This window comes from Diospyros lotus, chromosome 3 (genome assembly GCF_014633365.1).
Source record: "Diospyros lotus cultivar Yz01 chromosome 3, ASM1463336v1, whole genome shotgun sequence".
Classification (NCBI taxonomy): Eukaryota; Viridiplantae; Streptophyta; class Magnoliopsida; order Ericales; family Ebenaceae; genus Diospyros; species Diospyros lotus.
In genome coordinates this window covers 19,465,067-19,526,014 of record NC_068340.1, presented here as the reverse complement: position 1 = coordinate 19,526,014, position 60,948 = coordinate 19,465,067, and the positions used below count along the sequence as shown (strand labels likewise).

General features: G+C 35.4%; 1 long non-coding RNA gene across 1 annotated transcript; it reads left to right on the top strand.

Moving 5' to 3' along the window:
* Positions 1 to 10,294: 10,294 nt before the first annotated feature.
* LOC127797744 (uncharacterized) lies at positions 10,295 to 21,926 on the top strand. Its single transcript, XR_008022274.1, has 3 exons — positions 10,295 to 10,391; positions 10,689 to 10,805; positions 20,815 to 21,926. It is a non-coding gene; the product is annotated as an uncharacterized LOC127797744 (long non-coding RNA).
* The last annotated feature ends 39,022 nt before the right edge of the window (positions 21,927 to 60,948 follow it).

Below are 60,948 nucleotides of genomic sequence, written 5' to 3'. Positions count from 1 at the left end.
GCGAGGGTGAGGGAAGTAAAAGAGGGTGAGCGATGGCGAGAGAGGCAACGACTCAGCGGCGAGAGCGAGGGATAGAGACACGGCGAGGTACGAGCGAGAGAGGGTTAGGGTTTGCGCGTAGGGGTGATTTTGGAAGAGAAAGAGGTGAGGGGAAGATTTGGGTTGGGGCAGGGGGAATTTTGGGGGTGTTATATAAATCATATCCCCGACGGTTTCAAAATCGCTGGGGATGGGTCAACATAACCGGTGATTTTTTAAAACCGCCAGATATGTATATGCCATAGTCAACGGTTTTGAAAATCGCCTGGGATTGTGTTAAATCACCGGCGATTTACAAAATCGCCAGGGATTATGGTGTTTTCCCGACGGTTGTTTAAACTGCCAGGAAAATTTCGCCAGCAATACCAAACAACCGCCAGGAAAATTTCGCCAGTAATACCCATTTTTCTTGTAGTGTACCCTACCACAACCCGATTGGAAGGCCATGTTACAAGGGGAGGTTCAACATGATTCTTATTATTCTACGCTTTCTAAATCTTCTCCAAAGTCTTATCTTTTAAGGGATGGGTGTTGTTTAATATGGGAAGAATCTTTTTGAGTGCTAATTCTACCCTAATTCCTTTATTGTTAGTTGAATCCCTCACCAACTAGGGGACACTTTGGATACGAAAGGACTCCCAGCCACTTAACACATGATTTTTCTTGGCCGGGCATGCACACTGTTGTCAAAGCTTATATCAAGGAGTACGACTCCTACCAACACTATAAGTATGACAATACCAAACCATCAAGACGACTTCAACTGCTTTCGATTCTAGACCACATTTGGAGCGACATATCCATGGACTTTGTGGAGGGGTTGCCACCTTCCCATGACTACAATACTATTTTGGTGGTTGTTGATCGACTATCTAAGTATGCATATTTTTGTTGGGTTTGAAATACTATGGCACGCACCCAAGAGGGGGGTGAATTGGGTAAATAAAACTCGATGATAGAATTTGAAATCTTTTTGTTCCAAATGAGGTTTTAGTGATTTAAAACATAAATCATATAAAATAACAAATGCAAAGTTTAAAGAATATATAAAACAAGAAAGATAAAAGGCACAAAGGATTTATAGTGGTTCGGCTTAAACCAAGCCTAATCCACTACCTTAGCTCCCATTAAGGATTTTAAACCAATTCACTAAAACCTCATACTTAATCCAAGTAAACCATTTTGTAATACCCCAAGAGCTCAGAGAAGGGTAATATATATCGAGGATAAGTAAGGAATGAAACAACACTAGCTGGATACCTTTTGGGTTGAATATAAGAAAATAACTCCCAAGTTAAGCGTGCTTGAGTTGGGGAAGCTTAAGGATGGGTTACCCTTGGGAAGTTCGTGTAGACCCATCAAGGTAAGTTGTTCTGGTCTTTCTTATTACTCAATGCAAGATGTTACAGGTGGTATCAGAGCTAACCCGGGCCGTGTACTAGCCAAAGGCTAGGGGTACTAGACCGAGGACACTGGATTAGGGAGAGTTAAGACCAGTTGTAAGGTCGCATGACGAGGACGTTATGTGCTCAAGGGGGGGGGGGAGAATATAATACCCTAAGAGTCTAGAGAAGGGTAGTATATATCGAGAATAAGTAAGGAAGGAAATAACACCAGCCAGATACCTTTTGGGCTGAATGTAGGCAAAAAACTCCGGGATTAAGTGTGCTTGAGTTAGGAAAGGTTAAGGATGGGTGACCCTGGGAATTTCGCGTAAACCCATCAGGGTAAGTTGTTCCAGTCTTTCCTATCACTCGATACAGGATGTTACACCTCTAGTCCAAGACTAGAAAATTACAAACCTCTTATTTATACACAAGTAGGCCTTTTAGCTTACAAGCTAGGAAATACAAGGAGTAATACAGAAAATAGATTCTAAGAGATGAAACTCTAAGATTACAAGATCTCTCAAAAATCGCAAGGCTTGTAAAATAAATGATACAAAATGAATGTAAAGCCTTTGAGAGAAAAATGAATAAAACAATGAAACTCTTGAAGAATAAACACTTGTATGCTTGTAATGAACTCTCTTGCATCCCTTGAGTCATCCATTTATCTTCTATTTATAATGCATCTCGAGCCCATTCAAAAATATAGTTGTTTGAGAAGATAAACTAACCATTGGAAGCTGTTAGAGACAAACAATCGACATAAGAAAATGGTTAGTCACAAATTCAAGCCAATTACAAGACTTAGTCGATAGAATAAATGAGTTAGTCGATAGAATCACAATACAATATAAGACTTAGTCGACAAATTGAAGCCTTTTGTCGACAGAATGAATACATTGATTCTGTTAGTAGACAGAGCCTAAGGCTTAGTCAACATAATGAAGGCATTTAGTCGACAGATCATTGCCACTTAGTTGACTGATGCTACAAATTAGCCTTTAACTTCATTTTTCAATATTTTGAGATTTAATTGAAATTTAATAATTTATTTTTCCAATCTCCTAAATCATAAATAATACATATATATTGGAAAATACTTAGACCAAACATCTTTAAAACTTGAGAACCAATATGAAAAACTTTGGGGAAATAATATGAGTTCATTCAATTTGGTGCATCAAGATAATAATCATTAATAATTTCATCATCAAAACTATATCAAAGGTAAAACATCAATTTTGTCCCACTCAAATAACCCTGCACTACCTATACAATTGCCAAAGCATTTGTGGATCATGTGGTTCTACTTCATGGGATGGAGACTTCAATTGTGAGTGATTGACATTGTGTCTTTCTCAATTTTTTTTGGAAGGCACTCTTTAGTTGCACGACACATCCCTTAAGATGAGCTCCAGTTACCACCCCTAGACTAATGGTCAAACAGAGGTCGTGAACTGGACTCTTGAATAATACCTCTGGTGTTTCACCTTTGATTAGCCAAAGAAGTGGGTTGATTAACCAACCTTGCTCACTTATATTCTGGGTACCACAAAGGTCCACACTATTGATGGGTAATTGATGGATCGCATGGTGATTTTGAAAGAATTGCGTGGCAACTTGGTGGTGGCGCAAAACCAAATGAAATCTAAGGATGATAAAAAATGGCGGCAGGTCACATACAATGTTGGCGAATATGTTCTACTATGCCTGTTGCCCTATAAACAACACTCTGTAGTTAACCACAACTCTCATAAACTTTCCCCACGTTATTTCGGTCCTTTTTGCATTTTACAGCAAGTTGGTCCGATTGCGTATCAATTGGAACTTCCATCAAGTGACCATATTCATTATGTTTTTCACGTTAGTCTCTTAAAGAAATACATTGGTACGCCTCCTCTAGCCACATCGCCATTTCCTACTTCCACTGACGTGGATAATTCCTTGCCCCAACCTGAGTTTGTCTTGGCAACTCGCATCATCGCCAAGGAGAAGTATTGGCCACGAACTGAGATCCTAGTGAAGTGGGTGGGCTCACCAGCAGAGAATGCCACCTGGGGAGAATAAATGGCTATTTGCACAGGCCTACCCTAACTTTTCCCTTGAGGATAAGGGAACTCTGAGGGGGGAAGAAGTGATGTCGATGCTTTTCATGGGATGCATGGAGCCTTTGGACTAGGTAAAGATGATTACTCAAGGCCATACCTTTATTATTATTGCTGGTTATTATTTCTGCATTATTTCATGTTGTCATCGTTGGCTATTTCTCTTAGTGGGCCACGAAGTCCATATTCTAGGCAGTTGTTTAATTCCGTAAAGATCTGAAAGTGGTTATGTATTTAGCTCCAGGCATTTGTACAAAATTATTATGATGAATGAAAGCAATATTCCTCACCTCTTCCACTCTTCTTCCTCGTTTCCCCCTCTCTCCTCCCTTAATTGCCCTACCTATTATCAAGCTGGTATTAGTTTGTAGTAATCTTTAGGTTGAGTCTCAAACTATAGTTTCTTCTTTTCAGATACTTATGGATGGAATTCAGCACGTGAAAACTGTTGCAAATTTTATAACTGTGAAAGGATGGTTGGTTGATATCTCTTTAAATCAGCTTAAGGAAGTGGAAATGTGAGATGTGTGGGGTATAAGGGCTGAATTGGAGTTCATTAAACTTTTTTTAGGTAAATCGCCTGCCCTAGAGAAGATAGTTATTGGGACAAATGGCTTGTTCGATCACGAAGCTTTGAAGTTATTGCACGAGGTGATGAGATTTAGACCCTTATCACCTCTGGCAGAAGTCTATTATTCAAATCCAAATGATGATCTAGACGAGAACTATTATGATCTAGATGAAGATCCAGATGAGATTTAGCATATGGATTTTGTTCGCTTTGAGCATCAACAATTGTTTCTGTGAGCTGAGAAGATGATCTTTGTTTTGTTGTGTTGTGTTGCCAGTTCAAAGTCCAACAAAAGTTGCCAATCTCATCTCTCCTTTGTAAAATTTGCAGCTTGGGAATTTGGCCAAGTTATGAAATTTTGTACATATTCTTGGTATCAGACTTTTGTTTTGTTTTGTTTTGTTTTGTTTTATTACTAGTGTATACCCATGCCTAAAGGCACGGTGTAAATAATATTAAGATTAAAATACAATAATGTTCACTAATATTATAAAAAAAATCATAAACACTGAACAAAAAATAAAAATTAAAGTTATTATATACTCATTAATGTTTTATAATAATAAAAAAAAAAATCACTAAATCTATATAATAAAGCACATCAATAAGTGCTCTATAATATGAATAAATTAAATTAAAAATTAAATATCAAACAATACATACTAGCCCCGCCGGGACCCTTGGAGCCCCCGACTGTCCTTAGTCGGGGGCCTGCGGGTAATCTCGGACCGCCATTGCCCTCTGCTAGCCCTCGCAATGCGTCACCCCCATCCGTCGTCTTCCCTCCCGCCCTCCCTCATCGCCGTCTCACCTGCCGGCCCCCTACCAGTTTTCGACCCTCCTTTCCACCCCTCAAGCTGTTGCACCCGCTGATGGCATGGATGGGTGGGTCTGTGAGAGAAAAAAAGAAAGAGAGAGGCAATGAGTAAGGGAAATCATTTCATCATTTTTAAATATTTTTAAATAATCAAACAATGAATATAAACATGCATTAAGCTGAAAATCATTTCATCATTTTTAATGTCATGACTTTAGTGAAATAAAAAGAGGTCAAAATGTGGATACTCTATCAAAAAATTTGACAGGGTATCATTTGAAAATATGATGCAACAAATATATCAACATGTCTATAATTATTTATATATTTCATAATCATAATCAAATCATGTCATATGCACACTCAAATCCAATTATATACTAATTACCACAATACCATTCTTCCTACACAAACAACTATATCAATACTTGTAAAAGTGACAGACAAAATAAACTCATAAAATTTTTCAACCACAGACTACTTTAATCACAAAACAAAATGACATAAACTACTTGTAAATTAATCGCTATCTCAATGAATGAACAAAAACCAAGTAAGAGGTATTGAATTACATTTTGGATCACTAAAAAATTTGTTTAATTCAAAAACCATGTAATGAGAGAGTATTCTTTGAAAATGTAAATTGAAATTAATGTAAGAAATTTTCAATTTTTCGACAGAATATCCTTTAACATGCATACTAGTTAGTGCTACTGACATCAAATTATAACTATATAAGTAAAATAAATATTATACTGTCATACACCAAAATAGTGGGTTAAAACTTTACACACCTATATATATACACACAAACACACTTATATATATATATATATACACACACAAACACACATGGTTGCGGCCATGGCAGCCGCCACCGGCTGCCATTGCCTCGACCATCAATGGGGGGAATCCCGGTTCGTGGTCGAGAACTCTTTGATTTTTATATTATTTAAATTAAAAAAATATTATAATAAAATAAAAAAATAATAGATGTGTTTTTTTTTTTTTTGGATAATGCTCCATCACAGGCGCCCTTACCACACTAGCCCCATAACAAAGTATAGGAGTAAATCAGGAACCTGGTGGCCTTAGGTTTCGATCCCGGGTGTCATCCGCAAACGTGATGCACGGGGCACAAGGGGGGAGTCTCCAGGACCACCAGGTTATGCCCTGGGGGCATAGGTGTGTTTGTATGTATATATACTTGTGTTTCTGTCCATAATCAAAACCCGTTATAATCATAAATATTCTGAAGTTCACCATTTATCACTTGGAAAGTCCAAATATAAATTTATGCAAAAGGAAAATATTTAACAGATAACAAAGCCATTTTATAAGTAATAATAAATAATTATATCCCTTAAAAAGGTGCCCAAAAGAAAAAAGATTAATTCTCTTGCCATATTATACACAAATGTTAAAATGCCAAGTCTTCAATTTTTTTTCTTTTAGTTAAGAATTCTAGATATTGAAAAAAAAAATTGAATGAAAAAAATAGTCCCTTTTTTATTTAACAAAGTTATTTTTTTTTTCAGAATCATACAACAAATATATTACATTTGAATGGTATAATTTTTTTTTATAATAAAATGTTAAATACATTATTTTGAGTGTGTGAGTTTAACAAATCATCCTCACTTTCTTTTTGAATAGCTTCAAATAAATACTTTCAATGTATTTAAACTTTCACTTTCTTTTTAAATAGCCCCGCAACAAATTAGTTACCAAAAAATAGCTAAAAAAAAAACATAATAACAATTATACATGTATACAATTATGTCAAAACCCTATATGAACACATGTATATAACAATTGCATATGCAAGTAATAAATACACAAACACACGTATATATATAAACACACATGGCAGTCGCCGCCGTCGCCCACCATGGCTGCGGCCATCAATGGGGGAACCCCATTTCGAAGTCGAAAAACTTTGAGTTCCCGATCGTGAGTGGTCGGGAATCCTTTAATTAAAAAACGTAACTCAATAGGATAGATTACCCTATTGAATAGACAATACAAAAAAACGGGTTTATTGCGACAGTTTATCCAACATTTTCTGACGGTTTTCTCAAAATCGTAGCAAAATTCATTAATAATAAAATTGAAAAATAAATTTTGCGGCGGTTTTAATCAACCGCCGCAAAATTCATAAATTAAAAAATAAAAAATTAAATTTAGCGACGATTTTGCAAAACCGCAACTAAATTCATTAATAAAAAAATTCAAAAAAAATGAATTTGACAACGATTTTCTCAAAACTGCCGCAAAATTCATTAATAATAAAATTAAAAAATAAATTTTGCGGCGGTTTTAATCAACCGCCGCATAATTCAAAAATTAAAAAATAAAAAATTAAATTTTGCGGCGATTTTGCAAAACTGCCGCCAAATTCATTAATAAAAAAAATTAAAAAATAAATTTTGCGGCGGTTTTAATCAACCGCCGCAAATTTCAAAAATTAAAAAAATAAAAAATTAAATTTAGCAGCAGTTTTGTCAAAACCGCTTCCAAATTCAGTAATAAAAAAAATTCAAAAAACTTGAATTTGGCGGCGGTTTTATCAAAATCGTCGCAAAATTCCTTAATAATAAAATTGAGAAATAAATTTTGCGACGGTTTTAATCAATCACCGCAAAGTTTAGAAATTAAAAAATAAAAAATTAAATTTAGCGACAGTTTGGTTAAAGCTGTTGCCAAATTCAGAAATTAAAAAAATCAAAAAATAATTTTTTTTAAAAAATTAATAATTTAAAAATAAAATTAAATTAAATTTTAAAATATAATCTAAATTTTTTTATTTTTTAATCAATTAATTTATTTAATTTAATTAATTAGTTTAAAACATTTTATGTTCAATTAATTAATTTAATATGTTAACTCTTTTTTAGGTGTTTTTAGAGTTCAATTAATTAATTTAATTTAATTCAATTCAATAAAAAATAAAATTATTTTTTATTTTATTTAATTTGGAGTCAAGTGTAATTTTAAAAACTTGAATTTATGGGTCTAAAGGGAATTCTGAAAAATAGTGGTTCGATTACTTTATAATTAATATATGCAAATATATTACAAGGTGGCTTTGAGACGGATTTTGAGATGTAAACTAATCCGTCTCTAATTAGAGACGGATTCAGAGACGGAAACTAATTCATTTTTAATTTGAGATGGATTTTTAAGTCAAATTTATTTTTTCTTAAAATCCGTCTTAATTTGAGACAAAAAAATTTCCATCTCAAAATCCCTCTCAAATTGAGACGGATTTTGAGATGGAAATTTTTTTCCCTCTCAAATTTATAAAATGTAAATTTTTTATCTATAGATATAGAAATTAAATTCTAAATATATAAATTATTATATTTCATGTGCATAAAATATAAAATAAAATATATATACATGTAAACTAATTTATATAAATATTTATAAATTAAAATATATATTCAATGTATAATAATTAACTATTTGTAATAGTTATTAAATATATACAAAATGAAAAAAAAGGAGAGGAGGGAGAGAAATGGGCACATTCATATTTTAAAAAAGAAATTAGTATATGAATTATATTTTTTTTAATGTGAAAAGGTATATTAAAATTGAATTGAATAATATTTAGAGAATATATAAATACTATTCTTATATTGAAAAGATGATATAAGTATTTTTAGATTGATGATAGAGTCAAGAAAAATACATTAAATCTCAAAAAACTTGTTATATCATATAATTTTATAATAACTTATTGAATTAAAAATAACAATACATCTAATATGATCAGAATGTACATTTCTCTATATAATATACAAGAATCTCTATATATATAGTATACATCAAACATGACTTTGATTAATAATATATTTAGTATTATCTTTATCTACATTGTGTTTGATTAATCAATAAATGCAATGCATTGTGTTGTGTTTGATTAATTAAGCATTACAATGTTTAATTAATTATAAATATATGAATTAACTTAAATTCATATGATCGAGACATGAAATTTAAAAAAACACCAACAGTGTCAATGGTTGAGATCAAATACTCAACATATTTTCTCCCCAAAATCATCTCATCCTCCATCACCTCATAGGTATCATAACCATTGTCAAAGAGACAGGCGACGAGACAGATAGCCGATCACTTTCCCAAATCCATGGCATGGTCACTTCCTTTTCAGTTTTTCCTTTTAACTCTCTCTTCACTTCAAACATCTCCTGCCACAACCACAGTCACAACCATCGAGTTCTTTGTAATCAACGCTCAGATGGCTTGCAATAGTGTAAGTTTTAAAAAAACTTAACTGGGCTTAATCCAAAAGAACTCGACCGGGCTTAATCTGTGAATTAAGCCCGATCGAGTTACTTCGCTTATTCATTTGTTGTGTCTTGGAGGTTATAAAATCAAATTAGAAATTAGCTTATTCATTTGTTATCTTTTCTTAAGAAAATAAATAAATTAATAAATAGATGATATTTTAAAAAATTAAAAATCTAATATTACGTCGTAATGCCTAATTTGATGTCTACTTTAGGAGTATTCATTCGATTTAAACTGGTTCAATTTGATCTTAACTAGTCCAAACTATTTTATTTTTTTGTTTTTAATATATATATATATATATCATCCAAACAAAATTTTTTATAAATAATATATGTACATCAAAATAGAGAAAGAAGAAAGGGATGGAATAGGAATTTTAATATTTATTATAAATGTATATTATTAATAAATAATTAATATTGTTTATTGTGATAATTTAAAATAATATATATAAATATAATTATTAAAAATAAATAACCCCAATTAGTTTTCAATCTTAATTAGATAAGTGACCAGATTAGACAAAAACTAATTATAGCCAACAAGGGAAGGGGATGGATAGAGGTTCGATAGATTTATAATATATTTTTAAATAAATATTAATTTAATTCAATAATTTAAATTATTTTATTATTATATTATTAATTATCATAATTATAAATTATTATATTTTTATCAATTAAATAATTAATAATATTATTTTTATAAATTATTTTATTGTTATTTAACAAATAAATATTAAAAAAAAAATTGAAAATGTGGGCGGGAATTACTCCCGCCGTCTCTCTCTCCCTCTCTCCCCCCCCCCTTCTTTCCCAAATATAACCCTAACTCACCCCTCTCCCCCACTTCTCTCTCTCTCTCTCTCTCCTGTGAACTACTCTCGCCGTCGACCTATTCGCCGCCTCCGCCGCTACCTCCTCCTCCAGCTCGATTGGGCTCCGCCTTTGCCGCTGCCAAATCCGCCTCTGGGCGCCGCCTTCGCCGCTGCCAAATCCGTCTTCGCCGCTGCTAGATCCACCTCTGGTCGTCGCCGTTGCCTCCGCCTCTGGTCGCCGCAACTACCGCCGCCTCCAGCTCGATCGGGCTTCGCCTCTGTCATTTCCAGATCCGCCTCCGCCTTCATCGCTGCCAGATCCGCCTCAAAGGTATATATATATTATGTGTGTATATGTATTCTGTGTGTATGTATATTCTGTGTGTGTATATATTTTGTGTGTATATGTTAACAGTTGTGTGTATTAATCTATACTTATTCGCTATTGTAGCATATCATATATATGCTACAACTTATTCGTTGTTTGATCTATCTTTGTGAGTATTAATCTACACTGACGGACATGTGTTGCTTTCTCATTATGTATAGTTTTGTTTTCTTTTTCATTAGTTCTATATATATGTTTTGTATGCCGATTTGGTTTTTATGTTTTGTACCTTGACCACAGGCATTCCACCAATGGATAATAGAACCAAACCCAGTGCAGATGCGGAAGATCCTCCTCAAAATCAATCGGATATCCCACAACCAAAAATGTCTTTGTGGCTAACCAAACTAACATCGGGTATTTGCTTTAGTTATTCAGCTTTATTTTGGTTTTGTTATCACATAATAGTATGTAAATTCTCTGCACAAGCATCATGGTGCTTGCAGGTTGCTTTACCAATAAAAAGGATGCTTTATAGTACAAGCACTAGAGCGTTATAGATTCACTTCTATTTGGAGAAGATTTGCTGAGAGAGAATTTTTCTTTGATTGAAAACTGTAAGAACAACTCTATCAAAAATATTTTTTATTTGGTTAATAGAGAGAATTTCTTCTATACTTCTAAATCATTCTTAAGGCTTGTTTATTAGACGAAAAAACTTTAAGACTTTTGAGGGGAGGAATTCATATTTGACCTAATTCAAATGTATAAGATCGTTTTTGTACTTTTCATAGAAAAAAAAACGTTTTTGACTATTCAAACAAACTAATTACACCTTATAGCCACTTTTATGCAAGATACCAAAAATACCCTTAATGAGATTTTAAAATAGAAAGCCCACATTATCCTTAGTCTATTTTACCAAAATACCCTTGTCTCTTTCATATAACTTTTCTTCTCTCTCATCTTTCAACATTCACGTTACTTTCTTTCTCTCCATTATCAAACTATCAAAACTCAGTAATTCTTCATACATTCAATCTTTTTACTTGTTGGGTCATTCGATCTTCTTCATCAATCGCAGCGACCTTACTGAAGTCCCATTCAACAAGTTTTTTTCTCTCCAACAAACAATTTCACTCAATCTCAAGATATCAATTTGATTTGTATTTTTTTTATTTTTTAAGATAATTTTTGTGTTCACATTGTTTATTAATGCTGTGTAGAATTATTGTGATCGTGAATAGAATATATTTTGATAGATATCATTCTAAATCTGTACTAATTTGGGTGACAAAAAAAAAATTCGAAACTGCACATCGTTATCGGGTTTTGTGGGCCACAAAGCCCGATCGGGCTTTGTGACCCACAAAGTCCCCCATCAGGCCTTGTGGTTCACGAAGCCCGATCGGGCTTTGTCCCATCGGGCTTTGTGGCCCACAAAGTCCCCATCAGGCTTTGTGGCCCACAAAGCCCAAAAATAATTTTTTTCAATTTTTCTTGACTTTTTATTTAAATTAGTGTGTTCCATTAATAGTAAAATGATGTTTTTTTACATTTATTGGGTTAATTGAATGTATATATGACAACAAAAGTCATTATCTTTCACTTTGTGTGAGAAATGTCCATCCACTATGAATACAACCAATACATGATCAATTGTTCTAGTTAATATTGGACAAAACAAATATAATGCTACAATAATAAACTTACTCAAGAATAAAAGTATAATTTCTTAACAATAATTTATATTTTCAGATTATTATTGGGCAACTTAAAAAAATCCCATTGCAAAAAAAAAAAAAAAATGGGCTTTATGGCCCACAAAGTCTCTCATCGGGCTTTGTGACCCACAAAGTCCCCCATCGGGCCTTGTGGTTCACGAAGCCCGATCGGGTTTTGTCCCATCGGGTTTTGTGGCCCACAAAGTCCCCCATCGAGCTTTGTGGCCCACAAAGCCCGAAATGATTTTTTTTTTTATTTTCTTGATTTTTTCTTCAAATTAGTGTGTTCTTTTAGCACTAAAATGATGTCTTTTTACGTTTATTGAGTTAATTGAATGTATATATCCCAAGAAACATCATTATCTTTCACTTTGTGTGAGAATGTCCACTCATTATCAACACAACGAATACATGATCAATTGTTCTAACTAATATTGGACAAACCAAATATAATGCTATGATAATAAACTTACTCAAGAATAAAAGTGTAATTTCTTAATAATAATTTATTTTTTGAGACTACTAGTGGACAACTTAAAAAAATCTCATTGCAAAAAAAAAAATTAAAAAAATCAAGCTTTGCGGCCAACAAAATCTCCCATCGGGCTTTGTGACCCACAAATTCCCCTATCGGGCCTTGTGGTCCATGAAGCCCTATCGGGCTTTGTCCCATCGGGCTTTGTGGCACACAAAGCCCGAAAATAAATTTTTTAAATTCTCTTGAATTATTTTTCAAATTAGCATGTTCCATTAGAATTAAAATGATGTCTTTTTACGTTTATTGGGTTAATTGAATGTATATATCACAACAAACATTATTATCTTTCACTTTGTGTGAGAATGTCCATCAACTATCAACACAACCAATTCATGATCAATTGTTCTAGCTAATATTGGACAAAACAAATATAATGCTACGATAATAAACTTACTCAAGAATAAAAGTGTAATTTTTTAACAATAATTTATTTTTTGAGACTACAAGTGGGCAACTTAAAAAAATCTCATTGAAAAAAAAAAGAAAAAAAAAATCTGGCTTTGTGGCCCACAAAGTCTCTCATTGGGCTTTGTGACCCACAAAGTCCCCCATCGGGCCTTGTGGTCCATGAAGCCCGATCGGGCTTTGTCCCATCGGGCTTTGTGGCACACAAAGCCCGAAAATAATTTTTTTTAAATCTTCTTGATTTTTTTTTTTTTCAAATTAGTGTGTTCCATTAGCATTAAAATGATGTCTTTTTACGTTTATTGGGTTAATTAAATGTATATATCACAACAAACATCATTATCTTTCACTTTGTGTGAGAATGTCCATCCACTATCAACAACACCAATACATGATCAATTATTCTAGCTAATATTGGAAAAAACAAATATAATGCTACGATAATAAACTTACTCAATAATAAAAGTGTAATTTCTTAATAATAATTTATTTTTTGAGACTACTAGTGGGCAACTTAAAAAAATTTCATCGCAAAAAAAAAAAAAAAAAAAAAATCGGGCTTTGTGGCCTAATAAGTCTCTCATCGGGCTTTGTGACCCACAAAGTCCCCCATCGGGCCTTGTGGTCCACAAAGCCCGTTCGGGCTTTGTCCCATCGGGCTTTGTGGCCCACAATGCTCGAAAATGATTTTTTAAAAAAAAAAATTGATTTTTTTTTTCAAATTAGTGTGTTCCATTAGCATTAAAATGATGCCTTTTTACATTTATTGGGTTAATTGAATGTATATATCACAACAAACATCATTATCTTTCAATTTGTGTGAGAATGTCCATTCACTATCAACAACACCAATACATGATCAATTGTTCTAGCTAATATTAAACAAAACAAATATCGTGCTACGATAATAAACTTACTCAAGAATAAAAATGTAATTTCATAACAATAATTTATTTTTTGAGACTACTAGTGGGCAACTTAAAAAAATCTCATTGCAAAAAAAAAAAGCAAAAAAAAAAAAAAAAATCGGGCTTTGTGGCCCACAAAGTCTCCCATCGGGCCTTATGGTCCACGAAGCCCGATCGGGCTTTGTCCCATCGGGCTTTGTGGCCCACAAAGCCCGAAAATATTTTTTTTAAATTTTCTTGATTTGTTTTTTCAAATTAGTGTGTTCCATTAGTATTAAAATGATGTCTTTTTATGTTTATTGGGTTAATTGAATGTATATATCACAACAAATATTATTATCTTTCACTTTGTATGATTATGTCAATCCACCATCAACACAACCAATACATGATCAATTGTTTTAGCTAATATTGGACAAAACAAATATAATGCTATGATAAAAACCTTACTCAAGAATAAAAGTATAATTTCTTAACAATAATTTATTTTTTGAGACTATTAGTGGGCAACTTAAAAAAATCTCATTGAACAAAAACAAAAAAAAAAATCGGGCTTTGTGGCCCAAAAAGTCTCTCATCGGGCTTTGTGACTCAGAAAGTCCCCCATCGGGCCTTGTGGTCCACAAAGCCTGATCGGGCTTTGTCCCATCGGGCTTTGTGGCCCACAAAGCCCGAAAATATATTTTTTAAATTTTCTTGATTTTTTTTTTCAAATTAGTGTGTTCCATTAGTATTAAAATGATGTCTTTTTATGTTTATTGGATTAATTGAATGTATATATCACAACAAATATTATTATCTTTCACTTTGTGTGATTATGTCAATCCACTATCAACACAACTAATACCTGATCAATTGTTTTAGCTAATATTGGAGAAAACAAATATAATGCTACGATAATAAACTTACTCAAGAATAAAAGTTTAATATCTTAACAATAATTTATTTTTTGAGAATACTAGTGGGCAACTTAAAAAAATCTCATTGCAAAAAAAAAGAAAAAAAAATGGGGCTTTGGGGCCCACAAAGTCTCTTATCGGGCTTTGTGACCCACAAAGTCCCCCATCGGGCCTTGTGGTCCATGAAGCCCGATCGGGCTTTGTCCCATCGGGCTTTGTGGCCCACAAAGCCCGAAAATATTTTTTTTTTAAATCTTATTGATTTTTTTTTTTAAAATAAGTGTGTTCCATTAGTATTAAAATGATGTGTTTTTACGTTTATTGGGTTAATTAAATGTATATATCACAACAAACATCATTATTTTTCACTTTGTGTGAGAATGTCCATCCACTATCAACAACACCAATACATGATCAATTATTCTAGCTAATATTGGACAAAACAAATATAATGCTACGATAATAAACTTACTCAATAATAAAAGTGTAATTTTTTAATAATAATTTATTTTTTGAGACTACTAGTGGGCAACTTAAAAAAATCCCATTGCAAAAAAAAAAAAAAAAAAAAATCGGGCTTTGTGGCCCAATAAGTCTCTCATCGGGCTTTGTGACCCACAAAGTCCCCCATCGGGCCTTGTGGGTCATGAAACCCGTTCGGGCTTTGTCCCGTCGGGCTTTGTGGCCCACAATGCCCGAAAATGATTTTTTTTAAATTTTTTTGATTTTTTTTTCAAATTAGTGTGTTCCATTAGCATTAAAATGATGTTTTTTTACATTTATTGGGTTAATTGAATGTATATATCACAACAAACATCATTATCTTTCAATTTGTGTGATAAATGTCCATCCACTATCAACAACACCAATACATGATCAATTGTTCTAGCTAATATTAAACAAAACAAATATAATGCTATGATAATAAACTTACTCAAGAATAAAAGTGTAATTTCATAACAATAATTTATATTTTGAGACTACTAGTGGCAACTTAACAAAATCTCATTGAAAAAAAAAAAAAAAAGCAAAAAAAAGAAAAATCTGGCTTTGTGGCCCACAAAGTCTCTCATCGGGCTTTGTGACCCACAAAGTCCCCCATCGGGCCTTGTGGTCCACGAAGCCCGATCGGGCTTTGTCCCATCGGGCTTTGTGGCCCACAAAGCCCAAAAATATTTTTTTTAAATTTTTTTGATTTTTTTTTTCAAATTAGTGTGTTCCGTTAGCATTAAAATAATGTCTTTTTATATTTATTGGGTTAATTGAATGTATATATCACAACAAACATCATTATCTTTCAATTTGTATGAGAATGTCCATCCACTATCAACAACACCAATACATGATCAATTGTTCTGGCTAATATTAAACAAAACAAATATAATGCTACGATAATAAACTTACTCAAGAATAAAAGTGTAATTTCATAACACTAATTTATTTTTTGAGACTACTAGTGGGCAACTTAAAAAAATCTCATTGCAAAAAAAAAAAAAAAAAAAAAAACAAAAAAAACAAAACAAAAAAATCGGGCTTTGTGGCCCACAAAGTCCCCCATCGGGCCTTATGGTCCACGAAGCCCGATCGGGCTTTGTCCCATCGGTCTTTGTGGCCCACAAAGCCCGAAAATATATTTTTTTAAATTTTCTTGATTTTTTTTTTTCAAATTAGTGTGTTCCATTAGTATTAAAATGATGTCTTTTTATGTTTATTGGGTTAATTGAATGTATATATCAGAACAAATATTATTATCTTTCACTTTGTATGATTATGTCAATCCACCATCAACACAACCAATACATGATCAATTGTTTTAGCTCATATTGGACAGAACAAATATAATGCTATGATAATAACCTTACTCAAGAATAAAAGTATAATTTCTTAACAATAATTTATTTTTTGAGACTACTAGTGGGCAACTTAAAAACAATCTCATTGCAACAAAAACAAAAAAGAAGCAAAAAAAAAAAAAAAATCGGGTTTTGTGGCCCAAAAAGTCTCTCATCGAGCTTTGTGACTCACAAAGTCCCCCATCGGGCCTTGTGGTCCACAAAGCCCGAAAATATTTTTTTTAAATTTTCTTGATTTTTTTTCAAATTAGTGTGTTCCATTAGTATTAAAATGATGTTTTTTTATGTTTATTGGGTTAATTGAATGTATATATCACAACAAATATTATTATCTTTCACTTTGTGTGATTATGTCAATCCACTATCAACACAACCAATACATGATCAATTGTTTTAGCTAATATTGGACAAAAGAAATATAATGCTACGATAATAAACTTACTCAAGAATAAAAGTGTAATTTCTTAACAATAATTTATTTTTTTAGAATACTAGTGGGCAACTTAAAAAAATCTCATTGCAAAAAAAGAAAAAAAAAAAAATCGGGCTTTGTGACCCACAAAGTCTCTCATCGGGCTTTGTGACCCACAAAGTCCCCCATCGGGCCTTGTGGTCCACGAAGCCCGATCGGGCTTTGTCCCATCGGGCTTTGTGGCCCACAAAGTTCGAAAATAATTTTTTTTAAATCTTCTTGATTTTTTTTTTCAAATTAGTGTGTTCCATTAACATTAAAATGATGTCTTTTTTACATTTATTGAGTTAATTAAATGTATATATCACATCAAACATCATTATCTTTCATTTTGTGTGAGAATGTTCATCCACTATCAACAACACCAATACATGATCAATTATTCTAGCTAATATTGGACAAAACAAATATAATGCTACGATAATAAACTTACTCAATAATAAAAGTGTAATTTCTTAACAATAATTTATTTTTTGAGACTACTAGTGGGCAACTTAAAAAAATCCCATTGCAAAAAAAAAAAAAAAAAAAAAAAAAAAAAAAAAGGGGCTTTGTGGCCCAATAAGTCTCTCATCGGGCTTTGTGACCCACAAAGTTGCCCATCGGGCCTTGTGGTCCACGAAGCCCGTTCGGGCTTTGTCCCATCGGGCTTTGTGGCCCACAATGCCCGAAAATATTTTTTTTTTAATTTTTTTGATTTTATTTTTTAAATTAGTGTGTTCTATTAGCATTAAAATGATGTCTTTTTACGTTTATTGGGTTAATTGAATGTATATATCACAACAAACATCATTATCTTTCAATTTGTGTGAGAATGTCCGTCCACTATCAACAACACCAATACATGATCAATTGTTCTAGCTAATATTGGACAAAACAAAAATAATGCTACGATAATAAACTTACTCAAGAATAAAAGTGTAATTTCTTAACAATAATTTATTTTTTGTGATTACTAGTGGGCAACTTAAAAAAATCCGATTGCAAAAAAAAAAAAAAAAAAAAAAAAAAAATCGGGCTTTGTTGCCCATAAAGTCTCCCATAGGGCTTTATGACCCACAAAGTTTCCCATCGGGCCTTGTGTTGGACGAAGCCCGATCGGGCTTTGTCCCATCGGACTTTGTGGCCCCCAAAACCCAAAAATGAATTTTTAAAATTTTCTTGATTTTTTCTTCAAATTAGTGTGTTCTATTAGCACTAAAATGATGTCTTTTTACGTGTATTGGGTTAATTGAATGTATATATCACAACAAACATCATTATCTTTCACTTTGTGTGAGAATATCCATCCACTATCAACACTAGGGGTGTTCAAAAAAACTGGTGTATCGCGGAAACCGGCCAAACCGAACCGAACCAAACCGATCCAATCGTTTTTTTTTTTTGGCGGTCGAAAACGGTTTGGATTCTGTCCAAACCGCACGGTTTACGGTTTGGACAGTTTGCGGTTCGGTTTTAAACCGAACTGCCCAAGAAATTAATAAAAAAAATTATAAAAAAATTATTATTATAAAAATTTAATAATTGGTAGCCGATCCTATTTATTTTTTACACTATTTTGTCTTTATTTTTTGCTCCTATTTATTTACATTTAATTGTCTTTATTTTCCAATATTTGTGTCTTTATTTATCATTTTTAAATATATTTTTTAGTGATTTTAAATAGTATTTCAAACCGCGATAAACCGCACCAAACCAGACCGCAAATGGGGTCTGGTTTGGTGCGATTTGGCCGAACCCAAATTAGACCGTAGTCTGGTTTGGTTGAAAAATCGCACTAGCGGTTTGGCGTGCTGAAAATGATTCAGACCGGCCAAATCGCACCACGAACACCCCTAATCAACACAACCAATACATTATCAATTGTTCTAGATAATATTGGACAAAACAAAGATAATGCTATGGTAATAAACTTACTCAAGAATAAAAGTGTAATTTCTTAACAATAATTTATTTTTTGATACTATTATTGGGCAACTTTGAAAATATCTCATTGCAAAAAAAAAAAAAAAAAAAAAAATCGGGCTTTGTAGGCCACAAAGTTCGCCATCGGGTTTTGTGGTCCACAAAGCTCAAAAATGAAAATTTTTAATTATTTTTTATTTTTTTTTCGTATTAGTGTGTTCCATTAACATTAAAAATTTAAAAAATAATAATTATTCGAAAAATGTATTTAGTAGTAAATTATTTTTTTAGAGGAAACCGAACATGTGTTCGAAATCGAACCAGTTATTAAAATATTAAAAAAAATAATTAAAAAATAATAGTAATTACTAGAAAATAATAATAATTTAATAGTTGAAAATTTATTATCATAATTATGATTTGCAATTTTTATTACAATTTAAAAATTAAATAATAATCATTGAATAACAATTTTTCAATTATATATTTAATAATACATATATATTTAATTTTTTTAATTATTATTAGTTAATTTATTTTATTTATATGTAATAATACATATATATTTAATAATTAAAAAGAGGTGGAGGTTTATCGGGTTTGTTGTGGGGGTTAAATAGAAATTTAACCCTTTTATTTTTTTTTGTATTGAGTGTAGTTTGGGAATTCACTATCTTTGTCTTTATTCTTAATTTTTAATAAAAGTAGATTGTTGAAAAGTCAAAGGTTATGGTTCAAAGTGGTAAAGTGGCTATTTTTTGCAACTATTTGTTTGGAGGGGTAAAAACGTTTTTTTTGTAAAAAAGGGGATAAAAACGAATTTTGTATTTATGAGGGGGTTAATTTTTACAATTTCCACACTTTTGAGTGTCTTGTTGTCATTGGTAGTTACTTAAACGATTTGAGTATGTTTTGTATATAACGCATTCATATATAAGCTTCTTTGTATATTAATTATAAAAGTTATTTTGAAATACCCAGTGCACACATCTTGAAGTAATACCTTTAGCATTGTTCGCAGATTTTTAATTGAAGTGAATCATGGAGTGACGTACGTGATTTCTACACAAACATTGACCAGGTTTATTCAAATCTCCGAAACTTCAACCTAGAGCATAACTATGAGTTGTAAGTTTGTGCACCTTCAATCGGATGAACATGGGATAGAAAATTATCTCAAAATATATAAAAAGACTTGAATTGTCCCAAATATTAGTAAATTAAGAAACAATTTTTGATTAAGGAACAGAGAAATGTTTACTTGTTGGATGTATCTTTGTTGAGATGTGCAACTTCTGTTGCTATATTTGTGCTGGAAAAGATACAGAAAATATCTTTAACTGTTAGTTAATTTCTTTTGAATTTGAGTTGCGTAGTTTGAATGATTCAATTCAGTTTGAGTTCAAGTCAAATTAGTTCCTATTTTTTTAAGAGAAAATTATGTTTTTTTTTGTTGATGTATTGTTATAAATTAAGTCAGTTTAATGAGAATTAATCATCAGTTTTTCAACCATCTGTTGTAGTCTTTGTTATCTAATTTCCTTGTTAATTCCTACAATCTTCTTACCTTCAAGAGAGTTAATTGCTCATTCTCGTTTGCTTAATGTAGGTCCCATCTTTAAATTCTTCATCTACTCATCTTTAAATTCTTAATCTCCTCTTATACTTTATTTTTTGGATCAACTTCTTACTCTTAATACTTTTAAGTCTATTGTTCTGCAGGGTACAGAAGGATGTCTTTAGTCTCAGAGCACCCTATACACATGACCTCATACGAAAGGATGGAAAAATGCTATCTCAGTTCTTTTGTGTGTCCAAAGGTAAAATTATGAACCGAAGTTCTACCAACCAGCCAGAATGTGACTTAGGATGATGCAGTATTGCATCTACACAACATTATAGATGGTTCTGAAGTCTCTGTAAATAGTTTTTTAAAATGGTTTGGAACAAATAGTCTTTTTTTTTTTTGGTTAAGTAAATGAATAGGCTCTTCATCCTGACAGAATGATATTTAGGTTGCATATTTTCTAATGCTCTTTGATTATGATTTATTGTTCATTTGGATGTCACAATACAATATTCCTGAAATGGGAAGACATGAAATCCTATGTTTCTAATAGGGGGTTTTAAGGATTAAAATTGTTGTTGGCATTGTTTCAAGAATCTATTTCCGATTGAAGTTAGGAGGGTAACTGAGATTAGAGTAGTTTATCTGAAGGTCCTCCTTTGCCTCGTCTGCAAGATGAGCTCTGATTCCTTTTCTTTCTTCATTTTATTTTTCTCTAGTTCTGTGCTTTGTTGAGCTATTTTGCCTGTTTTCTTTGAGGTTGGTGAACGGCCTACAATTCCATTCAATGGATTTGGTTTTTTCCTTTTTGTGGGTAACTGAAGCTGTGTGATCTTTTGATCCAGATTGCTTGCTTAAGTGTTCCTGGCCTATTCTGCGTTATTACTTTGCTGTTTTAAAATTTAAGAAAAAGAGAACGGTCCCACCTTGCAGGCTGTTTCACACACAATGAACACTGAGCTCTCTGACTCTTGAAATACCGTGTTAATCCAGTTGTATATTCTTGATTGTATTATGAATTGTTATGAATTGCATTTAAGTGATTGGTGGGTCCATTGTCGGCTTTGTGAATTTATTTGGGATAAATGATTTGCTTTAGTGATGTCTAAATTTAAAAGGAGTATTAAAATTTTGTAGAATTTAAAAACAAGTATGAGAAAGCAAAGAAAAATTAGGTCTCAAATGTCGGGGGCCACAATTGTCGAGCTCATTGGTAGAACAGATTTAGGAAGCTATTAAGACAATTATGAAATCCTTTTACAATCACCTGTCAGCCATTCAAGGTAGATTGTCTCCCTGTCCATGTCTTCATCATCACCACCCCTAGATCTTTCGGATTATTAAGAGTATCCGTTATTTATATGGATGATAGAATTTATTATGTATTTTACTATTTATGAATGTGTAATTAGTATGAATAGATTTTACAATGTATTTTTAATATTTATGGATGATGTGTATTATTTTATGGATTTATTGTATTGTATGAATGATTTTTTTTAGTTCGTATATTGTGTTTATTAGGTTGAATTTTGAAATTTTTTAAAAATTATTATTTTTTAATTATATTTATATTTGAGACAGATTTAGAGATAGAAAAATCCGTCACAAAATCTCTATTAAATTATGGAAAATTATTGTGGAAAAATTCATCTTAAATTTGAGATGGATTTAGAGATATAATTTCTTATCTTTAAATTCTTTTTAAATTGAAATAGATTTTGAGATGAAAAAATTCGTTTTAAATTTAAGATGAAAAAATTTGTCTAAAAACTTTCTCGTATTTAGAGACGCAAATAGCGGCGATTTCAAAACTATTGCAAAAAATTACTAAAATCGTCGTTAAATTATTTTTTATAATTAAATTTAATATTAAATTAAATAATTTAATATTAAATTCAATTAATTTTAGCGACGGTTAAAATCGTCGCTAATTGCTGCGGTTTCCAAATCGCCGTTAATTTAATATTAAATTTAATTAATTTTAACGGCGGTTTTAAAATCACCGCTAAATTTTAAAAACTGCCGCTAATTGCGGTAGTTTTCAAACTGTCGCTAAAATATCACTTAGCGGCAGTTATACCAACGGTTACTAAAAATCGTCGTTAAATGCTGCGCAACGACTGTATCTGAGGTGGTTTTGAAAATCGCCGCTAAATGCAAAAAAAATCGCCGTTAAATATCAATTTTTTTGTAGTGAGATTTCATTTGCATAAACAGAGACTGAGCCTTGCAGAACCTTTTAATGACTATTAAATTAAAGAACATTGAATTCAATTAAACACAGCCCAAAATTATTTCTGAATACAATATTGAGAAGAAAAAGTTCAGACACCGACTTCAATGTACGATGCAACAACCTCTAGTGAAAGTTAAGCAAGATTGCTACGGGGCAAGTAGCGTAGTTCAAAAATTTTGAACCTTACCCCGATCCCGACGATTGGATCAACGTCGAAATCAAATAATTCACATATAAATAAATAAATCTAACCTTTAGATTATCGAGTCGTTCGCGGATTTGAGCTATCCAAGCGCCTGGCCTCTAACTCGTGATACGCGGCACGCGTCCGTTGGTAAGGAGAGCGGAATATGAGTGCTAGCTCTTTCTTATTTTCGCGGCTTGTGTATGGACGAAAAAGAACGCCCTCATTTCGTATTGATTCCAAAAGAAATGGGGAAGAGTGAACGGCAATACGTTTTTCAACTCTTAAAAACTATACCAAAAACTCTCTCTAGTTTGGACAACTCATAAATGGGTATTTATAAGTAGTTCTAGGATTTTTTAAACCCTAATGGATATGGATCGACCATTTAATTTAGTCCAATTAGGAACTTAATTAAATGGGTTTATTCTAATCCAACTAAAAATATAATTAAATGGTCCAAATCCTTTTATAGGTTTAAATAAAATATTTTGACCAAAATCTAATTTAAGCTCAAATATAATATTTAATATTTGACCCAAATCTAATTTGGTCTAAATATAATATTTAATATTTAATATTTGACCCAAATCCAATTTAGTCCAAATATTGACTTAAGCCTAAATATATTTTATTTCTTATTTGCCACTCAAACAAATAGAAAATTATTAAATTAGAAACTTTTTCCTAATTTAATCTATTGCCATTTTAGGAAACTCTTTCCATTATGACGACTTCTCGTCATATCGACGTCATTATGTCTATTTTTTTTTTTCGTGAGAACTTATGACAGCACAACTTTTTGTCAAAGTGTCCTATTTAACCATATATCCACTCTCTTGGTTTAAGCCAGGGACCGTGCCTATTGCGTATGACTCATTAGGTTTTCGAATATGTTGGCAATGTGTCGGTACGAACACAGAAGACAAGATTGGCTTCTAGCAAGGCGTCATGCCTATCCAATTATTCAAAAGGATTCATAATCCGCAAATAATCTTTCACGAGCATGGTTACTATGTAATTCAATCCTTTCATCAATGTATCTTATGTGATCTTAAGTATGGCGATGTGTTGCTTGATAACGATCACATGAGTTTTCTTCGATATTCCGGATATTTTCACTTAATAGAAAGTAAATCAATAACTCCTTATTGATCTCTTTCATCATGGCCATGGATTTAAAATGAATATCTACCAAAGGCGCCTTAGATACATTATTCTCTATCAAGGGATAGATGAGTCCTATCTTGGTTATGCACCAATTTCCATAAGCCTCACGATATACCCAACGATCACCCACATGCAGCCTTTGTCTAGGCCCATCGAAACGATGTCAAAGCATACCAGTCTTCTTATGAGATGACCACGACAACTTCAGGTCCAAGGATTAGTTACACCCATCTCGTATGAGAATACCATCAACATATAACCAAAATGGATTCTCATGGTGAGTCATGTCCAGTGACACGTTCTCCAACATTGGTCACCTATGTACTTGTCTAGACATCCCCATGCCTATAGGTGTGAGACCCCCATTGCTGTCACATAGCAAAAACATAGCACATATAAGTGTTACTGTAATTGTTAATGTTCATTCTTGACATTGCTACGACTTGGGACGTTTAATGATGTCTAGAAACTGTGATGCATCATCTCACATTTTTATAGATAAATCACAGTATACATCATATGGACTTCTATTTAGTTTCATTCGGTTATTACAGTAATAACAAGAAATTAATAGAATGACTTTTTGTGAATTCGAACAACTTCTTATTCAACTAATAAATATGATTATAATTGTCAGTGTACAACATACCCAATCTGATTGGGTCTAGAGCACTTATACTAACACTGAGTGCTTCTCATTTGTCCTAGCAATGAATATGTCCCAAAATACAAACCACCACTTGAACAGAAAGCCACTAAGAGCATCAATAGCTGAAATATCCACGTCCCAGTATTTCAAAAGAATTGTAAATGAAAAAACTGAATTCACAACTCAGATAGGCTTTATCTTTACGTTCTATTTTTTGCTTACCAATTGGGTTAGAGGATACTTTTCCTTCAGCTAGAAAATCTTGTGTAGTTTCTTTTAGATCCCTTTTCACAAAGTAATCATGGATATACACATCTAACATGTAGTCCAATAAGAACATGTATGTATATGTACATGGATGAACACAAAGTAATGTGCGCCAACACACACACCCAAAGGGCTGTTGATTTTGGAGATGGATCTGAAATCATCAGCCTCGTATACCAGTACAGAGAGGGGAAATCACCCCCAAGAAACATCCCATCTCTCTGTGAAACAACAAAGCCTCAATCGAGTTCATTTTCTGGGTCACCATATTTATAGTACGTTCGGAAGAAAGCATGGAATAGTAATACGTTCATTCTATTCTTTTCCATTACTAAGAAATAGAATGGATTCATGGAAAGAAAAGAAACAGCATGAAAAACAACAACTAATCTGTTTTTTGATTCAGAAACTAGTTCTTACGAACATAAACCACAATCAAACAAAATAAATCATGATGTTCTTTATTATTATTATTATTATTATTATTATTATTATTATTATTATTGCTAAAAGGGTATTTGGCTTAGCGGTTGGATCTCTTATAAGATATCTTACCGAAAGGGGCTGTTGAGTTTGAGAATTGAAATATCGACTCTCAGATGAAGTCGATCAATTTGAGAAGATAGATCGCATCTAAGAAGAGGGGTAACAGCCTCTACAAATCCCCAGCTCTCCAAATCTGATTGCCATTTTGGAACCCTAGAATGCTGAGGATATTTTAGATTTTATATAGATATATACACACACAGAACACATACACTCAACGCGACTATTGCACACACCCATATATATATAGATATACACACACACATAGATATATACACACACTTATATATATAGACACACACACACACAACACACATACATATACACAACAAACATCACATACCTCTGAGATCTAGTTGCAACAGCAAACAACGAAAGGATGGGGTGGGTCTGTGAGAAAGAGAAAGAGAGAGGGAGAGAGATAGGTCGTGAGTGTTTGTGTGAGAGAGAAAGAGATAAGATAGAGGGTAGTGAGAGTGGGTGGGAACTTAAAATTGAAATCCATCTTTGCCATTCATGTACACTGAGAATTCGTCTCAACCATAGGATGAAAATATATCAAAGACATTTTCAAAAATCGTTCTATTTTATTATATAGATTATTATTATTGTTGTTGTTGTTAAATGATTCAATAATTGATTAGGTCAAGTATATAATAAATAAATTAAGTTGGGCCAGCCGTTGGTGTTTCAAGCTCAAGCCCAAGTCTACTTAAATTTTTCATTTGGGTTTCATGTGCATTTCATTTTAGTTGCATTTGCTTTATATATATATATATGTGTTAATAGGCTGGATGCTTGTGAGCTGTTGATCCTTGAGAAACCCTTGATCCAAGGGCTGCCAGCTATTCTCCTGCAACATCTCAGTAAATCGGAAATAATTAATAACTATTAAATTAATTGGGGACAACAAATAATTATTAATTATAGTATTTACGGGGATTATTGAATATTTATGGGTTAAAAAGAGGTATTACATTATTTTTTTGTATTAAAAGAAAGAGGCAATTGATTATTACAAATCTTAAGAGTATTTATGGAAATAAAGAAAGATTGAAATAAATTGATTTGGGTGAATTTCTAAAAATTCGGGGTGTTAGTGGAATAAGTGAAAATGAAAGTTTGTGTGTGTGTAATTAATGGAAATTATGGGTGCTGAAATGTGATTTGGTCGTGATTTACTTTAAAATTAATGTAATGAGGTTATATGTTGAAGGTGGTTGCCAGCCCAGCTGGTCGCGCGTGCGAGGGACCAGCCAGGCAACTCGAGTTTGAGTGGGGGCGAGTGCATGCGGGAGAGGGACAGTTGGAATTTTTCTAGCCCATGGACGCCCAAAATGGTGTCATTTTAGGGCTTGGAGGCGGTGCAAGCTAGCTGCCACACAACAGCTTCTGGAGCCTTTTCTTTTTGCCTTTTAAAAGTCGAGAACAGGGTGAATTTAGTGCGGTTAAACAGTGAGTAAAGAAGGAAAATTTCAAGCATGAGAAAGGCGCAAGGAAGGTGTAAAATCAAGAGAAATTCAAGTTAAATTTGGTTTAATTGAAGTTTAAATAATCAGGTAAGTGTGAAAATGTGTATTAATTAGTCTGTACGGTTTGAAATTTAATTTAGAGTGCGATTTTATTAATTCTTGGCTGAATTAAACTAATTTACAGCATGTAATAATTTAGCGGTGTGCGGTCAGGAAAGCACTGAAATCAGTCAATTTAAGGCAAGCTCCTTACTCCCTTTGTGAATCTCCCTCGATTTGTGGATTTTGTTTCCTTCCTTAGCCTGATTTGGTTTTAGAAATTATTTATGTGCGTTGCGAGTATTTGTCGTATAGACTAATTTAATTAAATTAAATAGGAGATTTCTGGGGTTTAATTTGGTAAGTGCTTACGGGGTATTGTATTGCCCCTATTTCCTTGGGAATGATGCCAAACCTGGTTGGGGCTAGGTTCCTAGAGAGTCAGTTGTGATTATGGGTGCCCTCTGGGGTGAGTTGTTGTAATCGGAAGTCTTGGGATTTACTTGTGTGAGTTGTAAGGTGTGGGATACAGAGCTACTGACCGTCGATCATTGGGTCATGACAGTTGATGGATGGATGTATGGGCGCCAGTTATCAGCTGTTACGATAGATTATAGACGGGTCGGGCAAGTTGGTATCACCAGACACCCATCCTTGGTGTTGTGGCATATTGCATGACACTACAGTGCATGGGATTGTGCTTACATTCATTGGGGGTCATGCTTTGTATGTACGGGGAAGTGTGCACATTGGTATAACCCGGTTGGCCTATTGAGTGCTGATTTGGGTATGATAGGCGAGAATGTGCATTTAGAGCATTTTTCCTGTGTGGGCGTAGCATGGCCTGATGCTTGGCTTATGGGGGATTTGCCATCATGTTAATGCTACAAGAGCCATTGCATTTATTATCTGTTGCATTGTATGGTTATCGTTCGATATGGACTATGATATGGAGTTGACCCTCGATAGTTATAAGTGTGAGCTGGGCTCCAGATAACTATGATTCGGGAACTCCGATATGTGATTATGGATCGTGCTATGGAGTTGACCCTCGATAGCTATGAGTGTGAGCTGGGCTCTAGATAGCTATGACAAGGGAACTCCGGTTTGTGACTATGATGAGAGTTTTGGGCTCGTGTGGATCTTGTTGTGGGAGCCTCAGGCTCATGGGCTTTATGCCGGCCAATTCATGGTTGTGGCAGGTTTATATGCTGGGACTTGGGTGCCAGGATGTGCATTTCTTATGTGGGCCCCAGGGACTGTTGTGTGCATTGTTATATTTATGTTGAGCACTAGATATTTTGTTACACGATATGACATGGAATTTTCATATGCTTCATTGCACTTTGTGCAGGTATATTTTGGGTGAGGGATGTATTCCCAGCATTATCACTGTTGTGTAGCGAGGCGTATGCCGAGTATGGTTATTTCTGGTTCTATCTTTATCTTGCCTACATTTGATGGGATGTGGATGTGTTCTGGTGTGGGAGTTCTAACCCTAGTCTTACTTATATTCTTTTGTTATGCTTGCTGAGCCTTGTGGCTCATCTTGTTTTACTATCATTCTAGGTGTGGGAGCTGACGTCGTGGCTAGCCCGTTTGGCTTGTCAAATGTAGATAGCTGTGTGTACAGGGTAATCCCGACTAAAAGATCTGTGAAGTGCGAATTGTGATTAGGGGCACAAATATCGTGGTTTGTCGGATTTGATTGGTTGTTGTGTTGTCATGTATGATTAAGCCCCTGAGTGATTGTTTCATATTCATTTAGCTTATGTTGTGGTATTATTTAGGGCAGAACCCCAACCCATGTATTTGAGATATTAGCTGAATGTAATTAAAAATTGAGGAAATTTTTTGGATCGTCACAGTGAAATTTAATTTAGGGTACGATTTTATTAATTCTTGGTTGAATTAAACTAATTTGTCGCGTGTAATAATTTAGCGGTGTGTGGTCAGGAAAGGGCTGAAATCAGTCAATTTAAGGCAAGCTCCTTACTCCCTTTGTGAATCTCCTTCGATTTGTGGATTTCATTTCCTTCCTTAGCCTAATTTGGTTTTAAAAATTATTTATGTGCGTTGCGAGTATTTGTCGTATAGACTAATTTAATTAAATTAAATAGGAGATTTCTGGGGTTTAATTCGGTAAGTGCTTACGGGGTATTGTATCGCCCCTATTTCCTTGGGAATGATGCCGAACCTGGTTGGGGCTAGGTTCCTAGCAAGTCAGTTGTGATTGTGGGTGCCTTCTGGGGTGAGTTGTTCTAACCGGGAGTCTTGGGATTTGCTTGTGTGAGTCGTAGGGTGTGGGATACAAAGCTATTGACCATCGATCGTTAGGTCATGGTAGTTGATGGATGGATGTATGGGTGTCATGTTATCTACTGTTACGATAGACTATAGACGGGTCGGGCAAGCTGGTATCGCCGGATACCCATTCTTGGTGTTGTGGCCTATTGCATGACATTACATTGGGGTCAAGGGCACAACTATCGTGGGTTGTCAGATTTGATTGGTTGATGTGTAGTCATGTATGATTAAGCCCCTGAGTGATTGTGTCCATATTTATTTTGCTTCCGCTGTTCTATTATTTTTGGGGCAGAACCCCAGCCCTTGTATTTGGGTTATTAGCTGAATTGTAATTAAAAATAGAAGAAATTCTCGGTTCTCTTTATATATAAGCTCTCTTTGGCATTTAGATCGTCACTTTTCCTCTCTCACACACCAACCCGATGAACAAATTTGAGAATCGAGACTCTTGACGCATCTCGCGAACTCTCTGAAAGCTGTAAGAAGCCTAATCTCTAATCGTTGTTCTTTCTCTGTTAATGATGAAATCTAGTAAGAGAGAAAGGTAATCAGGATTGTTATTGAGTACTAAAAATGCTTGTGTATAGCTTGTGCTCTAGTATGATCTGTGTTCTTCAAATTGTAAGTTGATCTTGTTTATCTTACTGTCTTTTGTGTATTCTATAATCTTTGTATTGTAATCCCTTGATTTCTTAGTGGATTGACTAGGGGTGAAATCCCTGCTGTGAGTAGGATCGATTTACGGATCTAAACACGTAAGTTGTTGCCTTTTTGCGTGCTTGTGTAAGGGTTTACTTTTCTGTTTTGCGGCACTTGGTTCTTGTTCTTGTTTATTTGATGTTTTGGTTGTTTGGTTTGTACAAAACGAATAGGTTCAACAATTATTATTATTATGGATGATTGTTGGAAAGATAATGGCGATTGAGGAATTATTTGGGACAATAAAGAAATTAAAAATATTGTTGATCAACTTCTATATAATGGGGATGTTGTGCCACGGCAACACCAATTTTCGTAACTTGGAATTATAAGCTGATGTTCTGTAGCAAACATATTTTTTTTAACATTTATTTTTTCTCATTTATTCTTGCTTAGATGTAAATTAATTAGTTCCAAAATTAAATCAAACCCATCAATGATCGATTTTGACTTAGTCCCTAAAATTAGATGTGACCCAACATATATCAAAACATAACCTAGGTCAACATGATGAGCTACATTCCTCACTTATTTTTACTAGTTAGAGCAGTACTAATCGTGGTTTCAAATGCTTGACAACTTTCCACTTGGGTAATTTGGTGCATAGGTTGTCTCGGTTTCAACCGACGACTTTTAACACAACACTTGGAGAGTTATCTATGAGTGGGCATAAACCTGCTATTGTTGTGCTTGGTCGTGTTGGATAGTGTGGCTGGTGATGAGATTGCTTGGATACTATTTTGGTAATTATTTAATAATTTGGTATTATTTTAGTAAATAATCCATGTTAGCTTAATTTAAGAGCCAAACCTATAGCAAAGAGAATGGCTCCACCTTTGGTGTTATATGGGAAAATGCATCAGCTATAAGATGCCACTGCAACTAAATTTGTAAATATATATATATATATATGTATTGTTTTTAGGCTAATTATACTGTGAGCATGCAAAACCAAGTAAAAATAGGCTATTTGACCTCAACTTAGCAGATTTTGGTAATCTTCAAATTGTAATTTTTCTCGAAGTCAAGTCAAACGGTGCTAAGCCTGTTTGTACTTCAATTTTAAACCACCTTGGTATCAAAGAGATTACCCTTGGCTCATTTATCTAAATGATACAACATTGAGATTGAGGTCAAGTTAAAACTCAAAATTTATCTTTGACATTTTATTTGTGTAAAATATGAATAATGAATCATTGATGTTTAACTTTAATATATTTTGATTGAAAAGTTAAAAAATTTAAAATCAAATAAAGGACATTTTCAGTGCAGGAGACTCCTCACTTTGCAAAGATCAAGGGAGATTAGACATGTTACACAATGCACAATGTGGGCTGAACCACCAAGACCTTTTTTGTCATAATGAAAAAAAATAATTCAAAATTTTCACACGATTCATATGAAGCCTACTTGTTGAATGATACCTCAAATTGTTCTTAATGTCTCAAAATGTTGACAAATAAGTAGTAATCAAATTTCTAAGTCTTGACAGTTGAAGAACTCAAATTTGTCTTAAAGCAGATGGGTTCCAAGGATCTTGCTATGATACTTCTATATTTTTCTTTGTACCGATCTGGATTTGGGATAGTAAAGATGTCATAAAAAGGATATATCATAACGGGCTTTCATAAATTTAGCATATGGATTATATATGTTTCTTTTAAGCAACAACTAATGCTTTTTGTGAGCTTTGAAGATGATTTGTTTTTTGTGATGCATTCTGTTGCTAGTTCCAAGTCCAAGGAATAGCTGCTAATTCCATCTCTCCTTGGTTAATTTTCAACTTCATGGGAAGTTGGTCATGTGTATGAAATCATGTATATATTCATGGTAATAGAGTTCTAGGTTGTTTTTATTATTATTACTGTTGTGGATGATTGCTGGAAGATGATGGGCATTAACGAATGATTTTGGGCCAATAAACAAAATTTAAATATTGTCTATCAACTTCAACACAATGGGGTGTCACGCCATCACTATTTTTTTGTATTATATATCACATTATTTTATAATAAATTAATCTTTTTAACATGAACTTCTCCGACTTGTTTCTTGTTCGAAAGTAGAGAATTAATTGGCTTTAGATAGAAATCAAATCTATCAATAGTTGATTTCAATATGATATAATGGGTCTCAAACCATATTAGATTAAATAGATTTTAGAAATTAACTTTGAAAAACCCATAATTAATTTCTAGCCACCAATCACTTTTTCTTTTTAATTAAATTTTTATTTGTCATTTATTTTAATATAATTTAAATTAATTAGAGTTTTAAGTAACAACATTAACGTTGCAGGAGTGTTTGAGAAAAATAATTAAACCACATGAATCTCTAAAATCATTTTAAAACTATTAGAGTTTTCATGCAAATAATCCAAAATATTAAAAAATACGAGTACAATTTACCTAAAAGATCTGATTGTAAAGTGGTTTTATTAAAAATTTTTGGCTTGTTAAATTATCTTTACCAGTAAAATTGTAGCGAATTGATAGCCACTTATAGCACAAATTGATGTCAAGTAATAACTGCTCATTGTATTGTACACACACCCCTTGAAAATTAATTTAAAAAATGATAATTTTGGGAAAAATCTATTTAATTGTTATGAACGTGTCATTTTGCATGCACACTATTTAAATGTGGAGTTGGGTTGCCACCGAAACAGAGTGCAATTAAAAGAGTTGCATCTTGAGAGGAGGATTTATTGAAGATAGACAAAGAGTTAGAGAGAGAGAGAGAGAGAGAGAGAGAGAGAAGATTGTTTATTGAAGATTTATAATTGTTCGGTGTCATCTCCTGATTTTATAATTGCTTTTTAATTGATAACTGTAACGCCCTGCTTTTTCAAATGCACAACAACGTGAAATATAAGAAGACATCACCTACGGGTGTTATGGTAACCGTTGCCAACGGAAGTATTGGATCAAATCTAAAAGCTTAATCAAAATTAAATAAAGGGGTTTCCACTATATTTCCTTTATATGTACATGAAATGCATACAACTTTTAATAAACCTAAAAGACATAACTCACTACTTGTAGTTACAACTGCAACACATGCCTAAACTAGCAAATAAACCCTTATCACGACAACTTCCCTATATGACATTCAGAGTGCATCAATTGAGATATTACCCCTGCACGTACATCGAAGCTACAACCCTTAGTACAATTGTAGGACACCCACACACTTTTTACAAGCCTAAGCATCCTAGCTGCTATTACAAGACATCACTCGGATTACTTGGGTACATAATGAAATAAAACCTGGAGCTAGCCAAGCATCACCTTCTTGCCCACGCTTGAACTGGAACCTGAAACAACTAGCACTTCTGATATACCTAGAACGTTGAATGTTTCAGGGTTATAACACACCCCAGTTAGATATTACATTTAGGTGAGTGACTCAGAAAAAGAAAAGTATGTGCGTGCAAATGAAATAATGCTATTATGAAATCTAATCCTGTGGTAGCAATGCCAAGGTGTGGCAATCACCCCCGCAGTCATCACAGTCACTCCTTAGCTCACCATAAGAGCATGAGATCTTCCATGATATCCCAACAACTAGTCATAGTCACCAACATGAACATGATATATGACAAAAAAAAAGGAATATGCATAACCAAAGAAAAATATGACATATAAGCCACAAAGGCATGATATGCAAATCAACACCCACACCCAATGAAGCCAAAAAGGACCGGGATGTAGTAAAAGGATGCAAGAAACACTCACCTTACTGTTTTGGATGCGGTTAGATAGTGTTCACAGGGTTCGGGAATATTTTTTGGCAAAAATCACATGTTTTTGTAGCTCAAATTTAGAATATTTTTACATAGGGTCTTAAAAATAAAATCAAACACCAAAACTGAAAAAATCATGGGTTAGGGGGACCTCACACGCGCCAGGGGAAGGCCCCCCACGCACCTGCATGTGCAGCAGGTAGTAGGGCGTGGGCTGCATGCGCCGCTCCCACCCTCTAGCGCAGCTTTGCCCGCTTGCTATTTATTGGCCCGTTCTCCCTTGTCTGGACTTTGTTTTGGCCCCCATTCAAACCCACGCAACCCTTACTCAATCCTCTATCGGACTACAGAAAGAAAATGGACTTACCTCGCTATTTCAACACTGTTTGATGTGCTTTACGATAGCCGCCTGACTTTTCTAACGAAGCATTTTTCACCTCATTTTTGGGTAGAGCTTCTCCTCTCAAATTCACTTCCTTACCCTTTTGTCTAATGGTAAAAATGATCCATCCAAAAGCCTGGTATTTATAGACAACCACGGTAAATCCAAGTATGTCACGTGTCGCTTGGATAAGAGAGCTCATCATGAGTTTTGTAGGATCATGCCTGTAACAGCCCGCCTTCTCAGACGTGTTATATCTTAGGAATTTTGGTCTATATATATATTTTTTTTATTTCATTATCCCGAAATTCCCTAAGGCCTTATCTAGTGCTTGACGAGATGTTTACACTAGAAATTAAATACAAGCGGAAGCTGAATCGAACCTGCTCATGGTAATGCATAATTTAATAATTGTACATGGCATTTAATACAAGTTAATACATAAAGCGTTTGATGATGGTACAATATACATAAATCTTAAACTAATCATATTATAACATGGTACATTTTCTCGCATCTTGGTGTCTCGTGTCACTACACATCACCACTCTCTGAATCATCTCTGCAAGTCCCGGCTGGAACGTTGAATGTTCCAGGGGTGAACCCATGTTAGATGATGAATCATCTAAGTAAGAATACCAAATGCAATGCTATGAGTGTATGCAATGTCTTTCATCGTAAGTGTCAACTACACCCCTCATGCTGCCTATCATTTTAGCGGCCACCTCTTCGAAGCCGGGGTGTATGGGTGCACCCTTGATAGGCCAGCGGTGTCAGTTCGTACTCCCTATGGCCTCATATGCATGTGATCACCATATAAATAATGCCTCCAAATCTTTAAGGCAAATACTAATGCTGCCAGCTCCAAATCGTGGGTTGGGTAGTTCTGCTCGTGGGTTTTGAGCTGTCGAGACCCATAGGCAATGACCCTACCGTGTTGCATCAGCACACACCCTAAACCGTTTCTCGAGGCGTCAGTGTAGACCATGAATCCTCCTGATCCATTTGGCATAGCTAGTACTAGAGCGGTTGTCAGCTTATCCTTAAGTGTCTGAAAACTTTCCTCACACTACTTACTCCAGTCGAACTTCACCCCCTTCTGAGTTAATTTGGTGAGGGGTGTTGCAATTTTGGAAAACCCTTCCACGAACTTCCTATAGTATCCGGCTAATCCCAAGAAGCTCTTAATTTCAGTAACCGACCGAGGTTGCTTTCAATTTGCTACAGCTGTTATCTTGGCCGGGTCGACCGATATTCCTTCAGCCGATATAACATGCCCCAAAAATGACACCTGGTACAACCAAAATTCGCATTTCGAAAAATTGGCATACAACTTATGTTCTTGTAATGTTTGTAATATTATCCTTAAATGTGATTCGTGCTCTTCTTCTGAGGGAGAATATATCAGTATGTCGTCTATAAACACGATCACGAACTTGTCCAAGAATGGCATGAAAACCGGATTCATAGTGTCCATAAAAGCTGCTGGGACATTGGTTAGTCCGAACAGCATCACCAGAAATTCATAGTGCCCATATCGAGAGCGAAAAGCTGTCTTAGGCACGTCTTCTGCTTTGATCCTTAATTGATAATACCCTGATCTTAGGTCAATCTTCGAGAAGACCTTGGCTCCTTGTAATTGATCGAACAACTCCTCGATCCTGGGGAGTGGGTACTTATTCTTGACCATTATTTTGTTTAACTGTCGATAGTCGACACACATTCTCAGGCTCCCATCCTTTTTCTTAACAAAGAGTACTGGTGCTCCCCATGGTGACATACTTGGCCTTATGAATCCTTTGTCGAGCAACTCTTGTAATTGGGTCTTTAGTTCTCTTAACTCTGCAGGGGCCATTTTGTACGGGGGTATCGAACCCGGTCCTGCCCCTGGCATGATTTCTATTGCAAACTCAATCTCTCGCCTAGGTGGCAATCCAGGCAATTCGTTAGGAAACACATCCTTGAATTCTCTGACGATTCGTACTTCCTCGATCTTTAATGGCTCCGTGCCTTTCTCTAGGACACAAGACATGTATCCTCGTGCTCCTTGTCGTAATAATTTCTCAGCCTTTAGAGCCGAGATCCACCTCCGATCACTTGCCCTTGAAACTTGACGTTCAGGTCTCCACCCCTAAGACAGACTGTTTTAGCTTTACAGTCCAATGTCGCGTTGTACTTAGTTAGGAAGTCCATTCCTAAGATCATGTCAAAATCTTGAAATTCCAGAAGGATTAGATCCACCAGGAACTCAACTTCTCCTATTCGAATCTTTCTATCTTTGTATCCCGATGAAGTTTCTAGAGACTTCCCCATTGGGGATGCGACAATCATACGACAATTCAAACTTTCTGGTTTATCTCCTAATACTTTAGCAAATGTATGCGAGATAAATGAGTGACTTGCACCTGAATCTATTAATGCATGCATGGGAATACCAGATAATAGCATGGTACCTTCAATTACGGCTAGGTCTTCTACCGTATCTTGTCGTGTCAGATGAAACACCCTTCCCTGCTAAAATCTAGCATTTCTGGTCGTCCCTTGAGGTTGATTCGTCAGTCGCGGCTTAGGACAATCCTTTGCAAAATGACCAGTTTGCTGGCAGTTGTAACAAGTGATTCTCTTCTTCTGGCAGTTCTGGTTGAGATACCCTATCTCTCCACAATTGTAACACCCCTTTGTCCCGAGCCGGCACGGCCTCCCTGGGTGCTGCTTCTGGCATTTCGCACATGGGGTACCAGGCTTGAACTTCGGCTTCTGGGGTTCCAGCTTCTTGCCGGCTCTATGACTGCTCCCCTGCTGACTCTCTCCTTGGATAGCGTCAATCCGGCTCAGGTTAGCCTCGGTGGTATAATCTTGCAGCACCACTTCTGAATAGGACTGAGTATTTATACTACTCAATGCCCTTTGGAGTTTCAGGTTCAGCCCTCCCAAAAACTTTTGGGCCTTGATCCTTTCGTCTCCTTCATAAATGGGCATATACCGGATCAATCGGCTAAAAGCATCTTCATATTGAGCAACAGTCATGTCTCCGGTCTGTTTTAACTCCATGAATTCTCTTTCCTTTTTCATTCTCACATTCAGGGGAAAGTATTTTTCATTAAAGAGCTCCTTAAATCGCTCCTAGGTGATGTAGGGAGCCCTGTCCCGAGGGTTCATTGCCCTCTTGACTCCCTTCCACCACCTGTCTGCTTCGTCTTGCAACATAAAGGTGGCACAATTGACCTTCTCTTCTTCTCTGCAGTGTAGGTGGTCTAGTAGCTTCTCCGTTTGCTCGATCCAAAATTCTCCTTCACTAGGGTCTGCGCCAAGCTTCCCGTGAAAGATGGGAGGGTTCTGTCGACGATAAAGATCAAGCATGCTGACTGCATGGCTGTCTTGGAAGTGAGTTTCTTGTATGAGTCCCACCACACTCCCCAGTATTCGCTCCATTTGATCTAGTCGACTACCTCCGGTCTCTTGACTGGAGTCGCCTTCTGGATGCCTACTGGTGTTTCCTTCGGTGTTGCTAACTTGTGGGTTGGGCGTCCTAGGCCCAACTGCTAACCGTCTTTGAGTGTTCACCATCTGAAAGAAAAAGGAGCATCCTAGATTAGAGAACATGATCTTGCCATCCGATTACCTCTATTGATATTATACATTCAGCTGCAAAATGTTATATGTACATGCTACATAGCTCCATAGATTACAGACAACACTGTATGTAAATAGTTAGGGGGTTTCTGAGATGGGTCTATTTTGGTCCTGATGACCTCATGATCCAAATGTTCTTTTCATCATCAGATTCGTATGGGGGTGCCTTGGGGTCATTCATCATCACTTCTATCTCTTCCTCGTCTTCAGAATCAGTGTCCTCGAACTCAAGAAGGTCATCCTCGGCCCAGAATATGGGTATGTCGTCTTCTTCTTCTGCTTCTATTGGATCTGCCATCTCTTCTGCTTCCCCTGGCTCAATTGGGTTTTCCATACCTTCTCCTTCTTCCTCTAGCGGTTCCTCCATGTCTTCGTCGTGCTCCTCCACTGGTACTGGCTCGTACATTTCTATGAGTAGCTCGCGAACACGTGCGCAGTAAAGGCAGAATTCGGGGAACTGTTCGCCTTGATGCCGGACCCAATCTGCAAATTCCTGCAGCTCATCTTCCAATACACCAACCATCATATTTATCTAAAACTGAGTGAGTTCAGGCCAAAGTCGGTAGCTTGGGGGCATATCGTCGATAATTTCTTATATTTGGACGAGGTGTTCCATGATCCCCTCATTTGGTAGTGGAACTCGATGTTCCAAATGGTGTGCCCAATGGTCGACTAAGATTTGCTCTGAAAAATTTCCATCCATCCTCTCACCACAACTTTCGTTAGTACCCCTAATCGTTCTCATATTGGTACTCTCGTCCTGCTAGGCTTAATCCAAGTTTTCCTTCCTAGGTATTCTGTTTGGGCTCTGATACCAACTGTAACAGCCCGCCTTCTCGGACGTGTTATATCTTAGGAAATTTGGTCTATATATATATATTTTTTTATTTCATTATCCCGAAATTCCCTAAGGCCTTATCTAGTGCTTGACGAGATGTTTACACTAGAAATTAAATACAAGCGGAAGCTGAATCAAACCTGCTCATGGTAATGCATAATTTAATAATTGTACATGGCATTTAATACAAGTTAATACATAGCGTTTGATGATGGTACAATATACATAAATCTTAAACTAATCATATTATAACATGGTACATTTACTCGCATCTTGGTGTCTCGTGTCACTACACATCACCACTCTCTGAATCATCTCTGCAAGTCCCGGCTGGAACGTTGAATGTTCCAGGAGCGAACCCATGTTAGATGATGAATCATCTAAATAAAAAAACCAAATGTAATGCTATGAGTGTATGCAATGTCTTTCATCGTAGGTGTCAACTACACCCCTCATGCTGCCTATCATTTTAGCGGCCACCTCTTCGAAGCTGGGGTGTATGGGTGCACCCTTGATAGGCCAGCGGTGTCGGTTCGTACTCCTTACGGCCTCATATGCATGTGATCAACAGTATCATTGTGCATGTATGTATTTCATAGTCATGCCATTGATGCAGTCTACGTGATGATTTCATATCATAGCATGCCAATATGATAAAAGCATTTACATTTATAACTGTATTAAATTCAGGCAGCATACTTACAACTAATTTGTTTCGAATTACGTGCCAAGCGGCTATCCCTTAATCTCCTTGCTCACAAGGACCCCTACATCATAGATTTATTTTTAGAACACCATTTGCTAGTTTTTTTATAATTTCTTCCATTTTTCTTTTATTCCTAAGCTTTATCTCTTCCAAAATTACATAATAATTATCTAGGCTTCATAAAAATTTACTTTCTTTTTACCAATATTCCTTAAATAATATTCTTAGTATTCTGGAATTTTTCTTGTAATTTTCTAACTTTAATTCCTAGTTTCCCTTATTTCATAATAGCTAAATATGTAATTATTACATAATAATTACCTAATCTTTCAATTTATTAAATTTCTCTTCACTAATATTTCTTAAATAATACTTATAACATTCTGAAATTTTCTTGGAAGTTTCAGACTTAAAATCCTATTTTTTTCTTTATTTCCATAATAGAGAAATCTACTTAAATTACATAATAATTACCTAATCTTTCATTTTATTCAATTTATTTTCACTAATATTTCTTAAATAGTACTTCTAACATTCTGAAATTTTCTTGAAATTTTTTGAATTAAAATCCTATTTTTTCTTTATTTCCATAATAGAAAAATCTACTTAAATAATTAATAATTTTGGCATTTCCAGAAAATTGCTTCACCAATATATCATAAACAATATTTCAAATTTAATAAAAAAAATTCAAAATTTTACTCTTTTATTTATTTATTTATTTTTTTTATTTTTTCTAACGGGCGCGTGCCAGCCACGCACCTTCTTCCTACTCGCGGGCGCGTGGCTGCACGCGCCCGTCTGCTTCATCTTCTCCGACAGCTGAACACGCTGCCGGTGACGCTGCCGCTTCAAAAAGCTTCAAACGAAGCTTCTAAACCCCCATATCCGACCCCCCGAACACCATAAAAACCTTAAATTCGAGAAAAAAACATAAGAAAATACTTTGATTCGTCGTTTGAAGTCGCGGCTCCGGCGAGTTGCGCGTTTTCCGGCTAGCCTGATTCCCCCCCTCTTCGCTGCTCCGTTAGCCACCAAATTTAACAGAAATGATGCCCACAACTTGAAGATCAAAACCCCACTCACCAATCTCTCAAACTCTCTCCCAATCGACCGATCTAAGCCTCGAAATTTTCGAATGGATTGGGCAGTCTTGGAGCGGCTATTTATAGCCCATTTTCGACGTGCTTCGCTTCCCCATCAACGGCCACGCGTCCTAGAGGCCATACCCCGGTCATTTCGGCATTAAAAACCCTTCCTTTACCCCCAAGAAGCAACTTGCAAGCGCGACCATGCTCTGGTCGCGCATTGCTACTGCAAATCCGATTTTTTTTTATATATATATATACATATATATACACGATATACATACCTGCATATATACTTATATTTACATAAATTATGATTTCCTTTAATCATATTATACATTAATCTTAAATCTTACTATTTTCATTTACATATTTATACATTTATTTACATTTCACATACATACTTAAACTAATCAAATTTAATTTAAATCAAATTAATTACATAAACTTACATAAACTTAATATCATATAGACTAAATTAATTTATTCAAATATGACTTAGGGTATTACAACGCCATGTGTCCTTTAGGATTTGTGCCTTTGCAAGCCTTTGTGACAAGTGTCCCATTGAGATGTGTGCTTCCACATGGTTATTTAGATTTAATCATCACCCATCATTACACTTCCAACAATTAGTTAGCTCCATTTGGTTTTCTTAAGTACCTAGTCACTAAATATTTCAAGATTCCCACAAATGACTCTTTAGCCCAAAAGTTCTTTGCCCTTATAACACCTGAGCCTTGGAATTGCTTAAACCTTCCAAAATTCCTTAAGATGATGATCTCTTGCATTAGCCTCCATGATCTTTCTGAAATCCTTCATTTGTTCCTTGAAAATTATCCAGGAATTACACATGTGCCTACCGAATCTTTTGACTTCAAAGGAAATGCTTTATTTCTTGAACAACAATGCCTAAAAGAACTTCGGGTATTACAATAGGTGTTGGTTTTATATACAACTCAACACTAATGACATTTATGTTGTTAATTTGAGAAAAGATTAATCTTTAAAATAGTAAAATAAAATTGTAACAGCCCGCCTCTTGAAGCCCCTGCTAGCATTGAGAATCTGTGAGGGTCATTAATAGAATGATATAAAAGAAACTTGAACCAAACCACCATTAACATATCACATAAGCTCTCATCTGAAACAATCATCATAACATAATAATTACCACATTTTCTTTTTACATTAAACATATACACTCCACCAGGACAAAACATACACACTCTACCAGGACAAAACATACATCCACTGAAGGTGATACATCAAGTCATAATCGCAAAATACATATATACTCTCAAGGATCAAGAGCCTATCTAGCTCTAACACTTCAACACAAAAGTCCCCAAGACCTTTTCTTTTAGGTGAGCTCTGTACACATCTATAAACACTAGATCAACCCCTACTAAACTTGCCCTCAGCCTTGTCTTTGCCTTTACCTGGAATAATGCAAAGTAAAAGAATGAGCCACAAGGCTCAGCAAGTATATAACAAACAATGCAAGCAATAGGAATTAGAGGCATGTATAACAAGAACGGAGTAAAATAAACTCCCCCCCATGACAAATTTATAACCTTTTGACCCTAGCCTTCCAAGTCATGCCTCGATACCACATATTAAAATGTATACATGCATATATGCCTATTGATCATAATATTTGCACTAAATAATAATAATATCACACAATACATCCATGCTCACAAGACCATATGCCCTAACTATGTTATGAAGATGCTCATACATAATGAAACATTATTCTCATCATCATATTCTTTAGTACTTTATAACACACTTATGATTTCTTTTATATCAATGACCTTGTCATATCACCATAAGGGCCAATGTCTTAACACGCATTGGAATCACACCGGGCAAGCGTCATGAGCATTGATTTCCTTAGGCGAGCACGACGAGCCAAAGCTCCACATGCACTAGATTACACTAGGCAAGCATCCAAAGCCAACTCTCCACATGCACTAGATTATACTAGGCAAGCATTACTCCACATGCACTAGATTTCACTAGGAAAACTTCATTCACATGCACTAGGTTTCACTAGGCAAGCATCATGAATATATTCCATGTATCCTTCTAAAACATTATTATATATTGTTACATGCTACTACTTCACCCAACTCGTACACATATGTCATTTCCCACACATTTAATGCAATCATAACATATCACAAATATCATGTATAAGGTCCATGCATTACCAATTTCTATACACATTACAACACCACAATCACACATGTCTGATATGTACACATATACCACTTCAATGGCAACCAATCAAGACGCAATGCCCACAATTGAACACTTTGATAATTAAGATGGTTTTGAATTACTTAAAACAATTTCCCCCATAAAAATTTCTCAACTTTAACACAATGATAAATTAACTCTTCATCTAGCATTCATACATAGGCCACTCCAATCACATTTAATACAACCATTCCATACCATAGTTTGTGCATGCATCTATAAGCAATTATGTCTTAACATTCATGAATGCATCTAATCCCCCAATGTCAACCAAGCAACATCATGCAAAAGAACAACGTCCATGTAAGTAACACCAAAATCTTGCATGTTCTCTACTCTAACAAAGAAAGCATCATTCCCAAGGAAAATGTAGGGAGAAGCAAGCCCTACTTGGATGTTGGATATAGATGCACCATGATATGCTCATAGACTCATTCAATCCTCTAAGAAATATGATACTAAAAGAAGCAACACATATCCTATCAAAGGATCACAACCATACTCCAAAAATGCTTCAAGAATGATCATTTATTCCCCCAAAACTAGAGCAAGACAGATTACCCGAGATAATACTAGAATTTAGGCAGCAATTTATAGGGTTATTTTGGGCTCAAAACATAACCAAATGATCCAAGAAATGTGCCAAAACAAACCTTAAGAAGTCTAGTTTATGGAGAAAAAGGTAGATTTCAATTTAGATAACACCATAGGAAGTTATGTCCCAAAAATCAGAGCATTGTCAGATTGAAACAGAAATCCTAGATTTCAAATGGAATTTACAGGGTCCAAATAATCCAAATTTTATATCAAAACTAAGCCTATCGAGTCTAGTTTACAACACAAAAAGTGGATCTCAAATTAGATATAACCATAGAAAGTTATACCCAAAAGAATATAACATGCGCAAGCTACCAAGCAAAACGGGAGGGAATTGTCGACAGATGCAAGCAATCTGTCGATAGTTATTGCAATCTGTCAATAGATACCTTGCCATCTGTTGACAAACGGAAAGGAAAAAGCCCCGAAACTCACCCCAAACTCTTGAATAAACTCCTTCTTAACAAGAAAACACCACTTCTTTTCAGTTTATGAGGTAGAACAAGCCTTATTTTGAGACTCAAGGGGAACTAGCAAGATTAAACCAAGGATGGAAGAGGTTTACAAACATTTCTACATAGGACCCTCAAACACCAAGTCTTTGCAAAGCATGGATGCTTTTGGCGTTATCCTTCATAACAACAAGAACCAAGAATGTAGAAGAGTAAGAGGAGAGTAGAACTTGCCTTAAAAACTCTTCTTGATGAATTACGTGAGATGATATGCTTCCCAAAATCCTTTTACTTCTCACACTCTACAAGAAAAACTTGCAAAAGGGATAAAGGAGAAGAAGAAGATAAGGAAATGTTTAGTTCCACCACCCATTTGGAGCACAAACAAATCAAGGAAGAAGATTCCTGCCTTCTCTCCCGATCGACCACCCCTTTTTCTCTCTTTCATTTGCCTTCCGCTTCCTTCTTCTCATACAATTAAGCCTCCACTTATATATATAAACATACACACATGGCACAATTACTTAAATTCCCCACCATGACATATCACTTAAATGGAAATTGCTTACATTCCAAGGGCACTTTAGACATTAACTAAACTCCGTAAATCCCAAATAACACTTCATGGCACACCTTAACTTATTGTGGGTCCCATATCTAACAAAGTCAAACCTTTGAGTTTTCCGTCGTGTTGCCTTCTTCACCAAATCACCTAAAAATATCACATATAATCTTTTAAAAATTATGGCTCAAATAAAATAAATATTTTATTCCCTTACATATCCCCCAAACCCACAAATGGGTCATTACAAAAATATAAAAAATAACAACAAAAGTTTGTTATCCATCAATTAAACCTCCACAATTTGGGTGACCTAAGAAGTCTATTAATTTTAATTATGTTTAAAATTAATTAATAATAAATTAAGTAATGGATTTGGATAATCATAAGAAGAAAAAAAAAATAACGGATTTGGGCATGGGTAGAATGGTGAGTTCAAAATGCTTGCTAGGTGTCATCTCATGATTTCATTTTAGGGTCACTATTCAATTACAAGCTATGGTTGGGCTTGTGAATGCAACTCACAATTTAAGACACAAATTGAAAAGAGAGAGAGAGAGAGAAAGAGAGCGAGAGCGAGAGCGAGAGCGAGAGAGAGAGAGAGAGAGTTTCTGCACGACGCAAGGGTGAAAAGGGAAGAGGAGGGTTTATTGCAGAAGGAAAGTTGCCAAAGATTGATCTTATCGGAGAGAAAAGCCACCGAAGAAATTATCGGTTGAAGAAGAAGAAGATGCCCTTCCTTGCCCTCAGGTGATCTCTTCCTTTTCTTTCTCTTTCATTTTCTATGAGATTTTGCACTATACTAGGGTTATGACCATGTATGGTTGGAAGATCAGAAAGGGCTTTTCTTTTAGGAGCGTGAAATTAAAGCTTATCCAAACTTGAACCATAACTTGACTAGCGACATCAAACTCCATCGTGGCTAGACATCAAAATTTGGTGAATGGTTATTAAATTAGATTAGATTGTTATTAGTTTATTGAAATTGATATGAAAGAGAATAGGTGAATTAATAGTTTTGCTTTGTTATATGTATCCTTTTGAGATTTTATACCATCCTGCATATCCATCGTGATTTTTGTTAAATTGTGAAGTAGTTTATTCTACAATAATGTGCCATGAATTCTTACCTTTGAAGTAATGCTATTACTTGAATTAAAATGAAAAACCTTTTTTGTGAAAGATTCAGAAAGAACATTTCTAAAAATTGATCGACAAATATTACTTTGCATCTAGATTCTTAGGCATGTTAACAAATCTAAAAAAAGCTTCCTCAGAGCTTCATGCTCATAGGGAAACTTAACCAAAATCTCAACCTCACCTTGCCTTCTGTTATGAACAAAACTAGGTTATTCAAATTTTCTCTCGTCCTCATAATGTCTTTCTAGAATCCAATAATATTCCTTAACCACCAATCATTACTCTTTTCCAATATAATGCTAGTCTTACCCTTGAAGAAGGTATTACACTTGCCTGAATAATCTCACATTTGAAACTAAAACACTAGAGAAAAGAAGACAAAGATGAAATGTTATGTAAGATAAAGGGGAGAATAAGCTATGTACAAAGAAAATAAAAAAGAAAGAAAAATTCCTCCTATTTGAGCACAAACCCAACTATTAAAAAACCTTTCCACAGTACTAATTGTTGTTTTATTGAATTTGTTTTGTTAATAGAATCATAATTTCAACTTCCATCTTGATGGATTGGTATGAGATCAAATTCTAAACAAGTTTGCAAATTTTTTGCTTAAAAAGAATACTATTTTGATAAACAATTACCAAAGTAGCATCCAAGCCAAGATATTTCTCAATCTGGCATACAAATTGCCATAGTAGTAGCCATAACATGAAGGGGGTTAGAATCACTGTACAATAAGCAGTTCAATCCAATATTTAGGAAATTTTTCTAAGCATTGGATAATTAAGGACATGTTGAAAACCAATGTTTATTAGATTCAAACTAACAATTCAATCAAGGATTTTAAATTGAAAAAAATAAAGAAAAATAACAAAAAATGAACCTATTATTGAACTTGTGTACAAATAAACAAGAAAAGGAACCAAAAATATGAAAAAATAAAGAAAAGATCAACACATTGTTTCAATACAAAATAGAATAACATGATACAAATTAAAATACATTTTATAAGAATATGTATGTGGATAATCTATATGTGAATTGTAAACATGTAAAATGTTGTGGGGATGTGCTGCCTTCCTCCTATTTTGTCGATTGGGTTTCAATTAATGCATCAGCAATTGGGGGGTTTTTAATGTCATCTACCTTTGATGACACGACCTTTGCCTCTACCTAGTCCTGAAGTGCCTTTGTGTCCTTGGTCCTAGATTGAACCTCATGTATGATAATGATACACCATTTGGGGTAGTTAGATGTGTCTCTTTGGCCAGTTTGTAGTGTTGTGATGGCATGGATAACCTTCCATCTCAATTGTCTCATTAGCTCCCAAGATTAGTACTAGCATGATGGTCACGATAATATATATTCCTCATCCTTTATATTACACAAAGGTGCACTAACTATGGTCATAGTTGCTTGGTAACTTTCTCCTTTGATAATTCCTTGCAAAAGTTGTTTTGGTTTCATATCAACTTTCGAGTTGGGTAATTTATAGCCATTTTGATGATTTCTCATCACACACTTCAATTATAATTTCTAGGAATGTATCATATTGTATGGTGAAATACTTGTTCACACCATCTCTAACCTGAGGAAATAGGATCACCATTTTAATTTCATAACATTCCAACTAAATTCCCACTATATTGCTTGTTGTGTTAAGGAGTTCATTATGTGTTGCCCCATCTTATTCTCAAGTTGGTTTGTTGTTCACCAACATATATCATTGACCATTCATCGAGGATCATAGAGATAATTAGGAGCAGTTGTGGTCGAGTAACAGAGATCGGGAGCAGTTGGATATTATTTATAGTTAATTAATAGTTATGGGGAAGTAATGGAGTAGTGGTAACTAATTATTTAAAAAAATGCTAGATAGCTTTATATAGTAAGCTATGCCAGATTACCAAGATTATCAAGTAAATTGTGGAAGTTATTTCTCTCATTTTCTCCCTATAACTCTCTGTTTCCCTCTCATATTCTCTCGAATTTCTCCCTAAAGTTCTCTATTTTCTATCTTCATTTCTTCTTCTTCTTCTTCCTATTTGTCACTAGAAATCATAGATTAAAAACCTAGGATCTTGACAATTTGGTATTAGAGAAATTAGTTCTCGAATTGTAGCCTACAATTACATGTCTTGAAATTGTGGAGGATGGTACCCAAATGAAGCATTTAGAGGCACAACTCAGTTAGGTTAACCCCTTGGTGATAAGTTTGTAGACTCGAATGGAGGCATTGGAGGTTGGCATGAGAAAAATCTAGGAAGGAATGTAGTTGCCTGAAAATAAGTTGGATGCCTCTAGGGAAGATTTGACTCATCAAGATCCTATCTTAGAAGGTAATGGCTCAAGTCATAAAAAAATGAAAATTCATTTAGTAGAGGTAGAAAATATGAATGAAGGTACTTGGAAATTAACAAAACTACTCGAGGATAATAAAGCAGTTAAATGCAAATGGATATTTAAGAAGAAAGAAGGTACACCAGGAGTTGAAAAACTGAGGTACAAAGCCAGACTCGTAGCGAAGGGGTACAACCAGATTCCAGGTGTTGACTTCACAGACGTATTTTCTCTAGTTGTAAAACAAAGTTTCATCAAGGCACTACTTGGTATTGTGGCTATCCAAGATCTTGAACTTGAATAGATGGATGTCAAGACACCGTTTTTACATGGGGAACTTAGTAAGGATATCTATATACATCAACTAGAGGATTTTGAAGTTACAAACAAAAAAGACTGTGTGCTTGTTAAAGAAATCTCTATATATCCTAAAACAGTCTCCTCGACAGTGGTACAAAAGGTTTGATTTCTTTATGATTAAGCATAATTTTAATAGATGTGGTTATAACAATTGTGTCTATTTTAAAAGGAACAAGAACAGGTTCTTTATATATCTACTTCTATATGTAGATGATAAGCTAATAACATTGAAAAATAAAGATGAGATAAGGAGATTGAAAACACATCTTAACAAATAATTTGAGATAAAAGATTTGGGAGTAGGGAAAAAGATACTTGGAATACAAATTTCAAGAGATAGGGAGGCAGGTCAATTATATCTAAGTCAATAGGGATACATTGAGAAAGTTCTGGCTAAATTCAATATGCAGAAGGCTAAACCTGTAAGTACTATGTTGGCTAGACATTTTAAACTTTCATTTGGCTTGTCTCCTTAATCAGATGATCAAATTGACAAGATGTCAAAAATTTCGTACTCTAGTGTAGTGGGTTGTCTTATGTATAATATGTTTTGTACACACCCTAATTGGGCTCATGCAATGAGCGTGGTTAGCAGATACATGGCTAACCCTTTTAAAGAACATTAGAAGGCAATCCAATGGATTTTCGAATATTTGTGTGGTATTACTGATGCCTATTTATAGTTTAAAACACTAGAGGTGGAGTTATTGGTTTTGTTGATTCTGGTTTGCAGGTGATCCTGATAAGAGAAGATCACTTACTGGGTATGTATTCACTATTGGTGGTTGTGCTATCAGTGGGAAGGCTACCTTACAATCCACCATTGCCTGTCTACTAATGAAGCTGAATATATGGCGATTACAAAGGCTATTAAAGAAGCCATTTAACTTAAAGGTTTGATTGGTGAAATCAATGAGAATCTTCAAAACAATACGGTCTATTGTGACAGTCAAAGTGTTATTTTCCTCACTAAAGATTAGATGTTTCATGAGAGAACAAAATACATTGATGTGCAATATCATTTTATTTGGGATATTATTGCCCGTGAAGAAGTTATAATGAGAAAAATTAGCACTCATGATAATCCTATAGGTATGTTGACCAAGTTCTTATCTATTGGAAAATTTGAGCATTGCGTGGATTTAGTGTGTATTCATCAGGGTGATTAATTCTCTACGTTTTTGTTGCAAGAAAGAATTCTAGATAATTCCATATGAGGATTTAGAGTCAAGGTGGAGATTTGTGATAATTACGACCCAAAATCCTACTTCACCTGTGATTGGGTTTCCTAACTAGAGTAGGATTAGGACTTCGAATTTGATTGTGATTTGGATATTGTCAAATTCATTTTTAACTGGGATTTATCTCATCTGGATAAATAACCTCTTGACTTATCTCATCTGGAGGAATATCCTCATGAATCATTTTCTAATTAGGATAGAATTTCCTATGTACATATATGAGATGATTTTAGGTCTATAAATAGGTGTCAGGTCACTGGATTTGTTGTAGCAATATCCGATTAGTGATATTTTATTTTTTCTACACTTGATTTTTTCTAATTTAGTTTTTTCATTTAAAATTATGTGTTCATTTGTGTGATTGATAGTTTGATTGTGATTTGTATTCGATCCAAATTCGTAACATTGAAAGATAATAAAAGAAATTTTCCATAAAAAATTAAGGATGTATGTTTTGGGGTAGAAATTTGGAGGTTACTGAAACTGAAGATTTTGCAACTTCCAAGTTTCCGTTTTTCAAGTCTTAGGCAACTTGAGATCAATGTAGAAAGGACCTTGGAAGTAATGACAACATCCTAAAACTCTAAGGAAAGAAGAATGCTAAATCCTCTAAATCTAAGAGGAGGATTAAACGTACAAAAATAGAGTTTCAAATGTTTAAGCTGAAGACACACACACACACAAAAAAAAAAGGCAATTTATATGCTTCATCTCTCTGAATAAGAAGGATGAGTTCTTGGATATCATTGTTTGACACAAAATGAATCAAATGATTGGTCTCAGAACAACTTTTCAGTGTGTACAAGGATAGTTTAAACTTGACTATTGGACCACAATGACGAAGTAGAACTTGATACATTTCCTTGAGAAGCTCATTTTTAGGTGTTGAGCTTGCTTTCCTGGAAAAATCATTATTAAATACAAGCTGGGGAAGCCTTTCCCAACTATATCTCCATTTCTTTGACAAAATACTAGTCCTCACTGCATCCTCTATTGGCAAGCACATTAAAAATTTTTTCTTTCACATGTGCAGGAAGGTGATTGATAATGTCTGACCTTGATCTTTCCATTTTCTTTTTACAATCAATTTGCAAGTTACTAGCTATTCTATCGAGGCTTTTATACAATTTTCTGGCATAAAAGTAAAAGAACATCAAGAAGTAGCCCATTATTATATATCTTTTTATAATGTCATTACTAACCCAAATCTAGATTAATAAAAAGAAAAATATAAGAATATCAGAGCAAGATTTTTGGAAACCCAGAAATCTTTCACTGATACTTTTATCTTTTTCTTTATACTACTTTAGATTTGGGTTAGTAATGATGTTACAAAAGGATATATCATAATGGTCTACTTCTTGATGTTCTTCTAATTTTATGCCAGGAAATTCTATAAAAGCCTTGACAGAATAGCTAGAAACTTGCAGATTGATTGTATAAAGGAAATGGAAGGATCATGATCAGACATAATCAATCACCTTCCTGTACATGTGAATGAAAAAAATTCTAATGTGCTTGCCAATGGAGCATGCAGTGAGGACTAGGATTTTGTTAAAGAAATGGAGATATAGTTGGGAAAGGCTTCCCCAACTTGTATTTAATAATGATTTCTATAGGAAAGCAAGGACAACGCCAAAAAATGAGCTTCTTATGGCAATGTATTAAGTTCAACTTCGTCATTGAGGTCTAATAGTCAAGTTCAAACAATCCTTGTACAGACTAAAAGGTTGTTCTGAGATCAATCATTTGATTTGTTTTGTGTAGAACAATAATATCCAAGAACTCGTCCTTCTTATTCAGAGAGGTGAAGCATATAAATTGCCATCTTTTTTTTTTTTGTGTGTGTGTGTCTTCAACTTAAACATTTGGAACTCCGTTTTTGTACGTTTAATCCTCTTCCTAGATTTGGAGTACTTAGCATGGTTCTTTCCTTAGAGTTTTAGGATGTTACCATTACTTCCAAGGTCCTTTCTACATTGATCTCAAGTTGCCCAAGACTTGGAAAACGAAAACTTGGAAGTTGCAAAATCTTCAGTTTCAATAACCTCCAAATTTCTGCCCCAAAACATACATCCTTAGTTTTTTATGGCAAATTTCTTTTATTATCTTTCAATGTTACAAATTTGGATCTAATAGAAACCACAATCAAACTATCAACCACACAAATGAACACAAAATTTTATGTGGAAAACCCTAATAGAGAAAAACCACATGCAAAAAGAACAAAATATCACTAATCAGGTATTGCTATAATAAATCCAGTGACCTGGGCACCTATTTATAGACCTAGAATCATCTCATAGATGTACATAGGAAATTCTATCCTAATCAAAAGATGATTCATGAGGATATTTCTATAGATGAGATAAGCCAAGAAGATATCTCTCCATATGAAATAAATCCCACTTAAAATCGAATTTGGTAACATCCAAATCACAGTTAAATTCGAAGTCCTAATCCTAGTCTAGTTAGGAAACCCAATCATAGATGAATTAGGATTTTGAGTCATAATTATCACAAATCTCCACCTTTACTCTAAATCCACATATGAAATTATCTATAATTTTTTCTTCCAACGAAATCTCGGAGAATTAATCTCCCTAACGAATACCAACTAAATCCATGCAATGCTCGAATTTTGTAATAGGTAGGGACTTGCTTAACATATCTACATGATTATCATGAGTGCTAATTTTTCTCAGGGTAACTTCTTCACAAGGAATAATATCCCAAATAAAATGATATCGCACATCAATGTGCTTCGTTCTCTCGTGTAACATCTGATCTTTAATGTGGAAAATAACACTTTGATTGTCACAATAGACCTTATTGTTTTAAAGATTTTCATTGATTTCACCAATCAACCATTTAAGCCAAATGTTTTCTTTAATAGACTCAATAATCACTATATATTCAACTTAATAGTAGACAGGGTAATAGTGGACTATAAGGTAGTCTTCCAACTGATAGCACAACCACCAATAGTGAACTCATACCTAATAACCGATCTTCTTTTGTTAGGATCACCTGTAAAATTAGAATCAAAAAAATCAAAAAGTCAACCTCTAGTGTTTCTGAATTGTAAACAAGCATCAGCGGTACCACATAAATATCAGAGAATCTGTTAGATTATCTCCCAATGTTCTTTACAAGGTTTTGCCATGTATCTACTAACCATGCTTACTGTATGAGCTAAATCAGGGCGTATACAAACCATAGCATACATAAGACAATCCATTACATTAGAGTATTGTGGTACCCCAAGATCAGAAAGGAAGGAGGTTCTTTCGAAAAGGCCTTTCCGAATGGCCATGATTCTTTCCGAAAGGATTCTCTAGGAAAGAATCCTTCTTTCGGAAAGGAGCGACATCTTTCTTCCTTAAACAAAGCATGACCAATCGACACGTACCCCCCAGATCCATGGGCTCCTATAATCACAATAAGCCCTATAAAATCCAAACTATAGCACTCAGAAGAGGACTTTTGGTAATAATTCGCCACCCTAACTTTTCTTTTTGAATCTTTGGTTTTCTTTCAGTAATACGTTTTCTCTCTGTAGCTGACTTAAGCATCGGAGGGTCTTCATAGGTGGGAGTCTCCCACAAGGCTTCTGACCTTTTGTTAGTTGTTCACAGTATTCTTCGGAAGCTTGCTACATTGGCCTTTTTGAGAGAGGTCCCTAACTTTCTCCAAAAGCCTGCCTCATTGTCCTTTCCGAGAGAGGTCCCTAAATCTCTCCGAAAGCCTGCCTTATTGTCCTTTTCGAGAGAGGTCCTAACTCTCTCCAAAACCCTGTCGCATTATCATTTTCCAGAGAGGTCCCTAACTCTCTTCAAAAGACTACCTTATTGTCCTTTTTGAGAGAGTTCCCAACTTTCTCCAAAAGCCTGTCGCATTATCCTTTCTGAGAAAGGTCCCTAACTCTCTCCGAAAGCCTTTTAACTCTTTTTTCGAGAGTTACTAATAGATCCTTTTGGAAAGACCCTTCGAAAAGCCAACAGATCCTTTCAGAAAGACCCCTTCAAGACGCAGTGACCTCTAGCCGGTCGACTGTTGGAAATACCAGAATCTTCTATTGGAGTTCTTCCCACTTCACATAAATTCTAATTGTTGTATTTTTTGCAATAATAATTTAGCGTCGTCTGTGGGAAAAGATGACCAAAAACACCAAATCGACAAGCTTGGGAAGCCTGCCCCATCCAACACGGAGAAGTACTGGTTCCAGAACAATAGCTACACGGGAGCCTAGCCTAGTGCCTCTGCTGCAGCTAATACTAGGGAAGCATCATCAGGAGGAAGAAGTTCACTCAGGGCATATACCCCAATTGGAGGACAATCAGGTAGTCAGATTGGGGGGGAATCAGATTCCCAATTTAGAAGAGGATCCTATAACTAAGATCAGAGTCCGAGGACAGTCAAAGTAGGGAGAAATACACGTTGCTAATCTCTGGGTAAGAGTAACAAGATAAGGAAGATGGGATCCACCCTTAGCCCGTACGTTTTTAGAGCTGGACTCCTTGGGACAATCATCAATTCCCTGGGGGAATCCAGCCACAACCCTAGGAGGAATCCTAGAACCGTCCGGAGTGGCACCTCCCATAGTGCCACTTGTCGACTACGAAAGACTTTGAAAGAACTATGAGGAGTTGAGACATCAGAATGAAGAGCTTCAGAAAAATAATGAGGAAAACATGAGGATAATGCAAGGGATCACAACCCTTCTGTAAGAACTGATGATTGACATACACATCCCCTACATATAGCATGCAAATGCTAGAGAAAGTAGACCTAGAACACAAGGTCATCCCCCGAGAGTAGCACAAGTGGGGATAAGGATTGGGACGCAAAGGAAAAATAATCACGCCTTGAGACTGACAAACCCACCCAAAAGAAGTGGTAAACGGGCAGGAAAAACCCCAATGTATGAAGAAACAACAAAGAACACCCATTCTAGGGCTCTCTATCTCCCTCCTCCTCAGAAGGAGGACGCAAGGCATGGAACGCTAGACCCGACAGGCATTAAAAGGATTATAAAGGAAGTGTTGGAGTAGAAACGGGTAATGACAACACCCAGAGAAGCCCCCACCAAGGGTTTTTGCCTGTCAGAAGAGCTCTAGAGACATCTAGTCCAATTGGGATTCAAGTTACCCTAGCTTCTTGTTTATTTTGGGAAGGAAGAGCCAGAGAGGCATATGCAACATTTTGTAGCCATGGTTGTACTACAGGGTTGGAACGAGGTAACCAAGTGCCGAGCCTTCCCCCTTTCTCTGTCAGGGTAAGCTTAACAATGGCTCATGAATTTGCTAGTGGGGAACATACGATCATTTGGGCAATTGAAGAAGGAGTTTTTGGAGGCATTCTCGACCTACATGCCGAAGAAAAAGAGTGCAATGTACCTGATGAGCCTACAACAAAAGCCTAGCGAGCAATTGAAACAATATATGGAGTCATTTAGGGTAGCCACTCAAGAAGTAAGGGATCTCCGGGTTGGATTAGCATCATTGGCTTTACTTAACGGGACTCCTTACACATCACTCAGAAAATCCCTGGCCTTTTCTAAGCCCAGATCCATAACTGATTTATTCGCTCGAGCAGAGCAATTCATCGTCCAAATGAAAATTTTGGATGCTTGGGAGGTGAAAGGAAAAGGAAGGCCAAAAGACTCAAAGTCCAACTGGGTAGTCAAAACATAGAGAAGGGAAGTGCCCTCAAAGATGTTGTTCTAGAGCTTCACTCCCCTTAATGAGCCTAGGGTAGCGATCTTTTCCTCCATTGCACATATGGGGCTCATCAACTTTCCTCCTCATTCCAAAGTGCCCCTAGGGAGAAATATGTAAGCCTTTTAAAAGTTTCATGAGTCCCCAGGCCATAGTATGGAGCAGTGTTGGGAGTTACATAACCAGATCAAGTAGCTGATTAGAGATAGGAAGCTTAATCGATTCATACTGGACAAGTCGAAAACAACAGGGTTGGGGGATGGGCCTAGGAGAGATAATTAGAGGAGACCCGCTTACCCTAGAAATAATGCCCCAAACAGGAGGGATAACCGACAACCCCTTCAGGTAGAAGGAGAAGGAATCCTCCAAAGGGATCAACTAGGTTCGAGTATTGGAATAAGAGACAATGAACCTACCATGGATAAAATTAATGTGATTTTGGGGAGGGGGAATTTGGATGGAGACTCTTTTGTGGCCCGAAAGGCTTATGCATGCCAAGCACTACATGTATACTTAGTGGCAAAGGTGCAGGTGAACGAAGACCCCATTATTTTCACGCCTGAGGACTAAGGGGATGTGCTCTTGCCCTATGACGATATGTTGCTGATCTCAGCCATCATTGCAAAATACCCTGTCGAGCACATTTTGGTACCAGTGGGAGCTTTATGAATTTATTGTATTGGAACTACTTTCAAAAGATGCACATCGCACACAACCGACTCAAGACGGTCATGCCACCACTATATAGTTTTACTGGGGAAGTAGTCTCCATTGTAGGGTTGATTCAACTTCCTGTCACTTTGAAGAGCCACCCCTAAGTTGTTACCAGGTAGGTGAACTTTATGGTGGTCAAGACCTTCTCCCTCCCTTACAATGTGATCCTAGGGCTGTCCCTACTCAACGCTATGAGAACAGTCATCTCGTCGGGGTACCTCATGATGAAGTTCCCCAAACCTTAGGGTATGGGCCAAGTGAGGGGAAATCAAAAGTAGGCCAGGGTGTGTTGCGTAAGCTCTACCAAGAGTGCCAAGGGGAAGGAAAAGTCGACAATGAGGGAGACCTTAATGATTAGTGAATAGACTCTTGAGGCTAACAAACCTCAAACAATAGAAAGACTTGAGGTAATCACTCTAAGCCTAGGTGATAGCGAGAGACAAGTGCATGTGGGTAGCCAATTGGAGGATCTAGAAAAATAAGAGGTCGTCAAGTGTCTACGGTCCTATGCTGACAAATTTGCTTGGACGCCAGTCGATATGCCTAGGATTCACCCAAAAGTCATATCCCACCAACTGAACGTTCGTCTAGCAGCCCAACCTATCAAACAAAAGAAGAGACATATCGCCCTAGAGAGACTGAAGTGCCTAGAAGAAGAAGTAAACAAACTCCTTGAAGCTGAATTCATTAGGGAGATCCAATACCCCGACTGGTTAGCGAATGTCATGATGGTGAAAAAAGCCAACGAAAAATAGTGAGTATGCATTGATTTCAACGACCTTAACAAGGCTTGCCCAAAAGACTCCTACCCACTCCCCAAAATATACAGGCCGGTTGATGATACCTCTGGATATGTCATGCTAAGTTTTCTGGATGCATTCTCAGGCTACCATCAGATTAGTATATGTCCACCTGATGTTGAAAAAATAGCCTTTATCATAGCAAAGGGGACGTACTGCTACCAGGTGATGCCTTTTGGTTTAAAGAATGTAGGGGCCATATATTAGAGAATGGTCAACATGGTATTCAAAGATTTGCTAAGGGAGGTAATGGAGGCTTATGTGGATGACATGATAGTGAAGAGTGTAACGCCCCACTTTTCAAATATACATTGATGCTAAATTTAACCTAATATCCCACACGGGCGTTATGGAAATCCTTACCAACGGAAGCAAAGGATCAAACCTGAAAGCTAGCTAAAGCTAGATAAAAAGGATTTTCTATAACACCCTCTCAAATCAAATATCACAGGAAGGCATACACTTAGCTGCCTAAGGGGTGTTAGGAAACCCCAAGCAATGAAAGCTATGGATCGAACCTGCCAAGAGAATTGAAAGGGGTTTCCTAGGCTAACATGAACACATACAAGCCTTTCTTTAGGTGATGTTTAAGTTTAACATTAAGTGGTACAACCATCAAATTGATACAACGCTTTATTTACAACTCAAACCAGATTACACAATAAGCCACAAGATAAAAGGAAAACATTAAGCGTCCATAGTTTTTTTCCATTTGCCTCGCTTGCCTCCTTAATTCCTAACATGTCAAACATACCTGGAATGCGAAAATTTCCAGGGGCATCAACCCAAGTTAGATAACAAACATCTAAGTGAAGTGGTTTCATGAAAGAAATAAAACATGGATGTAATGCACATATGCAGAGTGAAATCCCCTTTTGTGGAAGCCATGCCAAGGTGTTGCAATCACCCCCACGCACGCAATGCTCACATCAAACACAAATATGTGACTCCATAGAGCCACTCATGACAGCCACTAGCTTGCTATAACACCTCATGCTATGTAGTGAAGTAATTAAGCAAAGAAACATACTAAACAAGGAAATCAAGTGAGTAGGTTCACATCCAACACAAGTGATTCAATAAATGATCAATATGTAGCAAGAAAAATGCAAGAAACCATTCGCCTTAGCTGCTGCCTTGTCGGGTTATTGTTCACAGGGGTATTAGCTCGGTTTGGCTATAGTTTCACACAGTACGAGTTACCAACCTAAAATATTTTTACATAGGATGATAGGAAATAAATTAAAGAATAAAACTGGAAATTTTCAGGTCAAGAGGGGCCCTCATGAGCCCTCACGCACCCTTAGAAGGGTGGCCACGGGTGGCAGCAGTTGGTGCGTGCGATGCACGCGCCATCCCATTCCTCGCGATGGACCCTATAATTGAAAATTAAAAATGTCATAACTTGCTTATTTTAGCTCTGTTTGAACCTACGGACTCCCCTTTTCGTGCTCTACAACCGTATGGAAAGAAAATAGACTTACCTCTTTGATTTTTGCGCTATATTGGTAGATTTCTAGTGAGATGTCGATTGCCAGCCTCCACCCTTCTTCCTTGCTTCCTTTGATTCTTTTCCTCTTTGTTTTACTTGGTGCACTCACTACACTTGCCACACTTTACTTCCACGCAGGTCCTCCCCCCTTTATATAAACTCCCAAGATATCCATATCTCAAGATATCCCTTTCTTCTTAAGTTATATCCTTTTCTTCTCCAGTCATCATGACTAAATCTCTCATTATCTCCTAAAATATCCTTCAACTCTAATTTCCATTTTTCCTCCAATCCTAATCTTCCAAATCATGCCCCCATGTGTCCTTAGGATAAGAATTCATCATTTCCATCATTATCTTTTGTTAAAAACAAACTTACCTTTAACAAGTTGTAACATTTGCTCTTAGGCCCGATTTTCTCCTTTCTCTTATTACGTTAATGCCCTGAAACCACTTCTGTTTACATTTTAATCCTCAACTTCCATTGGAAACATTTTGCCTCCCTTAAACATAGAATCCTATCTTGCTAACTCCTTCTCCTAGGTACTTCTGAACCCCCCTCTTTACATTCACAAGTTAATAAAATTAAAGATTTCTCTCTTTTCCCAAACCAAAATGCCATTCATTTTATTACTACAATTTCTATTACAACATCCAATCTTTACATCAAGCTTCTGAAAGTAAAGCAAGATCGTTACGGGGCAAGCAGCATAGTTTAAAAATTTTGAACCTTACCCCGATCTCGGCGATTGGATCAACGTCAAAATCAAATAATTCACAAACAAATAAATAAATCTAACCTTTAGATTATCAAGTCATTCGCGGATTCGAGCCGTCCAAGCGTCCGACCTCTAACTCGTGATACGCGGCACACGTCCATTGGCAAGAAGAGCGGAATAGGAGTGCTAGCTCCTTCTCCTTTTCGCGGCTTGTGTATGAACTGAAAAAGAACGCCCTCGTTTTGTATTGATGCTAAAAGAAATGGGGAAGAGTGAACGACAATACGTTTTTCAACTCTTGAAAAATGACACAAAAAACCCCTTGATTTTGGGCAACCCATAAAGGGATATTTATAGTGAAATATCCTAGGGTTCCTAAAACCCTAATGGATTGGGCTAGCCCATTAATTCTAATTTAATTAGAATATTAAGTGGGTTTATTCTAGTCCAACTAGAAATATAATTAAATAGCTCAAATCCTTTTATAGGTTTAAATAAAATATTTTGGCCCAAATCTAATTCAAGCTCAAATATAATATTTAATATTTAGCCCAAATCTAATTTGGTCCAAATATAATATTTATTTTAATATTTGGCCCAAATCCAATTTAGTCCAAATATAATATTTAATTTAATATTTGGCCCAAATCCAATTTAGTCCAAATATTAACTTAAGCCCAAATATATTTTATTTCCTATTTGCCACTCCAAAAAATAGAAAATTATTAAATTAGAAACTCCTTCCTAATTTAATTAATTGCCATTTTAGAAAACTTTTTCCATTATGACGACTCCTTGTCATATCGACGTCATTACGTCTATTTGTTCTTTTTTCGTGAGAACCTACGATGGCACAACTTCTTGCTGAAGTGTCCCACTTAACCATACGTCCACTCTCCTAGTTTAAGCCACAAACCGTGCCTATTGCATATGACTCATTAGGCTTTCGAATATGTTGGCAATGTGTCTGTACGAACACATAAGACAAGATTGGCCTCTAGCAAGGCATCATGCCTACCCAATTATTCAGAATGATTCATAATCCACAAATAACCTTTCACGAGCATGATTACCGTGTAATTCGATCCTCTCGTCGATGTATCTTATGTGATCTCAAGTATGGTGATGTGTTGCTTGATAACGATCACATGAGTTTTCTTTGGTTTTCCAGATATCTTCACTTAATAGAAAGTAAATCAATAACTCCTTATTAATCTCTTTCACCATGGCCATGGATTTAAAATGAATATCCACCAAAGGCGTCTTAGATACATCATCCTCTATCAAGGGATAGATGAGTCCTATCTTGGTTATACACCCATCTCCATAAGCCTCACGATATACCCAACGATAGCCCACATGTAACCTTTGTCTAGGCCCATCGAAACGATATCAAAGCATACCGGTCTTCTTATGAGATGACCATGACAACCTCAGGTCCAAGGATTAGTTACACCCATCTCGTATGAGAATTCCATCAACATATAACCAAAATGGATTCTCATGGCAAGTCATGTCCAGTGACACGTTCTACAACATTGGTCACCTATGTACTTGTCTAGGCATCCCCATGCCTATGGGTATGAGACCCCCATTGCTATCACATAGCAAAAACATAGCACATACAAGTCTTACCGCAATTGTCAATGTCCATTCTTGACATTGCTACGACTTGGGACGTTTAATGATGTCTAGAAACTGTGATGCATCATCTCATATCTTTATAGATTAATCACAGTATACATCATATGGACTTCTATCTAGTTTCATTCGGTTATTAAAATAATAACAAGAAACTAATAGAATGACTTCTTGTGAATTTGAACAACTCCTTATTCAAATAATAACATGATTACAATTGTCAGTGTACAACATGCCCAATCTGATTGGGTTTAGAGCACCTACACTAATAGCTTCGGGG